This window comes from Antechinus flavipes, chromosome 1, assembly GCF_016432865.1.
Source record: "Antechinus flavipes isolate AdamAnt ecotype Samford, QLD, Australia chromosome 1, AdamAnt_v2, whole genome shotgun sequence".
NCBI classification, from domain to species: Eukaryota; Metazoa; Chordata; class Mammalia; order Dasyuromorphia; family Dasyuridae; genus Antechinus; species Antechinus flavipes.
In genome coordinates this window covers 708,992,727-709,053,674 of record NC_067398.1, presented here as the reverse complement: position 1 = coordinate 709,053,674, position 60,948 = coordinate 708,992,727, and the positions used below count along the sequence as shown (strand labels likewise).

The window sequence follows — 60,948 nt, the reverse complement described above, 5'->3', positions numbered from 1 at the left end:
AAGTGTATGGAACATTAAGGATAGGATTTAGAGCTGGAAAGGACCTTTGAGATCATGTGGTTCAACAGGCTTATTTTACAGAAGAGGAAAACAGACCCAGAGGGAGAAAGGTGTATATTCAAGACAATTCAATTTAGAGTTAAAAATTTTTTTTTTTATTAAATACCTTCTATGTTCTGAGAGAGAACTAACTTGGGATAATGGATAGAGGCTCATTTGGAGAGTGGGGAAGATCTGTGTTTGAGTGTTACCTCCGGGCAGTCACCGTAACACTCGCCCCCCCCCCCCCCTCTTTCCATCTCCAGCTCTTTAAGCTCAGTGGCCATTCTGAATCGGGAGGGATTTCTTTGTAAGGAGTTTTCTACATTGATGAAATTTCAGGTCAAATTAAAAGAAAAATTGTTGCAGGAATTGTGTCTCCTAGGTAGCAAGCCGTCCTTCTGACTCCAAAGCCAGGCTTCTTTCCGGGGACCCCCAAGCTTCCTGATCTTGTTTTTGTCCTGGATCTTATTTTAAAAGCCATAAATTTCAGGACAATCTGGAGATTAGGTAGGTTCAAGCTACAACCCAAAGAATTCAAGGGTCTAATCCCTTGGCCCAAAGAGGCAAGGTCACTCTGCCATGGGGGGCGGGGAGGGAGGAAGTAGCAGCCATTTTTCTGAACAATCCAAGGAAATGTATCTCAGAGAATCGCGCAATATTCTCTCGAGCTGAATCACTTTGGGGAGCTGAATCACGGGATGTCAGCGTTGAAAGGGGCACAAGAGACCATCTAGACCAATCTGCCTCTGAATGAATAGCCCCTGGACATGTTGAGTTACTCCTCCTACATCCCGACAAGTGGCATTAGTGGTGAAAGTGCTAGATTTGGAATTAAGAAGCTCGAATACTTACTAGCATTATTTACCCACTCTCAATCTCAGTTTCCCCATCTGTCTCTTATAAGGATCAAATGAGATAAAGTATGCAAAGTACTATATAATAGTTAACTATTATTAGCAATATCAATAAATCAGTATTAATTATTGATATCAATTAATATTATCAATAATAATTAACATTGAAAATAGCACCTATTATATATATCAAACACATAGTTTATAATTATATACACATTTATAATTGTTATCTAATTTGATCTTCACAACAACCTCATGAGGTAGGTATGATGATTATACCCATCTTACAATTGAGCATATTGAGGCAAACATATTAAATGACTTGTTCAGGGTCATATAATTAGCAAGTTCATGAGGCCAGATTTGAACTCTTCCTGACTCTAGGCCCAGTGCTCTAGCCATTGTACCACTGAGATGTCTGTGAGACATCTATATTCTGAAGCTCCCCACCAACTTTTGCTGGAAAGGAATCTCTCCTGGTAGTCCATTCCACTTAAGCAGAATAGGGTAGTGGTGAGGGAGGGCTGTTTGTATATTGTACCCAGACCTAGGACTTCATCCATGTGAGGAAATTCTGGGTTGGAAATTCCCTTCATCAATGAAGATCAGTTAGTTATATGTAACATATAGAGAGCTGCCTTGGGGCTAGTATGAATATAAGGCAGGATTTGAATCCAAGATTTCTGGAGTCCAAGTCTGGTTATCTTCTATGGTGGCTCTGATCATTAAGAGGTTTTTTCTTTTACCTCTGTCAAGCCTAAATCTTCTCTATGATTTCTCTACTCATTGTTTCTAAATTTGCCTTCTAAGATGTAGAAGAACAAGGCAAATCCTTCCTTGATGTAGCAGCCCTTTAGATAAATGAAGACAGCTCTTATTTTCCCAGCTCTTCAGGCTAGATATTCCCAGCTACTTCCTCTTTCTCTTCCCCTCCCCTCCCCTTTCTTCCCCTTCCTTTTCCTTCCCTTCCCTTTCTTTTTTCTTTTTCTTCCCCTTCCCTCTATCTAAATCAGGTACCATACCTTTACCTGTGGCTGTTCTACCTAAAGAAGTATAATTTTGATCACAGAAACCTCCCAAGATATCTTGGGGTCTGGGGGCTAGATTTTTCTTAAGGATCATACCTTAAACTCTGGATCACTCTGGATCTCATCGGCTGACCAACAATAAGTCCCATACCAATTCCCAATTGGTCATTGTTGGGGTTCTGGTTGCTTCAAAGTGAGAGTAAATAGCAATGAGTTCCCGTTTTGTCCAAAAAAATCCTGAGATCTTCCCCTCTTAGATTGATTTTTTTAACTAGGCAAAGAAAGTCATTCTTTGCCTCATTTCTTACCTATCCTTAATCACTGATCAGTCATTGCCTCAGTCAAACTGAGACCATTTAAAGACGTTAGCCTAAAAAAGACCAAAGTCTCCCATTGCATCTGGGGCCATCTCTAGTTGTCCTGATCCATATCTTGCCACTGGATCCAGATGGCTCTGGAGGAAGAAGTGAGGCAGGTGACCTTGCCCAGCCTTTCCTCCCTCCAATCAATTCACTTAGATGAGTGTCATGATCCTTTTTGGGAAAGAGGGACAAACGGCAACAAAATAATAGCAACAACAATATCCCCAGTTCCTTTAACTAAATCTCATTAAGTCTAAAGTGAAGGCTTTTCACCCTCCTCTAAATCTCTAGTTCATTAATGTCCTGTCTAACATAGGGTGCCCATGACTAAATTCAACATCCCAGATACAGTCCTATCACCACAGAGTGCACAGGAATTATCTCTTTTCCAGTGTTGTCTCTGCTAATGCAACTGAAGAGTACATTAGCGTTTTAGCTGTTCTATCGCCTGTGCTTATAACCTATTGAAACCCCCGATCTTTTTTTTCTAAACAGGAATTACTGTCTAATCTCATATCCTCCCTTTGTGTATTCCTGAGGTTGACTTTTTGAATACAAATGTGTGTGTCTACATTTCACCATTATAGCAATGATGCGCCATTGAGGATGGGGCAACTTGGATTATGACAGCATCATTAGTGTGATAGGGAGAATTGGTCCATAGGCTGTGATCTATTAATGTATCTGCCCGGGGAGTGTGAAATCATCTTGACATGTTGGTGCTTGGTTCCTTTGATTGGTGGGAAGGATTGTCACCCAGCAAGTCTTTAACTGGCTTGGCCAGTATTTTATCAGAGATGCTAGTTGCTGATGATGTGTCATATTCTGACCTAGTATTTAAAAAAAAATTATAATCTTATTGACGTGTAAGGTGTGGGTTTTAGAAACTAGATATCTTTTAAAATCTATATTGGATTGCTTGAGGTCTAGGGGAGGGGAAGGGAGGAAGAAAACCTTTCCTTCTCTCTTTCTCCCTCTTTCAGGAAGAAAAATTTGGATCGCAAGGTTTTGCACAGGTGAATGTTGAAAACTATCTTTGCAGATATTTGGAAAAATAAAAATCGATGATTATAAAGTTCCAAAAAATTAAATTAAATTGAAAATACTTAAATACTTAAAACAAAATAAAAAGAAATTAGATATCTTTTGGACTGGGGAATGAGGGGGAGAGGGAAAGCATGTGTTCTGGATCTGAACAGAAAATCCCCTTTATATCATTCCCAGAAAGTGGCTATTCAGCCTCTGCTCAAAGATCTCTGCTGATGGGGAACTCACAACTTCCCAAGGCAGCCCACTCCCCTTATGGATGACTTTCCTTGTGAGGAAGCTTTTTCCTGAGATCAAACTTAAATCTTCTTCTTTTTGGCTTCTACTTCTTGTTTTTGCTTCTAACCTCTAAGATCAAGCAGAAAAATAGTCTGTTTCCTCCTCCATATGATAATCCCTCAGATCCTTGAGGATAGATTCCATGCTATTCCCCCCAAGTCCTCTCTTCTCCAAATTAAACATGCTTCCACTTATTTTTATGTGGTATGATCTCTATGCCCTTCCCTATCCTAGTGACCCTCCTCTGGATGCTCATCCAGTTCATTAAGACCCCTTTTAAAATATGGTGTCCAGGATTGAACACGGTATTCTAGTGTTCTAGCCAGACTATTACCTTGAGTTCCTGTTTCATTCTTTGATCTCTTCCTCCAATGCCTAACACATGTTTTTGTTGTTATTGTTGTTCAATCATTTTCATTCATCTCTGACTTTCCATGACCCCATTTGGGGTTTTCTTGGCAGAGATATTGGAGTGGTTTGTCCTTTCCTTAGCACTTAGCTTAATGCCTGGGGAATAGTAGGTGCTTAATAAATGTTTATCGATTGATTGGAATAAATACTTGTCAATTTAATGATTGTCTTGGAAAGCCCTTCTCAGCGTGCCTCCAGCTGTCATTTCTCGGCTTATTACACATTTGTCCTCCGTCCTACCAAAATGACCAGGCCTAGCGCTCTTTTCCTTTCTAACTCTGCCTCTTAAAATCCATGGCTTTCTTCAAGGATCAGCTCGAATGCTTCTTTTTATAAGATCTATCCCAATTCCCTCAGATGCTACAGCTCATTCCCAAAAATTATTTTGTACTTTCTTTGTTTATAAATTGTGATTATTTTTCTGTGTATATGTTGTTTTCCTGCACATGAAATATATGCCTCAAAGAGAAAAAGAGGGCAGCTAGGTGGTGCAGTGGATAGAGCACCAGTCCTGAAGTCGGGAGGATCTGAGTTCACATTTGACCTCAGACACTTGACACTTCCTAGCTGTGTGACCCTGACAATTGCCTCAGCAAAAAAATAAAAAAAATAAATAAAGAGGCAAAAGATAGAACCTACCCTTAAAGACCTTACAATTTAAGGGGAAGCCAATATAAAAACAAATATATACAAAGCAAGCTGTGTAAAGAATAAAAAGAAAGTAATCAACAGAGAGAAGGCACTGGAATTAAGAGATGGGAAATTACTTCCCATAGGAGATGGGAATTTACATGGGAATTAAAGGAAACCAGGGAGTTCTACCATGTAGATGCTAAGGATGAAAAAAGACAGAAATGAAACACTTGCTATGATCAGAGGGCTTACATTCCAAATGTTTACATATCAGTCTAATCTAAAGCCATGACACTCCCTGATCACTGTCCAGACATGTGGTTTGGATTCAGTTCAATCTTGGGGAGTCTACCTCTAATAGTCAGGATTAGGCTTCTTTTTCTCACCCTTTGCTTATTTTCCTTCCAGCCCCCATCAGCATCTGGGGAAAGAATTATTTACATCTTAGGTTATAGTTAAGGTTTTCTGAAAAGGGAGGGACTTAAAAAATACTCATTATACAATATGAATTAGGTGTGAGACAGGTAATTTCTTCTTGCACTGAAAAAGAATATTAAACATAGAATGATCACAAAGGATGCATTTGACTTAAAAAAGTATTCAGTAACAATATTGATCCAGTCTGCTGGGAGAGTCATCCTCAAACCTCATCAGAAAGTACAGGAACTGGAGCTTTCTACATTTCATCTCCTTCCTGTACTGGTGTTCTAGTCCAAACTAGAATCTCCTCTAACTTCCTGATCAGTCCTATCCACCATCAATGGCTTTCCCAACATTTGCTGGATCCTTCTGCTTCTCTCATTAAAACCTGTTCTTTTAGAACTGTTCAGTTCTGCATGCATATATTGTATCTAGGATATACTGTAACCTATTTAACATGTAAAGGACTGCTTGCCATCTGGGGGTGGGGGTGGAAAGAGGGAGGGGAAAAATCGGAACAGAAGTGAGTGCAAGGGATGATGTTGTAAAAAATTACCCTGGCATGGGTTCTGTCAATAAAAAGTTATTTAAAAAAAACTTGTTCTTTTTTTTAGATTTAAAAAAAAAACCTTTTTTTAAGATTAAAAAAATATTAAAACTTTTTATTTACAAAATATATGCATGGGTAATTTTTCAGCATTGACTCTCGCAAAACTTTCGGTTCCAGATTTTTCCCTCCTTCCCCCCACTCCCTCCCTTAGCTGACAGGTGTCCAATACATGATAAATATGTTAAAAGTAGATCTTAAATCCAATATCTATATCTATATATATTTATACAGATATCTTGCTGCACAAGAAAAATTGAGTAAAGAAGGAAAATAAACTTGGGAAAGAAAACAAAAACCTGAGCAAGCAAGCATCGACAGAAAAAAGTGAAGATGCTATGTTGTGCTCCACACTTAGTTTGAATCACCTTGTTGTTGAAGAGAGACCTGTCCACCAGAATCGATCATCGTATAGTGTTATTATTTGCCATGTATAATGATCTTCTGGGAACCTGTTCTTCTAAATCTCCAGAACCCCTGATAAAGGCCTCATTTCTAAAATATATGGAGAATTGACTCAAATTTATAAGAATTCACACCATTCTCCAATTGATAAATGGTCAAAAGATATGCACAGATTGTTTTCAGATGAAGAAGTTAAAAACCATTTCTAATCTAAAACCTATAAAAAGGTGCTCTAAATCACTATTAATCAGAGAAATGCAAATTAAGACAACTCTGAGATACCACTACACACCTCTCCGATTGGCTGAGATGACAGGAAAAGATAATGAGGAATGCTGGAGGGGATGGGAGAAAATTGGGACACTGATACATTGTTGGTGGAACTGTGAACTGATCCAACTACTCTGGAGAGCAATTTAGAACTATGCTCAAAAAGTTATCAAACTGTGCATATCCTTTGATCCAGCAGAGTTTCTATTGGACTTATAATCCCAAAAAGATCTTAAAGGAGGGAAAGGGACCCACATGTGCAAAAATGTTTCTGGTAGCCCTTTTTGAAATAGCAAAGAACTGGCAACTGAGTGGATGCCCTTCAGTTGGGGAATGGCTGAATAACTTATTTTCACATAGGAATGTTATGGAATATTATTGTTATGTAAGAAACAACTAGCAGGATGATTTCAGAGAGGCCTGAAGAGACTTACATGAACGGATGCTAAGTGAAATGAGCAGAACTAGGAGATCATTGCACACAGTGACAAGATGACTATACGATGATCAATTCTGATGGACATGGCTATCTTCAACAATGAGATGATTCAGACCAGTTCCAATGATCTTGTGATGAAAAGAGCCATCTACACGCAGAGAACTGTGGGAACTGAGGGTAGTTCACAGCATAATATTTTCACTCTTGTTGTTTGTTTGCATTTTATTTTGTTTCTCATTTTTTTCCTTTTTGATCTGATTTTTCTTGTGCAGCAAGATTATTGTATAACTATGTATACATATATTTAAAAAAATCTCCAGAACTCTCTAACCATGAATATGTCCATAATTTGGTTTTTTGTTGTTGTTGTTCTAAATATTTATTTTTCCAATTACAAATAAAATACTTTTTTATATTAGTTTTTTTAAATTTTGAATTACATGTTATCTCTCATCCTTCCCTCCCTCTTTATTGAGAAAGCAAGCAATTTGGCATAGATTATGCATGTGGAGTAATGCAAAACATATTTCCATAATAGCTGTGTTGTGAAAGACTACACAACCCCTCCCTATTCAAAAAAATAAAACAAAAACACCAAAAAATAAACAGAGTGAAAAATAGTATGTCTCCATCTGCATTCGGATTCCATTAGTTCTTTTGCTTCATAATTATCTTGGATCATTGCATTACTGAGAATAGCTAAGTCATTCACAGCTGATCACTGTTACAATATTATTGTTACTGTGTACAAAGTTTTAGTTCTGCTCACTTTACATCAGTTCATGTGAATCTTTCTGAATCCATCCTCCTCATCATTTCTTATAGCCCAGCAGTATATGTATATAGCAACTGTTTCTATTTTGGCCAGAAACCCTGGAGATCTTTTCCTCTCAGATTGATTTTTTTTAATTAGGTAAAAAAGACCATTCTTTACCTCATTTCTTACCTATTCTTAATCATTGATTGGGGGAAGCTCTTCCCAACTCCTCCAATTCCAGTACTTTTTCTCTGTTGATTATTTTCTTTTTATTCTTTTTTTTTTTGAGTCAGGGATCTTTTTATTTAGTTATTTATTTTTTGTTCTATCTCCTGCTAACCTGGCTTTTTTTAAAAATAGATTTTTATTTACAAGATATACGCATGGGTATTTTTTCAGCATTGACCCTTGCAAAACCTATTCCAACTTTCCCCTCCTTTACCCCACCACCTCCCCAAGATGGCAGATTGACCAATACATGTAAATATGTTAAAGTATTTGTTAAATACAATATATGTACACATATCCATACAATTATTTTGCTGCACAAGAAGAATTGGACTTTGAAATATATTTTCTTTTTATTTTTTTTTTTACAAAGCTTGCTTTGTATATATTTGTTTTTATATTGTTTCCCCCTTAAATGGTAAGGTCCTTAAAGGTAGGCTCCATTTTTTCCTTCTTTTTGAGGCATATTTCATGTGTAGGAAAACAACATGAGTATAGAAAAATAATCATAATTTATTAACAAAGTAAGTGCAAATATTTAAACAACAACAAAAACCAAATCATGGGCATATCCAGGGTTAGAGGGTTCTGGAGATTTAGAAGAACAGGTTCCTGGAAATAAGTATGGCAGAAACTAGGCATGGACCCACACTTAATACCATACTCCAAGATAAGATCAAAATGGGTTGATGATTTAGGCATAAAAAACAAGATTATAAATAAATTAGAGCAATTTAAGATCATTTACCTCTCAGATTTGTGGAGGAGAAAGGAATTTGTGATCAAAGAAGAACTAGAGATCATTATTGATCACAAAATAGAAAATTTTGATTATATCAAATTAAAAGGCTTTTGTACAAACAGAACTAATGCAGACAAGATTAGAAGGGAAGCAATAAACTGGGAAAACATTTTTATAGTTAAAGGTTCTGATAAAGGCCTCATTTCCAAAATATATAGAGAATTGACTCTGATTTATGAGAAATCAAGCCATTCTCCAATTGATAAATGGTCAAAGGATACGAACAGACAATTTTCAGATGATGAAATTGAAACTATTTCCACTCATATGAAAAGATATTCCAAATAACTATTGATCAGAGAAATGCAAATTAAGACAGCTTTGAGATACCACATCTGTCAGATTGGCTAAGATGACAGGAAAAAATAATGATGAATGTTAGAGGGGATGTGGGAAAACTGGGATACGGATGCATTGCTGGTGGAGTTGTAAACGGATCCAGCCATTCTGGAGAGCAATTTGGAACTATGCTCAAAAAGTTATCAAACTGTGCATATGCTTTGATCCAGCAGTGTTTCTACTGGGCTTATATCCCAAAGAGATCTTAAAAGAGGGAAAGGGACCTGTATGTACCAAAATGTTTGTGACAGTCTTTTTTGTAGTGGCTAGAAACTGGAAATTGAGTGGATGCCCATTGGGTGAGGAATGGTTGGGTAAATTGGGTAAATGAATGATATGGAATATTATTGTTCTGTGAGAAATGAGCAGCAGGATGATTTCAGAAAGGCCTGGTGAGACTTACATGAACTGATGCTAAGTGAAATGAGCAGAACCAGGAAATCATTATATACTTCAACAACAAGACTATATGAGGATTGATTCTGATGGATGTGGCCCTCTTCAGCAATGAGATGAACCAAATCAGTTCCAATAGAGCAATAATGAACTGAACCAGCTACACCCAGCGAAAGAACTCTGGGAAATGACTAGGAACCACTACATAGAATTCCCAATCCCTCTATTTTTGTCCGCCTGCATTTTTTATTTCCTTCATAGACTAATAGTACACTATTTCAAAGTCCGATTCTTTTTGTACAGCAAAATAACGGTTTGGGCATGTCTACTTATATTGTATTAAATTTATACGTTTAACCTATTTAACATGTATTGGTCAACTTGCCATCTGGGGGAAGGGGCGGGAGGAAGGAGGAGAAAAATTGGAACAGAAGGTTTTGCAATTGTCAATGCTGAAAAATTACCCATGTGTATATCTTGTAAATAAAAAGCTATAATAAAAAAAGTTCAAGGTTCCTCACTCCATCCAGAGCCATCTCAGTTGCCCTGATCTAACCATTGGACCCAGGTGGCTCTAGAAGAGAAAGTAAGGCTGGTGATTTTGCACAGCCCTCCCTCACTTAAATCCAATTCATTTGAATGTCATGGATGTCCTTTTCCAGAATGAAGGACATACAATAATCTCTGTTAGTATTCCAACACAACCATATACTACAATTAGTCCAGCCGTCCCTCGATAGAGGGCACACCCCCAGGGTTCAATTTTATGTCATCACACAAAGAGCCGCTATAAATATTTTTGTATACATGGATGCTCCCCCCACCCCCCCTTAAAAAAATCTTCTTGGAATATAAACCTACTAGTGATATTGCTGGGTCAGAGGCATGCACAGTTTTAGAGCCCTTTGGGAACAGTTCCAAGGTGCTCTCCAGAGCAGTTCACAATTCCACCAACGGTGCATTCGTTGGATATGTCCATCTTAAGAATGGGGTTTGATCCCCTGCTCAAGAAAGGCAGAAAAGGCAATCGGAGGCCCAGACATGAGATCACCTAGAAGTGTCTCTACTTCACAGGGAAATAAGAGTTGGGTGGGGGGAAGAGCCCAGTTCACTCCCCCACCTCAACCCCTTCCCAGGGAGTCATTAAATAGAGCCCACCACAAGCCATACCATTGAGTCAGTCAGACTATTGTTACTTGGGGAGATAGTGGGGGGGGGCAAAAAGGGAGGCCCCAGGGGCTACTCAGCATTTGCCATGTAGTCTTAATAAGATGTCTGTGCTAAGTGGAGCCCTTGAACAGAAGAGATCAGGAAACAAGAGAGCAGAGAGGGGAAAAAGAGAAACAAGGGCTGTTTTCTTTTTGTCTTTGCCAAAAGGCCCATACTCCGTTCCTATCGCTAGATGGGAGATGGACGGATACGTACATGATCTCATTTGAGCCTCGCCACAAACCTGCGAAGTAGGTATGACAGGATTTCTGGGTGCCACGGGGGAGGGCAGAGCCTCCACTGTGGGTAGAAAAATGGGACAAAGATTGCTCCATCTACTTAGTCATTTTCCATCCTAAGGACTCTTGAGGTTTGGGAAAAAGTGTTTTACTCTAAGTTAAAGAGCAGATTCAACTGTGGCAGAGGCAGCTCCAGAAAGGGAAGCCTCAGTGAGCTTAAATGATTTGTCCAGGATCTCAGTTACAGGTAGAGGTTGGTTTTGAACCTAGTGCTCTCCTAGTTCCAAATTTCATGTATTCAAAAGTTTGGCTGTTTTGGCTAACTGGGTGCTGGGTTCGGGGTCACAGGGGGGAGGTTACTCAGGTGAATTTTTGCCTGGATTGGGAATAAAAGATAAGCACAGAATGGGATGGAGGCCAATGGTCCCGGTGACCTCTGGGTGACCTGGCCCCCCAGAAAATGAATGTGATTTTAGAGCGCATGGAGGGAGGCATGGGGCAAGCCAGGGAGGTGCCATCCTCTGCCCAGAAACACGTTGTCTTCAATGTCACAGATGAGGAAGGGCTTTGCCCGCCTGGGGGTCCGGGATGGCAGAGGCTCCTGGAGGCAGCTGGACCGAGGGAAATGGGGCTGGGCAGAGCTCTCCTAGCAGAGTAAGGGGCAGGCAGGAAGGGAAGCCTCGGCCGAGATTACTTGGCAAATGGTGATATACATGAAAACGATGAGGAAGATGATGATGAAGAAGATGGCAGCCGGGTGGAGCAGTGGAGAGAGTGCCGAGCCCGGTGTCAGAAAGACTCCTTTCCCAACCTGACCTCAGACACTGACTAGCTGGGCAGGTCACTTCACTCTGGTTGCCTCAGTTTCCTCATCTGTAAAATGGGTTGAAGAAGGAAATGGCGAACAGCTCCATTCTCTCTGCCAGGAAAACCCCGGATGGGGCCACAGTGTCGGACACAATGAAAATGACTCCGCATTATTAGGGCCATTTGTCTGCTACGCTAGACTGGACGTTCCTGGAGGACTCAGACACCTGCCTCTCTTTGTGTCCCCGGGACTTAGGCCAGTGCCTGTCCCGCGGTAAATGACTCCCTGGCTGCCAACCCGAGCTTTCTAACAGCGCAGTCGGTTAAACTGAGTGAAGGAGGTAGCCCCGCAAAGCCTGGTCATCCTGGTACCCCGTGGGTGCTTAATAAGTGCAGGTTGGCTGGCTGATGGAGAGCTCTTAGCACGGGCCTGCCCGACAGACTCGGAATAAATACGGGGAGGAGGCGAGTTCCGGTTGGGCGAGGCTGCGGATGAGTGAGCCTCCCGGAGCCCGGGGCTCCGCGCCCTTCTGGGGCTGGGACCTCGGGAGCAGGGCCATCCTTCCTCCGCCCCCTCCCAGAGAATGGGCGGGGCGGGAGCCGCTCGGCCCGGGATCAGCCAGTGGGAGACGCCACTGGGGCTGGGGGCGGGTCCTCTCGGCGGAATTGGGCGGGCAGGGTGGAGCTCGGCCTCGCCATTGGTGGAGCGTGTCCGGGGGCGGGACGCTCCGAATGGTTTTGGCTGCGCCCGAGGCCGGCGGGCGGCGCTGCTGGTTCGGCGGGAGGCTGGGCTCGGCTGCGCGACTCCGGACAACGGCGCGGTGGCGGAGGCAGGCGGAGGCGATGGCGGCGAGGACGCCGCGGGGGGCGGGGGAGGAGGCGGCGCAGGCGCAGGCGCAGGGCCTGGCGCCGCGGGGGGGCGCGACCCGGCGGCCGCTGCCGCCTTCCTGCTGGGCCCGAACGCCGACCCGGCCATGGCGCTGCTGGCCGAGCACCTTTTGAAACCGCTGCCGGCGGACAAGCAGATCGAGACCGGGCCCTTCCTGGACGCCGTGGCTCACTTGCCGCCCTTCTTCGGTGAGTGCGCCTGCCGCCGCCGCCGCCGCCTCCAGGCAGCCCTCCGGATTGCGCGCCCTTCCCTCACCGGGGCCGGGAGCGGAGAGCGCTTCTCTCCTCCCCGAAAAAAGCCTCGTTCCCCTATGAAAGAAGCCTCCTTCCCCCCGGGAAGGAATATCCCCCTCCCCAGAAAGACAGCCTCTTCCCCTGGAAAGCGGCAGCTCCCTTTCCAGAAAGAGAGCCCCCTCCTCTCTAAGAAGTCCCTCTCCCTAGAAAGACCCCCCCTCTCCCCGGGGAAGAGACAGCCCCCTCCCCCGGAAAGACATTGCCCCCACCCCCCTTAAGAAATCCCCTTTCCTTGGAAAGGGAAATCTACCTTCTTGAAAAGAGATAACTCTTCCCTTTGAAAAATCCCCTTCCCCTGGAAAGAACCTCCCCTTAAAAAGGCTCCTTTCCCCTGTAAAAAGACCCCCCTTTCAAGAAACCCTCCACCCTTAGGGACGGCCCTCCGGGCCTCAGTTTCCCCTGGTTGACAAGGGAGCTTGGACTCGAGGGTCTCTGAGGCTCCTTTCTGCCCTGGCCAGTTCGGAGACTCCCTGGTTCTGCAGGGGAATCGTGGGGCTCCCCAGCGTCTCCATGCTCCCCTGCCCGCCGTGGCAGCCCCCAGAACCTCCTGGGGATCCCCTCTCCCTCCTTCCCGGCCTGTCCCTTCTCTTCCCCTGGAGCCTGAAGCCAGGGATGGCGGACGAGTGGAAATTTTCCAGCTGGCTTTGCCCCCGGTCTCTGCTCCAGAGGAAACCAAGCGTCCCGTTGCTTTTGTCCCCGTGCGGGGCTTCCTTCTCGCGGCTCTTTCGGGGTCCCTGCATCCCACGGGGCCCTCGGGACATTCTCCCTGGGGTGGGGGGAAAAGTTCGAGCCCCCAACTTCCAGAGAGGGCAAGCTTGGGGCTGCCATGGGGCCGCCGCCTGCTCATGGGTTCGGCTTGGCTGGCTCGCCCCAAAGGCTCCTGGTCCGTGGCGGGGCAGGGGAGAGCGCCGGGCCCAGGTGCTCAAGCGTCTCATTCGGTTTGTTGGGTCCTGGCCCGTTGGACCGCTGTGGGGCCGGATTTCCTCAATCACTGAGGCTGGAGCCCAATCCAGATGCTGAACTGGCCGTTTTGTGTCTTCTCCCATCACAGTTTGCTTACCACTTCCTACATGAAGCCCTCCCTGATTTCCCACCCCTTTCTTCCCTTTCTCCCCAGTTATTATTGGCTCATCTTTCTTGGGAAATATTTAACCTGATTACTTTGGGTTCGATTTCTATTCACCGGATAGGATTCACCCCTCCCTGCTCCCTCCCCCCCCATTAAAAGCTCAGCTTCTTTAGGGCAGGGCCCCCTTTTTCCTCTCCGTAGCCCCAGCACTTGACTCGGAACAGGTACATTATAAGTAATAAAATTAAGCAGACGAGATTATGAAACCACCGATTTAGCGTTTAAGTCCTAGACGAATTCTTTTTTACATTTTATTTTACAAAGGAAGCTGGGAAGTGGATGGAAGGGGCGTCTCAAGGGGGGCCCCGATACAGACTAAGGGTAAATCCCGAGCTTTGAGGGTCCGGGCCGGGCTGGTCTGGGCCCCAGGGCCTGAGGGCTCAATAAAAGCTTCTGATTTTTGATCTGGTCAGGGCCCACTAGATGCCCCCCCCATCTCTGAGATTGTGACTGTGGGTTTGTCTAAACTGCTTTTAAGATCATCAGAAGCTGGGGAGCCTGAGCAGCCGGCCCCGTTCCTGGTGAGTGAGATCCCGTCATTTTGCCTCTGCTCCCTCCGAGCGGTTCCTGTGTCCTTGGGGCTCCGGGACGGAAGGACCGTCCGCTCTCTCTTTAATGTCCACGTAGAGTCAGGAGCACAGTGGGGGACTCATTTGGGAATCAGGCAAGATCAGGGTTTGAGTCTTGCCTCTGACACTAGCCCAGTGACTGTGGGCCAGTCACGAGCAGTAGAAGCCCCATGTCAGAGTCCCACGTGTGCTCTGTAGTCAGCCTCAGGGGGGCAGAACTGGAGATCTCAGGAGCATAGAGCCCAGTCCCCTCTTTACAGAAAGGGAAACTGAGGCCCAGCAAGGTGAAGGTCTATGGTTATGGGTGAGACCACACCCTGTCATTTTAGAGAGGAGGAAACAAGCCCCAGAAAGGCAAACGGTCCTGGGACTCCAGAGCCGCCATGTTATCTATTCAGGCTCCTTTATCATCCTTCTCTTCATCATTTCTTATCCTGACTCTTAACCCTTACTGGCCTGGATGATCCTGGGCAGGGCTCCCCTTCCTCATCTATAAAATGGGTTCATTAAAAACCGTCTTAGGCTTGGTTCCTGCTCGTTAATGGATCTGTGATCTCACTGGTTGCTTTGTCCATTCAGCAACTGAAACTTCCTCGTGCCAGCTTGTCCTTTAAGAGAGCAGCTCCTCCTGGAGTCCTTCCTCCCAGCTGCTCCTCCTCTCCTTCCTCCCCTGACTTCTTGCCACCCTCCCATCTCCTCACTGGACTGCTTTCACTTTATCCTCCAGAGGGCAAAGGTCTTTCTTGACTCAGCCTCCTCGGCTTCCTTGATCCAGTAATCGGAGTCTCCCGCTGCCTGCTTTGGGCCGAGAGCTCGGTGCCCTGACGAGATAGTGAGATGGGCCAGGAGAGCGTTCCGGGAGAGGCGGACAGCCAGGGGATGGAGGGGAGAGACACAGAGACAGACAGCTGAGAGAGATCAGAGACAGGTGACAGAGATCAGAGAAGTGAGAGAGATAGAGATCAGAGAGACAGATAGGTGAAAGATAGAGATCAGAGAGAAAGAGACAGGTGAGAGAGATAGAGAGATCAGAGACAGGTGAGAGAGAGAGATCAGAGACAGGTGAGAGAGATAAACAAAAATCAGAGACAGATAGGTGAGAGAGTGAGATCAGAGAGACAGATAGGTGAAAGAGAGAGAGAGAGAGAGAGAGAGAGATAGATCGATCAGAGGCAGGTGAGAGAGATCAGAGAGATAGGTGAGAGAGTGAGATCAGAGAGATAGATAGGTAAGAGAGATGGAGATAGATCAGAGACAGGTGAGAGAGTGAGATCAGAGAGATAGATAGGTGAGAGAGATGGAGATAGATTAGAGACAGGTGAGAGAGTGAGATCAGAGAGATAGGTGAGAGAGAGAGAGAGAGGAGAGAGAGAGAGAGAGAGAGAGAGAGAGAGAGAGAGAGAGAGAGAGAGAGAGAGAGAGAGAGATCAGAGGCAGGTGAGAGAGATCAGAGAGATAGGTGAGAGAGTGAGATCAGAGAGATAGATAGGTGAGAGAGATGGAGATAGATTAGAGACAGGTGAGAGAGTGAGATCAAAGAGACAGATAGGTGAGAGAGAGAGAGAGAGAGAGAGAGAGAGAGAGAGAGAGAGAGAGAGAGAGAGAGAGAGAGAGAGAGAGAGAGAGAGAGATCAGAGGCAGGTGAGAGAGATCAGAGAGATAGGTGAGAGAGTGAGATCAGAGAGATAGATAGGTAAGAGAGATGGAGATAGATCAGAGACAGGTGAGAGAGTGAGATCAGAGAGAGATAGGTGAGAGAGATGGAGATAGATTAGAGACAGGTGAGAGAGATAGAGATCAGAGAGACAGATAAGAGAGAGACAGAGAAACAGTCAGATGAGAGAGAGGCAGAGGCAGACAAAGAGGGAGAGAGACAGAGGAACAAGCAGAAAAATAGAGACAGAGACACAGGGGTGTGTGTGTGTGTGTGTGTGTGGTGTGTGTGTGTGTGTGGTGTAAACATTACATTTAGTGATACTGTGAACTTAGTTTGGAAAGATAGCTTGGAGGGAATTTTTGAAGGTCTTTAAATACCAAGTGGAGGGAATCTGTGTTAGACTCTACTAGGCAAAAGGAGCCATTCATTCATTCACTCAACACTTATTAAGTACCTGCTTTGTTGCAGGCCCTGTGCTAAGTGCTAGGGATACAAAAAGAAGGAAAAGATAATCCGGCCTTCATGGAGTTTACGGCCTAATGGTGCATCGAGCAGAGCAGCCTCCTATGTCTGTGTCAGACCCTATGTCTGTGCTTTAGGAATATTCCTTTGGCAGCTAGAATAGAGGCAAAGAGGCTCTTTCAGTAGTCCAGGGCAGAGGCCCGGTGAGTCTGAGCTAGGCTGGTGGAGGTGAAAATGGCGAGGAAGAGGGGACAGATGGGAGATATTCCGAGAAGGTGGAATCCACAGTTTGGGTACTTGATTGGCTGTCTATTTTTTTCTTTTTGAGTGTCTATCATTGATAACTTTTAAATGACTTTCTTTAAATGGTTAATTGAAAAGGCCACATAGCCCAGCCTCCCAGAATGATGGAAACCACAGTTTCACTTCATCATTTTTAACCTTTCTTTAAACAAACGCCTAAAATATCAGCTTAATAAAAGTCTTTCTAAAGCTCTTTTTTCAAATAGCTTTTTATTTTTCCAAATACATGCAATGACAGTTTTCAACATTCAGCAAAATCTTGCCGATTGGCTGTGTTTAGAGGTGGTCGTGTGCTTTTTCATTTGAGCCTTGCACCTCTTGTATGGGGTTTAGTAATCCCATTATGTAGATGACAGAATTAAGGGTTAGGTTCATCCAGGGTTCTACACTGAGTAGATCAGGGGTCCTCAAACTATGGCCCGTGGGCCAGATACAGCAGCTGAGGACGATTATCCCCCTCCCCCAGGGCTATGAAGTTTCTTTATTTAAAGGCTCACAAAACAAAGTTTTTATTTTTATCATAGTCCGGCCCTCCAACAGTGAACTGGCCCCCTATTTAAAAAGTTTGAGGACCCCTGGAATAGAGGGTCAGGTGGAAACTGAGTCCAGATGTTCGGGATCAAAGTTGCCGATTCTTTCTGTTATTCCAGATCGCCAGCAGGCTCTTCACCCATGTTTAGTGGATGAATGAAGTGGGCTCAGTTGATAATCTCATGGTGTGGAGAGTTGGCTTTGCTCCTTCCCCAGTGGACAGGCTGGCACAATTATTCTGGTCCCGTCGGGGAGACAGCCCCAGTGTGGAGTCCCTGGTCTTGTGCTGCTTTCTGTTCCTGCCAGAATTTGCTCAGACGATGCTGCCGGGATTCCCCCGGCGGCCTCCTTTGAAAGGAAGAGTCCAGCATTTCTGTGCAGATGATTCCAGAGCTGGATTTCTGGTCCTTGTCTCTCTCCTGGACATCTCCACCCGGAAGAAGCTCAAACGCTTCCTATCCGAAACTGAATTCATTATCTTTCACCCCCCTGACCCCCCCAGTTCTCCTATCTTCAGCGCGTCTTTATTATGTCCTGGGCATCACCATCATCCCCCAGATCCAGTGTCCTCCTCATTGTTGCCTGTACCCCCTTCCCAATGGCTCTGCTCTCCATCCCCTTCTCTTTATCACCTCATATGAAAGTGCTTACAGCTTGGTCCCCCTCCCTCAAGACTCCCTATTTTACCCATCCTCCTCCAGAAGCCAGGGCTGACCTTGTCACTCTGCCCAATGAGCCCTCAGGCTCGAGAACAAAGTCCTTTAGTTGGCACTTAAGGCTCTTGTAACCTGGCTTCTTGCTCCCTTTCCATCCCTCCTCCATCTCCTGACTTGCCTTTGTATGGGCCTGGAAAGGTTTTCCCGCTCCCTTCTGTCTCCCAGCTTCCTTGTGGGCTTTTCCCAGTCCCCCTTCTTTCAGATCACCTGCCGTCTCTTCTCTCTGTAGCTGGTATTTACCTGCTCTTTTTCTACTGCCTACAAACAAGCCCATGTCTCCCCATCCCCTAAACCCCTCCTTTGATGCACCCATCCCTGAACTATTGGCCTATCCAGCTCCTCCCTTTTATGTCATCTCCAATAGGACCCTAACATCTTCTACACCTACACTTTTCTCACATCTGTGGTTTGACTTCCGGCCTCACCCCAAGTTATCAGTGTTATCCAGTGGTCTTTCCTCAGTCCTCATTCTCCCTGATCTCTCTACCCTTTGATACTGTACATTATTCTCTCCTTCTTGATCCTCTCTTCTTTAGGTTTTTTGGGATCTCTCTCTCTTTCTCTCTCTCTCTCTCTCTCTCTCTCTCTCTCTCTCTCTCTCTCTCTCCTAGTTCTCCTTCTACCTTTCTGACCGCTCTTTTTCTCTGTTTACTGGGGCTTGTAAGTATCCCCCAAGGGTCCTGTCCTGAGACTTCACTTTTCCTTCTTCTGTTTCACTTGGTCATCTGATCAGTTCCCATAGATTCAATTATCATCTCTGTTCTGGTCCATCCGTAACCTCTCTGTGACATCGGAGATCACTACTCTCCCATCTCCAATTGCCTTTCAGACATCTCAAACTGGATGAACCATAGACAGTTGAAGTTCAGCATATCCAAAACAAAACTCATTATCTTTCTCTCCATCTCTCCCTACTTCCAAACTTCACTACTGTTGTTAAGGGTCACCCAGGCTTGAAGCCTAGGAGTCAGCCTGGACTCCTTACTGTCTCTCACCTTCCATATCCAATTTAGTGCCAGGACCTGTCAATTTCACCTCTGGAGCACCTCTCATTAATTTCTGTGACATCTCTCATCAGTTTCACTTCTGCAGCATTTCTCAACAATTTCACCTCAGCAGCATCTCTCACCAGATTCACCCATGCAGCATCTCTCACCAGATTCACCCATGCAGCATCTCTCACCAAATTCACCTCTGTAGTATCTCTCACCAGTTTCACCTCTGCAGCATCTCTCACCAGATTCACCCATGCAGCATCTCTCACCAGTTTCACCTCTGCAGCATCTCTCACCAGTTTCACCTCTGCAGCATCTCTCATCAGTTTCACCTCTGTAGCATCTCTCATCAGTTTCATCTCTGAAGCATCTCATCAATTTCACCTCTGCAGCATCTCTCAAATATGCTTCCTCCTTTCCTCTGGCACTGCTCCCACCCTTATCACCTCACCTTTGGACAATTGCAGCCTTTCTTGGCTTCCTTCAAGACCTCAGCTTAAAGTCCCACTTTCTGCAAGAAGACTTTCTCATTCTTTATTGCTAGCTTCTCTTCTGAGATTATCTCTGTCTCATTCTGACTGGATTCTGTGTGTGTGTAGTTGTTTGTGTGATGTCTCCCTTTGTTAGGCTAAGTTCTTTGAGTTCAGTCTCGTTTTTTATTAAAAATAAGCTTGTTATAAATCATCAGTATTTTTATACATCACTAACAAAATCCAACAGCAAGAGATACAAAGAGAAATTCCATTTAAAATAACTGTCCATAGCATAAAATGTTTGGGAATCTATCTGCCAAGGGAGAGTCAGGAACTATGTGAGCAAAACTACAAAACACTTTCCACACAAAAATTAGCTTGTTTCTTGTCTTTTTAGGCCCTTTGCCTGGCACATAGCATGTGCTTGGTAAATGCTTGTTGTTCTGTTTTTACCATCCTTCTTGGCATCTGCTGTATGTTTCCCCACTTATCAGTATCTTTCTTAAATAGCGCCGCTTAACCAGAACCCGGTTTTCTTTCTGGGGAGTCTGAGCAGGGTAGATAAATTACAGAGGGCCTATCGTTCCTTTCAGTGCAGTCTAAAATCATGATAGTGAAAAGAGAGGGAGAAGAATCCCCTTTTTATGGAGCAGATAGCCCAGGCCATTGTTGGTTGGATAGTTCCCCCATAAAGACATTTTCCTTCTACCCAAGCTAAGATCTTACATCTCTTTGATTTCCACCCACTTCGACTCTGTTGTTTCTCCCAGGCCCCAGCTTGTCTGAGTGTGGAAACATAAGGTGAGTGTTGTCTCTTTTAAAAATGGCTCTGTGCGTCTGAGTCCTTCAGTGATATGATCTAGGTCTGGTTTGTTCACATAGTACTTCTTTGTGATTGGACAAAGCCTACACCAAGGGTCCTCAAACTTTTTAAATAGGGGGCCAGTTCACTGTCTCTCAGACTGCTGGAGGGCAGGACTGTACTAAAAACAAAAACTTTGTTTTGTGGGCCTTTAAATAAAGAAACTTCATAGTCCTGGGTGAGGGGGATAATCATCCTGAGCTGCCGCTTCTGGCCCCCCGGCCATAGTTTGAGGATTCCTGGTTACACTCTTGTCTCTAGCCAGTGGTTGCCCAACATGGAGTCTAACACATGTTTCTTGATCTTGATGGAGACGATGCCCATCAAACTTATTATAAGTACCTGGGACATTTTGAGCCAGCTTTTCAAAAAATTGACAGCTTTTGCTCGCTTCTTTTCCAAATATAACCAATCCTCACTCCCCCTTCCCTACCCCAATCCCTTGTTCTGAAGGATAAAAAACCAGGGAGTAGAGAGGGGAGCAGGTCAGCAAAATCAGCCAACATGCTAGCCAAGTCTGTCCGTACATGAAATATTCATGGAGTGGGAAGGTTAAAGATTATCTAGACCAGCCTGAGGCCGTCAGAGGTCATAGCACTTGGCCGAGGTCATTCAAATACCAGGCATCAGAGGTGTAATTTGAACCCTGGTCCTGGATCGGGAATCTAGAATATCAGGATTTTAATCATGCCAGCTGTGTAACCCCTGTGCTGGTCCCTTTGTCATAATGAGTCTCAGTTTCTGTCTGTGTACAGAGAGGGTCCCTGCAGTCCCCCTCCACCCCTTTGGAAGGCATTTAGTAAGACTGTAGGGTTGTCTGCTTGTTTTTTCTTGAAGCCTGTTAAAAAACGAGAACAACTTCTTGCTGTGTTTAAATCCCGATTCTCTTAACTCTGTGACCTAAATGGTAATACGAGGGCGTCAGCCTGGGCGGCAACTCTTCAATTCTTTCTCTTCGAACTAGGTTAGGTGAGGGGCAGGAGCCCCCGGCTCGGCTCCTCCACGAACTGGTTGGGTTCTCTGTCAGCCCTCGCCCTCCCGCCTTCCAGCACTCATCCCGCCAAACAGAGGATTAATAAATGATTCCTCTTAATTAGAAGTAACTTGAGTCGCGAGCCAGCCTTGGGTTTCTCTGAGATAGGAGTCGTTGGGGTAATTGCCTGAGTCTTTTCTGCAACCGAGTTTTATTTTCTGACTCTGTGAAAAGTGGGATTTGAGTCAGAGCTGTCCTGGGCCAGATTGCCAACCTCCCAATGGAGGTGTGGTCCATTCACCCTCCTGTGGGGCCATCTTGAGTCATCCAGCCTGGAAATGAGGCCGGGAGAGAAGAGGGCGTATTATCTCTCAGGGGAGCCCATAGCCGGGGGTGGATCGGGCAGGACAAATTGTTCCCTTGCCCCCGACCTGTAGAAAATTGCCAGGTAGGGGATGTGGACTCTTGAAGGGCTAGGTGCCATGGGGCGGTTGGAGAGAAGGATTTCCAAATAGAGGTGGGGATGGTTCTGCTTGTAACATAATGATGGGCGTTCTCTAGCTCCACTGAGGCCGGGAGGGAAGATGAAAGGAGCTACTGTCCTCGTCTTTCTGATGGCCTCTTCTCTCCGGAATTGAGCCAGGAGGCAAGAAGGATCGAAAATAGAGAGGGCTGGGGCCTGGGCGGAAAGCCCGGCCACCAAAGATGGGCTCTTGGGGAGGAGCGCACGGAGGGGATCTCTATTCAGGAGAGCCCTCTGACTCTGGGAGTCTGTGATCGAGGCCCCGATGCCCTCTTATTTACGCTTACTTTGTGCACAGTTATAACGCTCTTGTTGAAGCTGCTTTCCAGCTGTTAAACAGAGGAGTAGTTTTACCTTTGAAGGTGGGGAAGAGGAAGAACCGTGCAAGGGAAGGGAAGACTTCAAGTGGGGAGCCAGGAAAAACCTGGAAATGTCTTTCAAAATAAAAAAGCCTCTGGCCCAGAGCACACAGGAAGTTATGACCAAGGGCAGACAGCATTTCCTGAGCGACTCTTGAATGCATTCTTATCGATGGGAGTAAAAATGATCTTAGTTCTGCCACTACAACGAGGAGCATTTATTAAGCGCTTATGGTATTCACAACCCAATTCTACTTATGTGACAGTGGATGGTCGCTCACGTCTGTGAGCCTCAGTTTCCTCATCTGTAAAAGGAATTAGGGTTGGACACGAGGGCCTTTTTGTGAACTTGGAATCCCAATGTACCACCCCCTGTCCCTTTGGATAATTCAGGCCAAGTCAATGAGCATTTATTAAGCACTTGCTATGTGCCAGAGAGACCTGAGTTCAAATGTAGCCTCCCCCCATTTTACAGATGAAGGAACTGAGGCTCTGAGTAGGGGCAGTAATTCGTTCAAGATCACATTACTCCTAAGGAGCCGAGGTAGGATTGGACCTGGGCCTCGCTGTCCCCCAGGCCAGCATTCCATCCCCCAGCACATAGGCTTAGGACCCTGGGAGGCAGGTGGTAGGAGGCAGAGGGAGGAGAGGCTCTGGGAGAGAAAGCGCCCACTGTCGCACAGTAATGAGGCGTAAGCCCCTGTCTCCTGACCCCTGCACAGCAAGAGCTCTCCACTGACCCACCCTGCCCTGGGCCATAGCCACTGGGTGCTAGTTTGAACAAACAGGTTTGGCTTAAGAGGGAACTAGTAGAACGAGCCCGGGTGGTACTTCGGGGCAGGGCACCGGCATTCCGTGTGAAAGGCGGGTCTGGGGGAGCCCAATGGGGGGGGCCCGTTCAGAACTGCACCAGAGACTCGGGAGGAAACAGCTCCTCTGCTGGGGTTCAGTCAGCCCGGCTTGTGATGGAGCCGTTGAGTCCACAAGCATTTATTAAGCACCTCTGTGTGCATGGGGATGTGATGGGAAACAGGCGCTGCCCCTGAGGGCTCTGGGAGTGCAGGGAGTGCGGACGGGTGTCGCTAAGTGGAGGCAGGCCTTTTCTGCCACACTGGGGCCTTGAAGGAAGCTGGGGAGAGAAGGTCAGGAGAGTGGGCGTTGCAGGCGGCAGGTATGGCCAGTGCAAAGGCGTGGCTGTGGGAGATCGGAGGGCAAAGAGGGCCACCTGGACCATAGAGAATGGAAATAATGAATGATAGGCCAGAAGGGTAAGCTGGGCCATAAAAGCCAAAAAGCCTCAGTAGTTACACATTCAGTAGGCACTTAAATGTACTCAGCAGTTCTCAGGTGCAAAGAAAGGCAAACCTCCATCCCAGGTGTCAAGGAGAACCAGCTGGGACGGTATCGCTGGGCCGGGCGGGGCTGGACAATCAGGCTGCCTTATAATTTGTGACGTGCGCCCCTGGGTACCACCACCCGGAGACTGCAGCTCTGCCAGGCTGGTGGGTCGGTCATTAAAGTCCTGTCTGAGTCCGGTGGTGACCCCATTGGGAGTTTTCTTGGCAGAGACACTGGAGTGGTCTTATTTCCTTCTCCAGCCCATTTTACAGGTGAGGAAACTGAGGCAGATCAGGTAAAATCCCCAGGGTCACCCAGCCAGTGAGTGTCTGAGGTTACAGTTAAACTCAGGAGCCTTCCTGACTCCAGGTCTGGGGGTATGTGCTGCAGCCCCCGCCTTAAAAGCCCAGGTGCGTCTCCTTTGTACAAGGAGGTGTCTTGGAGGCCTTCTGCCGAGCCGGCGCCACCGCCCCCTGACCTGCCCTCGGTCCTGGCTCTGCGGGACCAGTTGGGGGAGTTAGTTGGAATTTATGTGAAGCTTTTGGACCTTACTCACTCGTATGATCTTCATCAGGCTGCCCGGACTCCCCTTCCCCATCCCCCCCAGCCGCCCTTTCCCCTCCTCCCTTGTGGAATCCAGTTGGGCCGCTTTATCGGGGCATCTCCTCCTGACTCCGTCCGTGTCTCTCTCCCCTCCCTCCCACGTCTGCGTTCTGCAGGCCCAGCTCCAGAAGGCTTCCTGCCCCGTTCCCTGGCTGTCCCCCCCGCCCTTTCCCAGGCTTCAGCAGCGGGTTCCTCCAGCCACAGCCCTCCCGACGTGGCCCAGATGGACACTCGGGCCCCATTTCGATGCCCGTGTCCCCCGGGCTGGATCCCGTCCTGCCCCCCTCCCCTTCCAGTCCGATCACAATGGCTGTGTTCTCTGCCGTTCTGGAACTCTGATGGAGAAACCTCGAACAAAAAGCCCTTTTTCCCCACCACGAGGCAGGGCTGTATAATGGGCCCTTTATTCCCCCCAGAAATGTGAGTCATGATTTTCTGAGCGACCAAAATTGGCCTCCCCCCTTTGTGTAATTGTGAGACAGACCAATGAAATAACTGACTCGGGGGTCACGGGGTCACCAAACGCCTCTTAATTTCCTCTCCTTTGGTGTTAATAATAATGATAATAACATTAACAGCAACTTTTTCTCTGGTGTTCTCACTGTCTGACTTGTCCGGGATGTAGCAGAGGTGGGCGTCTCTGTCCCCACTTTACAGAAGAGGGAAGTGAGGCAGTCCTGGGGGCTTGGGCTCGTCCTTAGGACTGGAAGAGATCTGGTAGAAGCCCGGGGGGAGAGGTTCTGAGGGCTTTTTTCTCATTTATTCATTTGTTCATTCATTCATTCGTTTGCTTGTTTGTTCATTTATTCGTTTGTTCATTGGTTCAGTGGGCGCGATGTGGCTTCTGCACTGAGAGAATCAAAGCCTCACTTAATGTGTGAGAAATGTGGTGGAGGTGGGTGGTCTGGGAACGACCATCCTCAGGGCCAGCGGGACGAGCTTTAACCCACGAGTGTCGGTTTGCTCATCTATGGAATGGTCCCCTTGCTTCAGTCTCAGCTCTTGGGAGTCAAGGTCCTGGGTTCGATTCCTTCCCGCTTCCTTCGCTGCCCCATCTCCGTGTCCATGGCACCGAACATCACACACAGAGCCATCTGCTCTTCATCGTCTGCTCTTAGCCTGGGTTCAAACTGAGGAGGAGAGGTTACGGGTCTGGTTTAGAGCTCGAAGCCGCCTCTGGGCCCAGAGAGGGCCATGACTCGGCCAGTGTCCTTCAGGCAGCAGGTTTCTGCTAGAGTTTGGACCCCAAATCTCTCATAGGATCCTGAGATCCTGAGCATCAGAGCTCACTGAGACTAGTCTCCCCCCATCTTATAGACGTGGAAACTGAGGCCCGAGATTCCATGGGAGCGAGAGGCAGAGGCGAGATTTGAACCCTGGTCCGCCAGCTCCTTCCATTGTTCCAGGATGCCCTTGGGCTGCCCGGCTCAGCTCTGCCAACATTCCTACCCAGAGCTTGACTGGATTGGGAAAGACAATATTCCCATCCTGACGAGCAAAGCGCCAGAGTCAGCATCCCCGCGATAAGATCCAGAGACCCATGGGCGAGGTCAAAGGCGTGTCCCCCTAATTAAGTCATTAGTTGCCGAGCGACACCCCGAGCGCCAACGCTGGCTGGTTGGCAGCCTCTGCCAGCCGGGGGAGGAGAGTGGAGGCCTGACGTGGCCCGGAGAGTCAGGGGAGCGTTTTCCCAGCCTCGCTGATTCCCAGGCCCCGGTGTGCCCACAGGGCCCAAGGAGCTGCCCCAGCGTCCGGGAAGGTCTGGGGCGGGGCCCACACTGAGTCACCGGCATGGGAAAGCGTTTGTGTTGGGGGCTCCCACCCAGCGAGGGGTCACTGCTGCAGAAACAGCCCCCCTGGGGATGGCTAGGTGCTGGAGTCCAGGGCCTGATTCAGATGTGGGCTCAGACACTAGCTGCCGGCCCTGGGGAGACAGGAAAGGCCAAAGCCTGTGCCTTCCAGCCTGCGGAAGGCTGAGGGATCCTGGGCCCACTTGGGCTCCAGCTCTGCAGCTCCAGGGTCTTGTCCACTCTCCCTGTCCACACTCCAGGAAGAAAGCTCGGAGCGAGACGAGGAATCCAGGTCCTCGGGCTCTGAGTCTGTCTGAGTCTAAGGTCCTCCCCTTAGAACAAGAGCTTGCTGCCAAGGTCTCCCAGAAAGGGCCCTGAGGTCCAGTCCTGCCTTGGCCACTCCCTGACTGCCTCTCCTCCCCTCACCCTTTCTGAGCCTCAGTTTCTCCCTCTGGCAGACAAGGAGGTTGGTCTTGATCTCCCCCCACCCCCCAGACCTCTATCCGCTCTGAATCTCCATTCCCATGGGCCAGGCCATCCTTGGGCTGGAGGCAGGAGCTTGTTCCTGATGTCAGAGATCAAGCCCTGGGCTGCCCTGCCCAGACCCTGGGAGCCCCAGTTGGCATCTCTCGGCAGCCGTCAGGGCCTTGTTTTAGAAAATGTGGGTGCCCTTTATTTCCCCACAGCCTACGTCCGGATAGAAGCTTCCTTGTGACCAAGAAGAAGGATTAAGTACAAACATCCCCCACAGAGATTGGGTGGGCGCGAGTGGATGTAGTGCTCTGCCTAGTAGTCCCCCACCTCTGCTGCAGAAGAAGCTCTGTTCCCACAACTCCTCTGCTCCCACCCTCCCTCTCTCGTGGTCCCTATGCATTGTGGGGCCTCTGCTGTGTAGCAGCCACAGGACTCGGCTCATTTCGCTCTGCTTCAAATTACATAATCTGGGGCCCGACTTTGGGTCTGCTGCCTGCTTCTGTGCTCCTTGGGCTGAGCAACATTCTGCGTTTGCCTTTTGGTTTTTAGAATACAATTAATAAGCATTTATTAACACCTGCTGTATGCTAAGTATAGAGCTAAGAGCTAGAGATCAAAAGCAAAGTTGCGACCATCCGAATTGATCTCATATAGTCTTATTGTTGTGAATAATGATCTCCTGTTTCCGTTCACTTCACTCAGTATCAGTTCCTGTAAGTCCCTCCAGGGCTCTCTGAAATCATCCTGCTGGTCATTTCTTACAGAAAAATAGTATTCCATAACTTTCATATGCCAGAATTTACCCAGCCATTCTCCAATTGATGGGCATCCACTTGGTTTCCAGTCCTTTGCCACCATGGCCGCCATGAATGTTTTTGCACATGTGGGTCCCTTTCCCCCCTTTAAGATCTCTTTGGGATCTGCTGGGTCAAAGGGGACGCATAGTCTGATAGCCCTTTGGGCACAATTTCAGATTGGTTGGATCAGTTCACAACTCCACCAACAATGTCTTAGTGTTTCAGTTTTCCCACATCCCCTTTACAATATTATATTTTCCTGTCATCTTAACCAATCTGAGAGGTGTAGTGGTATCTCAGAATTGTCTTAGTTTGCATTTCTCTGATCAGTAGTGATTAGAGCTTTTTTTCTTTTCATAAGTCTAGAAATGATTGATGTCTTCATCTGAAAATTGTCTGCTTATTTCTTTGGACCATTTACCATTGGGAATGCATGCCATTGTTTTTCTTTTTTTTTATTACAGCTTTTTATTTACAGAACATATGCACGGGTAATTTTTCAGCATTGACCCTTGCAAAAACTTCTGTTCCAACTTTTCTCCTCCTTCCCCGCCACCCTCTCCCTTAGATCATGCCATTATTTTTCAAGGGAGTCATTAGAATCACAGAGATGAAGGGATGTGGTGGCCAGATCTCGAGCCTAAAAGGAAGGTTGTCTGGTCCGGCTTCTGCGTTGGACAGATGGGGAAAATGAGGCTCGGAGAGGCTGAAATAGCTTGTGTAGTTGTCGGCACGATGCGTCCCCTGTTAGAGCGTAAGCTCCTTCAGAGCAGGGACTGACTCGTGTCTCTTTTTGTACCCCCAGTGTTTAGTGCTGTGCCTGGCCCTTGGTCGCTTGAAAATTAAATTTCAGTTTGATGTTCGCAATCTTTCATAGAATTTCTAGGTCATGGCAGCTCCAAGGAACCTTGCCCATTGAATCAGATCTCTAGATTTTAATTTGATTGATTGATTAGTGATTATTATAGATTGAAATGGAGCGATGTAGAAACATTTGATTTCAGCCTAACAGATACTTTTTTTTATTATAGCTTTTTATTTACAAATTATATGCTTGGGTAATTTTACAGCATTGACAATTGCCAGTTTGTTCCAATTTTTCCCCTCCTTCTTCCCTTCCCCCTCCCCATCCCAGATGGCAGATTGACTAATACATATAACAGATACTTTCCAGCAAATCCCTTAAATCAATGAGGGGGTACGTGTCCACTATCTCTTGCTTTATAGAAAAGGAAACTGAGGCTCTTCCTACTCCAGAGGGGGGAAACTCCAAATCACTCCAGGGTGGACAGTTACTTAGATATAGAAACAAGACATGAAGGGATGTTTAGGTTTGGGGACCAGAGAATGCTGCCGTGGGCAGGGAGCTCAAGGCCTTCCTAGGCCTCCCGGTTCTGCCTTCTTTGTCATTGCCCTGAAGTCCTGCCTCTTCTCTCTGTCCCCAGATTGCTTTGGCTCACCCGTGTTCACGCCAATCAAAGCGGATATCAGCGGAAACATCAAGGTATGTGCGAAGAGTCTCCTTTCTCGATATTTCAGGAACGTTTCTGGCAAACGCGGTCCGTGCTCGAGGCGCCGTTGGTCCAGGCGTGGGTGAGAACAGCCGCTGAAGTCGGGGATACCCTGTTGATGGACAATGGGATTGTTTCCTGGTGCTGTTCATGGGGTAGTGAAGGGTGTTGAATGAACAGCTCTTGCTTCTCCTTTCCTATCCCCACTCTCCAGGAGAGGTTCAGTGGTTCTGATCATTGGACACTACACTCAAATTAATGTCAGTCTTTCCACAGAAGGGAAGCCCCTTGAGGGGAGGCTTTAGGTCTCTTCCTTTTGCATCCTCAACCCTTAGTACAGTATCTTGCAAAGAAAGCCCTTAATAAGCCTGGATGTATGGACCTGTGACTTTTTTTAAAAAGCAAAAAGTACTTTTAAAAAATGGATTCCAGGGGCAGCTAGGTGGTGCAGTAGATAGAGCACCAGCCCCGAAGTTAAGAGGACCCGAGTTCAAATTTGGCCTCCGACACTTAACAACACTTCCTGGCTGTATGGCCCTGGGTGAGTCACTTAACCCCAATTGTCTTAGGGGGAAAAAATGGATTCCATTCCTAATGCCATTTCTGTTTTCCATTATACTAAAAAAATTGGCTGCATATATTTATTATATATAACTTTGGAAGAAAAGGCAGAATCAGTAATTCAATTCAATAAGCATTTATCGTGTACTTACTGTGTGCCAAAAGTGAAACACTTCTTTGCTTTCAGGAAGCTTATATTCTACTCTGGGGAAACAGCCATTAAGTAAACATTTAAACTAGATGTCAACTAATTTGGAGGAAGGATGGAGAGGAAGCTTTGGGTTCAAGGCCTATTTCCGGCACACGCACGCGGCATCTTGGCCAAATTTTTTGATTGGCCAAAGTTCCTGCCGTCTCTCTGAGACTGGTCGCTGAGGAGGAGTTGCTCAATCTACATTTGCTCTAGGAGTCCCCTATACGGATAAAATCCCAAGTCTGGACCAGTGTCTGTAAATCTACACATACACACCTGTATATACACACACACACAGAAAGAGTCTCTTGCTCCATTCTCATTTGTGTTTTTAAAACAACTTTTTCTTCTTCTTTTTTTTTTTTTGGTAACTTTTTATTTCCAAGATGTATGCATGGGTAATTTTACAACATTGACAATTGCCAAACCTTTTGTTCCACTTTTCCCCTCCTTCCCCCTCCGCCAGATGGCAGGTAGACCAATACATGTTAAATATCTTAAAGCATATGTAAAACTTGTCTTTATTGTTGATTCCCACCTGGAGCTTGGGTGATCACCTAATCACATCTCTCTTCCTGCTGTTATCTCGGTTTTCTTGATTCATTTTCATCACAGGTTCTAAGGCAATCCGGAGCTACATTTGGAGGTTTCCTTATTCATTGCTCTGGTTGCAAAATCTCTAATGCATTAGCTCTGAGCCTCCACCCTGGTTGATGAAGCAATCTTTGATAAACTGAAGAATTTGCCCCTCCCTTTGGCTTTTAGCTCACCCCTCCCATCTTCTGGGTTTAAATAAGCATCAGGGTTGTTGGCTTTACTGTTTATTAACAACAACAATAAAACGGCTACCTAAGTAATTATTCGCAACCCCTGCTACATATACAGACTTTTGTGGATATATGAATATATTTATGTAGGTTCCTCATGGTAGCCCTGAGAAGTGATTAGTGAAGTTATTATTCCCATTTTATAAATGACATTAGTGAAGCTCAGAGGAAGCACTTTGATTGTCCCCTTGTCACACAGCTAGCGAGCGGGAGAGCCGGGCCTTGAGCGCCCGCCCCGTGACACTGCCCTCCGAGCCCTCCTCTCACGTTGGATTTTTCCTCCTTGAATTTCTTGTGGTTTCTCCTGAAATCCCAGATCTCCTTGACTCCACCCGGGCTGCCAAACCCTTCCCACCCTCTTCTAGGACCCTCACAGGAAAAAGCCTGTGATCCCTGAAGTGGAGGCAGGGAGGCAACAGCGGCTCCACTTTTTTGGGTAGAAGTGGTGGGCCCTGTCTCTGAAGGCCTCCCGTGGGGGATGGAAACAAATTGGGCGTTTGTGTTTGTCTCTTCCAGACGATCCGGGCTGTTTACGACACAGACCCTGCCAAGTTCCGAACGCTGCAGAACATCCTAGAAGTCGAGAAGGAGATGTACGGGGCCGACTGGCCGAAGGTCGGGGCCACACTGGCGCTGATGTGGCTGAAGAGGTGAGAGAGTGAGAGTGTGTGTGTGTGTGTGTGTGTGTGTGTGTGTGTGTGTGTGTGTGTGTGATTGTGAGTATGTGTGTACTCATTTTAAAGCCCTTCACCCAGATCTTTGGGCTTGGAATCAAAAACCTGGGTTCAAATTCTGCTTTTAGCCCACACTAGTTACATGACCCTGGGTGAGACTCTGTGCTCTGGGAGCTCTTTACTTTGGCTGTAAAATAGCCCTTATAATTGTGCCCTGTTGGTGTAAAACTCCCTGAAACCCAGTTTCCTCTTCTGAAATCTGGGAGTTGCTTTGATGGCCCCCGTGAGAGAACTTTGCAAACCAGGGCACACTCCAGGAGCTCCAGGTAAAGAGAACCCGGCTGCTGCGTTCTCCAGACGAGCTTCCCTTGGCTCTCCCCCCTTCTCAGCCACTTTGAGATGTTTCTGTCGGCTTTGATGCTGGCACTGGGGGCTCCCAACGGCCCCTGGATGTTGTGGTCCCGTCTTATAGATGAGGAAACTGAACCTCAAAGGAGCCAGCTCGCCCATGGTGCCCCAACTACTAAGTGTACAGGGCAGGATTCTAACCCAGGCCGATACACGCGGCCTCCCTAAGCCGCTCCCTGGCCCGGGCTGGTCTTCCTTCCCTGACGTGCCCGCTGCCCAGCATTCAGTTCTGTGCCCAGCTGGAAAGTAGCAAAATGTCTAATAAATGAAGAGACGGCTAGTCAGGGGCTGGAGCTTAGTATGGTTGGCAGAGGCTTGTGGGTAGATTGATAGCCTACTATGTGCCGGCCTCCAGGGATACTGAGGACAGAGCAGTCCGCCTCCCTGTCGCTGGGGCCGGTGTGCGCACTCGTGTGTTTGCTTTTGGGAGAGGGCTTTGTGAACCTCAAAGCTGTGCTCTCCTGTCCTTGGGTCTGCCAGCCTGTTTACACCTCTGAAAAATGGTGTTTTACACAAGGGGCAGCCAGATGGTGCTATAATGGATGGAGCACCAGCTCTGCAATCAGGAGGACTGAGTTCAAATCTTCTGACATTCAATGACGTAATCTGTCCAAAGCTGGGGAGGTCTATATAATTACCAAAGAAAGGAAGTAGTGAGGGGTGAACATCCTAAGGAAGCGTGTATGGGTTTGCTGATGGACTTGGTGAGAGCTAGCTGCCAGCGCTGTGGTGGAGGCTCAGTTCCACTGGAGGTCCCAGGCAGAGGCCCCTGCTGTCTTGGGCCCCGGGGCATCCCTGGGTGATGACCTGAGGTGGACCCCAGAGTCCTCACGCTGTCTTCTGGCTGCTCTCCTTCCCACAGAGGCCTGAGGTTCATCCAGGTGCTGCTGCAGAGCATCTGTGACGGGGAGCGGGACGAGAACCGCCCCAATCTCATCCGCGTCAACGTGACCAAAGCCTACGAGATGGCGCTGAAGAAGTACCATGGCTGGCTGGTGCAGAAGATCTTTCAGGTGAGAGCCTCGCAGGGGGTGGGGAGCTCCCAGAGCCTCAGTGACTTTATCTGTAAAAGGAGGGGATCCCTTCCAGCTCTGGGTCTGTGGGACCTTGCCACTGATGAGTTTGCAGCCTTCTCTGCCTTCAGAACTGGCTATTATAATATATATAATTATATGTAGCTATATATATATATATATATATATATATATATATATATATATATAGAGAGAGAGAGAGAGAGAGAGAGAGAGAGAGAGAGAGAGAGAGAGAGAGAGAGAGAGAGAGAGAGAGAGTGTGTGTGTGTGTGTGTGTGTGTGTGTGTGTGTGTGTGTGTGTGTGTGTACAGAGACACCCTTCTCTGGGGTCGTACTAGACTCTCTCCACCCCCTCCCCCCAGTATAATGTCAGCCCCGTGGGGTGGGGACTGTGGGAGTTTGTTTTCATGGCCCTGATGTCGTGCTTCCCAAAGTGCTCGGTGATCGATTGGGGGAACCCCCGGGATGGAAGGCGACGTGTCTCCGACCCTCGGGAAGGTGTCCTGCTGAGCCTTCCCTTCTCTCTCTCTCTCACCCCCTTCCAGGGAGCGCTGTATGCCGCCCCGTACAAGTCCGACTTCCTCAAGGCCCTCTCCAAAGGACAGGACGTCCCGGAAGATCAGTGCTTGGAAAAGGTCCGCCTCTTTCTGGTGAACTTCACGGCCACCATTGACATCATTTACGAGATGTACACGAAGATGAACGCCGAGCTCAATTATAAGGTGTAACTGCGGCCTGGGGCTCCCCGACCAGACACCATCCCGAGCCCCCCCACTCTTAACAAGTACCCGAATCACTGTGAAATGAATTCAAGGACTGCTGTGTGACAGCAACTTAGTAAACATCTCTGGAGTTTTAAGGAACAGCCTGTTTTTAAGTATATATATATATTATATTAAATTATATAAAATTTTAAGATTTTCTATACAAACAGAGCAATAAGATTTGACCATCCCATTTCCACTTTGCCTTAGAATTTCAGGAGATCTAGATTGTCTTCCTAATTCCCTTTGAGTGTGATCTAGCCAATTAACGTTTCTAACTAATCAAGTCCTAAGTGGTTTTTGTTTTATTTTATTATTGTTATTATTTTGCAGAGTGCAGAACTCTAGGGAAATGATGTACCATTAGGGGGGAAATCGGCACGTGGAACATGTCAGCTCGCTTTTAGATGTGAGACACGTGCTCCCTGTGTGTTTTTAAATACATTCATGAAAAGTAATTTGAAATTATGTGGGATTTAAAAAAAAAAAGTGTGTTCTGTCCCTCCTCCCGACACCTGCTGCCGCCGCTGCCATTTTCCTCTTCTGACCTCTGACCAGGTGTTTTTAAACCTCCAGCAAGACCCATGAGCCTCTGACTCGAACCCAGGGACGCTCACTTTGATAATGGCCCAGATTTTCTCGGAGAGGGCTCAGTTCTGCTTTCCTCCGGATAACTCCTCCTTCAAGGGCACAATTTCCAGCCTAGTCTTGTGATTCGTGTCATCCCGGGGGGAGCTGGGGGGGGACTTAGGTGCGGCTGGGATCCAGCACCCCCTCTCCCACCCCCCCTCTTTTGCCTTAACCGTGGCCCTGGGGAGCTGCTAAGCTGGGATCTAAAATCATTTTGGTCTCGAGTGAGTTGCTGTGCTGCACTTGGAGAATTAGGGGAGGACTTTGCAAAAACAACAGAATAATCCTCATTAAAACTCTATTTTGAAATCACATTTGGCCTCTCTCTTGGTTTTCTTGCTCCGAGCCCAGCCCCGGATCTGCCTTTCCTTCTCGCCCCTGAGTGAGGGACACAGAGCTCGTCTCCGCCCAGGTCGGACCCTCGTCTGGACCCTGGGTTTGGGGCCGTCCGAGTGACGTGGTCCCGGGGCTTGGGAGCATCGACTGGTAGCGGCAAGGCCCTAGGACCCCTCTCTTGGCCAAGTCTGACGCTGTATCTGATCACTAGGTAGAGAATAGGATTATCGCTCGTTCCCAGCCCCCTTCTGCCCCCTAGAACCGGAGCTTGCCCACACAGGTCCGGACCCCTTCCCCCCAACCACCGGAAGCCCACGTCCCTGTGACTTTTACCGTTAGCTGAGTGCTCCAACCCGGGTGCTGTACACCTCCATTTTGTTTTAAGTCGTTTGCCTAGGGTCACACAGCTAGTCAGTGCTGGGGCTGACTTTGAATCCAGGGCTTCTGCCTTTAGGCTCGGCGCTCAGCTGCCAAGCCAGGGCTTCTGGGACGGGCCTGTGAAGTGATGGGGGGAAAAGGGGCGGTTCTTGTAGCCTGAGAAAGCAGAGGTGGGAGGGACCTATCCTAAGGTAGTCCCCACCCCCATCCATGGGATGGGGGGGGGGATGGGAGGGAAGGACTCCCATAAGTCACAGCTTCAGTGCCAGAAACCCCATGCTCTTCCCCCTCCCCCTCCCCCTGCCATTTCAGTGTCCCCAGCAAGTGGCGCTGCCCACCCTGGGCGCACGCCAACCGTCCTTGTTCCCATCTCAGGATCCTGGCCTTTGTGACAAAAGCCCATAAGTGTCTGAGGTGGGATTTGAACTCAGGACAGTGTTTCGGACTCCACTCTGTGCACTATGGCGCCCCCTAGCTGCACCACCAAGTGGCAAAGTCACCATGGTCTCTGAACCTCATCTGTCAAATGGGTGTGGGCAGGAGCCCGCTCTGGGGAGGGCGAGGCAGCCATCTCGCAACGTTTCACAGTAAGCACCTACTATGTGCCAGACCTTGCACTAAGTGCTGGGGAAAAAGCAAATAATCGTCCCCTCGAGGACCTACTGGGGGAGAGAGCACGAAACAGCTAGTGGGTCCAAGCCAAAGACGGTGAGATGGGGGACAATCGGGGGAGGGAAGGCACCGGACTTTGGGGGTGGGGAAGGGCGAGGCCGACTGGAGCTGGGGGGCCCAGAGACAGAGAAGGGGGGGATGAGCTGTCAAGTGGTGAGCCAGGGCCTGGCTTAAAGAGGGCTTTTTGTGCGACCTACATCAGGGACAAGACAAAGGAAGGTAAGGAAGAAGGGAGGAAAGGAGGAAGAGAGGGAGAGAGGGATGGAGGAAGGAAGGGAGGGAGGGAGGGAAGGAAGGAAGGGGGAGAGGAAGGAAAGAAGGGAGGAAGGGAGGGAGGGAAGGAAGGAAAGGGGAGAGAGGAAGGAAAGGAAGGAGGAAGGAAGAGAGGGATGAAGGAAAGAAGGAAGGAAGGGAGGGAAGGAAGGAAGGGAGAGAGGAAGGAAAGAACGGAGGAAAGGAGGGAGGGAAGGAAGGGAGGGGGAGAGAGGAAGAAAGGGAGGGAGGAAGGAAAGAAGGAAGGGAGGGAGGAAGAGAGGAAGGGAGGGGTGAGGGAGGAAGAAAAAAAGGAAGGGAAGAGAGGAAGGAGGGAAAGAAGGAAGGGAGGGAAGAAGGAAGGAAGAAAGAAGGGAGGGAGGTTTGCAAACCTTGTGCACGGGGGACATGTCCGCTGAGGGAAAGAATGTATAATGAAACATGTCTCCTTTTCTTCAGAGAGGTGGGGGACTGTGGGTCTGAGATGGTACATACGTTGCCAGGGGTGGTTTTCAAAGGATCATGGATTTAGAATTTGAAGAAACTTCAAAGATCATCTGGTCCAATTCTCTCATTTAACAGATGAGAAAAATAACAAGCGTCAGAAAGAATAAGGGACTTGGTTAGTGGTAGAATGAAGATTCAAATCCCAGTCTGGTGTGCTTTTTATACTATTAGAGTAAAAACCCTGCTTAACAAAGTTTTAATTTCTTTGTTTTTAAAAGTTGTTATTATGATAGGGGTGTGTGTGTGTGTGTGTGTGTGTGTGTGTGTGTTTGAGAAACAGAGATAGAGGTACACAGTCAAGCCAAAAACAAAAAGAGATGGAGGGAGAGATTGGGAGTGGGAAAATCCCAAGAGGGTTGAGAAGGGAAAAGAAAAGAGAACATGGAGAAAGAATGAGAGAAAAAGTGGGGAAAAAGGGAGAGAGTGATGGAAGATGATCTCAGAGGAGGGCAGGGAGAGGAGGAGTAGAGAAGGGAAAAGAAGCAGATAGGAATACAATGAAAGGCAGAGAGCTGAAAGTAATATAAATGAATAAAATAAAGAAACATAATAAAATGATAATAGAAATAAATATACAATCAATAAAATAATAAATAATATTATTGGCTAACTTCATTAGTAATGAATAATTAATAAAATAAAATAATATACATAAAACATACGACTCACTAAATAAATTGTTGTTTCTAAAGTGTTAGTAAGAAGGAAAGAAGGGAAGGAAGTGATAGGGTACAAATTCTAGGGGAAATATAGCAGTAATCCGAGGGTCCCCAGACCTTAAAGGGCTATTGTTCTAACAATCTGTCAATGATTCTCAAGTCTTCTGGCCTTAGGATAGCTCTACACTTGCCGACTCAGATAAGGAAGGAAAGCGATGAGGTCTTCAATGTTGGGTGTGGTTAGCAAAGGAATTGATAAAAATGAATCCCTGAGACAGGCTGGGGGAAGGCACTGATAGAGATCAGTTTAGCTCCATGGTCCCAGCTTCAGGGGAGGTGGTCCAGTCTGAAATCCCAGTCATGTCCGACCCCCGAGACCCGCCCTCTGTAGAGCTCTCCCCTTGCCACGCCCTGTCAGAAATCCCAGTCCTGTTCTTGAGGTAAAATTTCCCCTATAAAATCTACTGATGGGCCATCCCATGGCTGCTGCCTTTCTTTGGGTCAGCTTGCCACCTGAGTCTGCCTTGTGATGTCTTTCTCCTTTCGGCTTCTCCATTCCAGGTGATATCTCTTCTAACTCCATCATGCTTCTCAATCCCTATCTAACTCTTTTAGGGTACCAAGTCCCTTTCAGGATTTATTCTGCCAGCTAAGGGCAAGCCCCAACCTTCTGGGGTGCTCCCTTTCTAATGGGTAATTGTGAGTTCCTCTGAGGACCTGGTCTTTCATATGCTCTCCCACTCAGCCAGTCCTGGACACAGAATGGATTCTGCTCTCTCCAGTAAGTCTCTCCCTCCCAAATAAAATGTTAAAAACTCTAATCTCTATCTTGCCTCAGTCTCTCTGGCAATAAGGAAAGAAGGAAGGAAAGGAAGAAAAAAAGGAAAGAAGCAAGGAAGGAAAGAAGGAGGGAGGGAGGAAAGAAGGAAGGAAGGGAGAGAGGGAGGGAGGAAAGAAGGAAGGAAGGAAGGAAGGGAGAGAGGGAGGGAGGAAGGAAAGGAGGGAGAGAAAGAAGAAGGGAGGGAGGGAGGGAAAGAGGAGGAAGGGAGAAGAGGAAGGAAACAAAGATGAAGGAAGGAAGGAAGCAGAGAAGAGAGGGAGGGAAAAGACAGAAGGAGGGAAGGGAGAAAGAAAAAAGGAAGAAAGGAAAAGAAGAAAGAAGGAAGGACAAGAAAGAAAGAAATTCTTTAAAAGAAATTGGCTCCAGAGAAGGAAGAATGTTTTATGCTCATCCTCAGGCTTGACCTGCCCCTATGGACACTGGGCTAGAATGGCCGAAGTTCTCATCCCCAAGCCCCTGAGCTGTCAAAGGGAACTTAATCCCGGCAGAGTTCTCAGGCATCGGGAAAGTTTCCGTGTCCATGGAAACCAACCATCTGGACTTCAGTACCTGGGCTGAAGTTTCAGCCACCTCTGAGAATTCCTCAAGAGTCCATTGAAGTCATTTCAAAGGGAAGCTGGAAGGTGTGGTCTCTTCCCTGCCCCCCAAACAAAGACGGGCACGTAGAGAGGGCCCAGCTCTGGGTCTGGCCCAGCTGAGTCGGCAGACAAACAAATCTTTTGTTTTAGGCCCTTTTCCATCCCCCCACTGCGAGGAACAGTGAGCCGGGAGACAACCGGTGAGAACTTGTAGGTGAAGTAGCCGTGTTGCTGGCTAGAAATATTATTTGACATACTGTGTCTGTGGGCAAATCATTGCTCCTCTCTCAGCCTCAGTCTCTCCATCTGTAAAATGAAAAGATTGGATTAGATGAAGTCTAAACCCCCACTCTGGGGGCTGAAATATCCTGGCTGGGGAGAATTTCATCGATGTAGGGAATTCCCAAGCGAGGAGACTCTCTCCAGGTGCATATTAGCACCTTTGTCTGTGATGTCCGAGGCTAAGTCATTTACTAAGTCAGTCTGTGTTAGAGGTGGGATTTAAGGTCGTCCCTCTCCAATTCCCGGCCAGATCTGGGATGCCATCTATTCCTAACCCATAGGAAGAAGCACAGAGTATTCAGAGAAGCTCAGGAAGACATAAGATCTGAGGCAGAATAAAGTAAGCAGATTTAGGAAAGCAGCATCTCAGGGGGTCCCAAAAGCTTTAATTGCCTAAAACTTCACTGTGACTTTGCATACAACGATTGCAACTTCAACATGAAGAGGAGAAAACAAGACAAAGCATGCAACAGTAGAAGAGTTGAGAAAATCCACCTCCTTCCAATCGCGCAGAAGTGGAGGACTATGGGTACAGAATGCTGTATATGCGAAGTGTCAATGTGCCGGTTGGTTTCAGTGCAATTATTCTTTTCTTTTTCTTTGAAACTTTGTTAAAATGGAAGGCTCACTAATGAGGAAAGGAGGAGGAAACATATTGAGCAATGAAGGCGATATTAAGAAAGATCAACAAAACCAAATTAAAAATCCACAATAAAACAATAATAACTTGAAGACCCCTCCAAAATGAGATGGCGCTAGGTCTGGGGGTATGATTTTTTTTGGTGTTATGGATGCCTTTGATAGTCTGATAAAGCTTTGATTCGTCGCCTATGTTCAGTTAAAAGTTAGTGGAAATTAAGATGTAATTTTTCCCCTTATCTAAGTTTATGAAATGTGTCCAGGGACCGGGAACTGTCCTAGAAGCTGGAGAGGGAAAAGTGACCAGGGATCCCGCAATAGCCATGACAGCCACTGGGTGGTGCCAGCGACACAGGGCACTGACCTTAGTCTTCATTAAGGTTCAGCTTTCTCTAGCTCTTTGGTACCAGCTGGCAAACAACGCCAGGAAGAGAGTAAAGCTGCAGAGAAAGAAGGGGGAGGAAAGCAAAGGAAATTGGGAGAGAAGGACTCAGGAGAAGAGAATGACCTGCAGAAGATGGACTGCCTCAGAGGGAAGAGGGGGCTGGATCTGTGACTTCAAGTCTCTCTACCAATACAAGGTGCATTTGTCTGTCATTTAAAATCTTCCAAGAGCTGCCTTGGAGCAGGAAAAGGTTAAATGTCCTGCCCAAGATCATACAGCTAGTATGTGTCAAATTCAGGATTCACTCAAAACGGGGATTTGAATCTAGACCCCAGATTTCAGTTTCTGCCACGATGCAATAATACGTCCCTAGTATATTTAAATGAAATGCCTGTTAAAGTCCGCCCTGGAACTATCTACTCTATTTTGACCATTGACATTTACACATGGTCTTCCATAAGCTTTAGCAGCTCAAAAATGAATGAAAACTTTTGGGATATTCCACTCATTGGTAGTTCTTTCTTTGGAAGAAATGCTTTACATAATGCATCAAATTTGACCCTCGTACCATCTTAGTAACGTATAGAAATGATCCCCATTGTACAGATGAGGAAATTGAGATTCAGTCATGTTGAGTGACTTATTTATAGTCTATGTGATTATAAGATCCCCTCATCCAACTCTCTCATTTATGACCAAAATTCTTTTCCGGCATCCTCATCAGTCAGTACTACATGGCCATCAATTAGGGAACAGGTGGACAAGATGGGGTATATGATTGTATTGTAAAAAATGACAAGAGGGATGGCTTCAGTAAATCTGGGGCGACTTATATGAACTGATGTAAAGTGAAGTGAGCAGAACCAGGCTGTACACAGTAACAGCAACATCATATGATGGTCAATGGCGAATGATTTAACCATTCTCAGTAATGCAACGATCCAAGACAGCTCTGAAGACCATGATGAAAATACCATCCATCTCCAAGGGGAAAACTCATGTAATCTGATTGCAAAGCAAAATTTACTTCTTCTTTTTTGGGAAACTTTCTGTTTCTTTTGTATGTGTGTGTTCTTTTGAAACATGGCTAATAACGGAAATGTTTTGCATAACTGTATGCATATATCCTATATCTAATAGCGTGACTTCTCAAGGAGTGGGGAGGGAAAGGAAGGACAGGAAGAATTTGGAATTCAAAAATTTAAAAAAATCCCAAATATTAAAATTATTTTTACATGTAATTGGGGGGAAGCTATAAAAATTAGAAAAAAGAAAGAATCACTGTTAGCAGAAGCCAACTGTCCTTCCTTTTGGGGTGCAAGAATGGACAAAGTTTTGTTTTTAATACCTTAATGCTAATGTATTTGAGTGAGATGGTTTACAAAGCAACTGTTTTTGTACCTTTCCATGAAAATCAAATTTTACTTTAATGGGAGGATTTTGGGAAATGGCAATGAGGCAGGGGTTGAGGGGTGACAATTACAGTGGAAAAGCCCTGTTTTTGAAGAGAAAAGTCTAGAGCTCAGTTTCTACTCTATTAAATGAGATTACTTCCTGTTCTAAATCGGTGATCTTGTGACCTAGTGTTAATTTCAACTCTGCTATTTCTAGCATTTAAACCAATCATTTTACTCTCTTCTGGCCTCAGTTTCCTCATCTATAGAATGAAGACATTGATTAGATGACTTCTAAGGTCCTTTCTAGTTTAAAATCTAGATGTTAATTCTGGCTCTGCTATTTGCTAGTTGTAAGTCAGTCATTTTATTTGCTTGGGTCTCAATTTCCTCATATATAAGAAGAGGTCGACCTCTAAGGTCCAACTAGATTTATGAGTCTGTCGCTTAACTACCAGCGTGTCCTACATGGTGTAGAAAAGCAGTGTGCTTTCTTTGTATCTTCAGCAATTATTTCAGTGTCTGGTATACAGTAGGCCCTTAATACTTGATTTTTTTTGCCTGATGGTACAATCAAACATTTATTAAACCCTTACTATATGCCAGAAATTGGGTTAAATGATGAATATAGTTTTTAAAAAATGGCAGCTGTGATTGCCAGAAAACCTCATTTCAAATCCCAGCTTTGTGTGACATTGAGGAAGTCCTTTAGATTTTTATAGCTTCAATTTCTTCATCTGTAAAATGGATCATAACATCTTTCCCAAAATTTCTTCTAAATAATAAATAAATAGGGTTCATAATGGTACCTCCTTCCTAGGACTATTGTGAAGCTCAAATGACATAATATTTGTAAAAAAAAGAGCTTAGCAAAATGCCTGGCACAGAGACATTATAGAAATGCTTATTTCCTTTCCCTTCCAAGGAATGAAATAAGAATTTCAGTTATAAATTTACATTGTTGAATCGTTTTTCAGTTGTATCCAATTATTCCCCCTTTGGGATTGTCTTGGCAAAAATATTGAAGTAGTTTGCCATCTCTTTCTTCACTTTCTTTGTCAGATGAGGGCACTGAGGCAAACAGAATTAAATAATTTACCCAGGTTCACACAGCTAGTAAGATTTGAACTCAAGAGGATGAACCTTCCTGAGTTCAGGCCCAGCACTGTCTGCACTAGGCCAGCCAGCTGCTTGCTAAACTCACGACCTTGATTTTAACCCCAGGTTTGCTATTTATTTCCTGTGAATAAGTCACTCTGTAACTTCTATGGGCCTGTTCTCTCTGGGAAATGAAGGGGCCCGAGTCAGATGACAATTTCAGCCAGCATTTAAAGGGCCCTTTAAGATTTGCCAGGTACTTGACAGAGATTCTCTCATTTGATGCTCACAATCCTGGGAGGTAAATACTGCCACTGACCCTATTTCTAATAAAGAGAGAAAAAATAATTTGCTTAGTCTCACATAATTATTAAGTGGCTGAGGCTTAATTCAAACCCAAGTCCTCCAGACTCCATGGCCTTCGCTCTATCCACCTAGATGCCAAATTAGGTGCATTCGATAGTTTGAAATCAACAAGGTCTGAATTTGAATCTTGCCTTAGACATTTAATAACACTAACTTGCGTGACCTTGGCAAGTCGAACTCCTAGTCTCAGTTTCCTTCTCAGTAAAATGGGAATAATAATAGTACCTACCTTACAGATAATCTATACGAAGTGTGTTGTAAACTTTCATATAAATGCTAGCTATTATTATCATGAAAGGGTTTCCCCCAACCTAAAATATTGTATTATAAATGTTGTCTATTAAATACCATTAGACTAGACTCACAGGTAAAGAGTCAGAAGGGAGGTCATCCAGTGTAATCATATATAGAGAAACTCCACGGGTCAGTGTGCAGCCCAGGGCTTGGGATTCCAAATCCAAGCCTTTCCTGATACTTGGCTGAGCTCTAAATCTGGGATGCTGAGAATCTGAGCAATGCATCAGAGCCACTCTTGAGCTCTGCCCATATTTGTTCAAGGCCCTTCAAGACCAGCTTAAAGATTTCCATGGTTTGTTGTGTGTTTTTCCCCTTAAGAAAAAAAAAATCATCCCTGATGGGGGAGCATGAAGTGGTCCTTGATCTATGTCTGGTATGAGTCTGGAAATGTCCACATCGGAGAAGAGTGGCCCTCTGGGGGTGACTGCCTGAGTCAGGGCAGACCTGGGGATGTCAGCTGGCCTGCTCCTCAAGCTGAAAGGGACCTCAAGAGCTTCTTACTACAGATGAAGAAATTGCTTCCCAGAGAGATGATGTTTTCTTGTCAAAGGTACTGAAGTACTTTGCCATTTCCTTCTCCAGATCATTTTACATGTGAAGAGACTGAGGCAAACAGGGATAAGTGACCTGTCTAGGGCCACACAACAAGTAAGTGTCTGAAGCCAGATTTGAACTCAGGAAGATAAATCTTCCTGACTCCCGACGTGGCACTCTATCCATTGCTCCACCTAGCCGCCTCTGACCTATAGTAGATACCTTATAACATTGGACTTGGCTTGGTTTATTTATAGAATGATTGATGGATACTTTTTCTGGAGTTGCTAATACCCTCTCCCGGGGTCTCCAGTCCAGGAAACATCCCCGGGGCAAACGAAAGCTTCAAAGGCAGCTAGAGAAATCTGTTGGAGGAATGCAAAAATATAAACAAATTACACTTCCCTGCCAGAAATCCTACACCCAGGGCTTCTGGGAGACAGCCTTGTTCTCCAGAGGTGAGGCCAGGCCAGGGTTTGCTTTTCCAAAGGGCCGGCACTGGTTGCCTCCTTCACAGATATCTCATATTGGAACCACAGGCCTGCTCTCTCCAGATGGTACCAGAACTAGTGCCTTTTTCTAATTAAAAATTAACATCCCTAATTGCAGGTTATTCCTGGAAATGCCAGCTATGCACTTTCCCCTAAGCTTGGGACATACAATAAGAGTTGGTAAGAATATCAGCAGTCAGTTAGTCAATAAACATTTATTAAGCACTTACTATGTACCAGATACTATGCTAAGATATGGGGGTACAAAGAAAGGTAAAAGTATGAGCTCTTAAGAAATTCACAGTCTAATGGGGGACACAACACGTTCTAGCAAGCTTGAGACAAGACAAGTTGGAGATAACTATGGAAGGAAGAGAAATAATTCACAGAGACATTAAGAAGTCTCAGGAAAGGTTTCCTACAGAAGGTGAGTTTTTGACTGAGATGTGATGGAAGGCAGGAGCAGAGAGGAGGAAGGAGGCCATTCCAGGCACGAGGGAGGGCCAAGAAAAATGATCAGAATCCAAAGATGGAAGTCATTGGATCACTCCATGGGAGTATGGTGGGGGGAGATTGTAAAATATAAGACTGGAAAGGTAGGAGGGGGCAGGTTTGGGAAGATCTTAACCATCAAAGAGATTTTATAGTTGATTCTGGAGATGATAGGGAGACACTGAAGTTTTCTGTTTTTCTGGTTTTTTTTGGGGGGGTCCCTTAAGTTTATTGAATGGAAGAGAAGTTAAGGGAGACTGATGTGGTCAACTTGTATGACAGAAAGGTTAAAGTAGAAGATGGATTAGAGTGGGGAGAGCCTTGGGACAGGCTGATTCTCCCCAGCAGCTACAGCAATAGTCTAAGGGTGAGTGGATATGGGCTTGTCCCAATGAGGTTAGAAGGAAGGGGACATAAAGAGACCCAGCAGGAAGGCAAAATTGACAGGACTTGGCAACAGACATGAAGATGAAATTGACAGGACTTGGCAACAGACATGAAGGTGAAATTGACAGGACTTTGGCAATAGACAGTGAAATTGTCAGGACTTGATAAAACACATGAAGGTGAAATTGACAGGACTTGGTAATACACAGAAGGTGAAATGGACAAGATCTGGCAATACAGGCTAGGCAGCTATCCAGTATAGCGCCCTGTAGCTGCCCCTTATATCTAGTCCCTGTAATTTTAAGATCATGCTCCTGCTGTCCCTAGCTCTGACACTGTTGCAGGATCCTTCCTAGTTCTAATTCTACAAATATGTGACCATTTGGTCTGATACACTGAAGAGGTTTCAGTGTGGTATAATGTAAAGTCAGTCAATGAACAAGCACTTATTAAGTGCCTAATGTGTACAAGTCACTGTGCTAAATGCTGGAGTACCGAGGCAAAAATTGTCCCTGCCCTCCATGAGCTCAAAGTCAATGGGGGAGGCAACTTCTAAATAACAGTATGGGCAAAATAGGTACCAAGTAGACCGAGAGTAATATCAGAAGAATCTAGAAGTTGAGAGAAAAAGGAAAGACCTCATATAGAACATGGGAGTTGAGCTAAGTCTTAAAGGAATCCAGGAAACGAAGAGGTGGAGATGAGGAAGAGAGCTCATTCCAGGGGAACAAAGGCATGTTTGAGAAATAACTGGTACAGAGTTGTGGAGGTGGAGATGGATACCATGGGTGAGGAATGCTCTATAAGCCAGTGTAGCTGAATCCTGGAGTATATGGAAGGGAGTAATGTGTAAAAAAGCCAAATTATGGAGAGCTTTAAATTCCAAACTTTATAGTTGATCCTGGAGGGAATGGGAAATCAGTGGGATTTATTGTGTTGGGGTGGGAAAGTGACATGATGAGACCTGTGCTTTAGGAAATACACTTTGGCAGCTTTTTGAAAAATGTTTGGAGCAAGGAGAGATCTGAATTAGGGAGACCTGGCAGCAGGCTATAGCAGTAGTCCAGGTAAGGGGTGAGGAGGTAGAGGTGGGAGGGTGGGGGGGATGAGTGGAGAAAAGTGCAACAGGTTTGGAGTAAGACTCCAAACACTGCCTTGTTCACCATGGTGTGCTGAGGTAAGTCACGGCTCTCTCTGGGTATCAGTTTCCCCCTTTGTCAAATTAAGAGAGCTGGGCAATTTCTAAACCCTATCCAGTTCTAAATTCTATCACTTCTTGATGAGGGAACTGGGACCTACACGGGGGAAGTGACTTGACAGGGTCACAAAAGGTAGTCAGTAGCAGAACTCTGACTTCTGGTCCAAAGGACTTACCATTACATCATCATCACTGCTTCTTCTTTCCTACATTAAGAATAAATCTTTAACTTTGTCTAGGATCCTGTTATTAGAGAATCATTCCTTTTGGAATGCTTAAAAAGCAACATCTCTTTGCTGTTCTCCTTTGTCCGTCCTTTCCTCTTTACCACTGAGTCTTCCAAGATGATGCTTTCCTGCATCCCATCCTGGGATCCATTGGTCCCGATTCACTCCTGAGTCAGTGAAGACAAACTCGTGGAGCCAGATCTAGCCCCCATCAGACTGTGCTTCCAGTCCCCCTATCCCATTATCCCCTGGCTGGACCATCTCGCTGTAATAAAAATCAACCATGCCGTAGCTTCTGGAAAATTTGTGTCATTCTGGTGCCTTGTGGCTTCTGCCTCTGAATACCTGGACCGAGGTCTCTGCCCTAGTCACCACTCCACTATAAATGGTAGAATAGAAGAAACCTCCAAGGCAAGGACTGTCTGGCTTGTGTATTTCTCCTCACTGCTTAGCCTGGACTGAGCTTTATAAATGCTTTTCTTTCATTAAGGAGGCAACTTTTCCATCAAGAATGAGAAACTGATGTCTTCTGAGACACAGGATAAATGTGTTTATAAGAATAGAACACCGGAAAATATTTACTCATCTGCTTAAATGCCTTCCATGGCTCCCTCTTCTTTTGAAAGGTAGCACTTGCTTGGAGCCAGCCTGTAATAGCTACAGGTGCTCCATGTTTGAGAGACTTCCCAAACAGTGAAGTGGATAACATGCTGTACTTGGAACAGGGAGATTTGGGTTCAAATCTTGCTTTAAATATAAGCTGTGTGACTTTGGACAAGCCATTAACCTTGTTAAGTTGCTAAAAAAACAAAACAAAACAAAACAAAAGAACAAAAAACAAAAAAAAACAAGCATTTCTCTTTTAAAAAATTTAAAACATTTTTGTTTAATGTTTTGAGTTCCAAATTCTATTTCTCCTTTCCCTCCCCACTTCCTGTTAGATATAGGTGATACATGTGCATTTATATAAAACATTTCTAAACAATCACTTTATACGAGAAGACGATAAAAAAAAGAAAAAAAAGGTGACAAATATCATGCTTTAGTCTCTTCAAACACCAGTTCTTTCTCTCTTAGGCAGATAGCAAGCTTCATCATGAGTCCTTTGAGATTCTCTTGGATTGTTGTGTTGCTGAGAATAGCTAAGTCATTCACAGTTCTTCATCAAACAATATTGTTACTGTATACAACATTTTCCTAGTTCCACCCACTTCACGTTGCATCAGTTCATATAAGCTTTCCCGGGTTTTTCTGAAGTCATCCTGCTTATCATTTCTTATAGCTCAGCAATATTCCATGGCAATCACACACCACAGCTTGTTTAGTCATTCCCCAATCGATGGGTATCCCTCTGATTTCCACTTCTTAGCCATCACGAAAAGATATAAATATCTTTGAATGAGCATTTATTAAGCCATTGTCATGGGCACTGTGCTAAGTGCTGGGGATACAGAAATGTTTTCTTCATTTATAAAATGAGGATAGTAATAACACAGGGATGTGCTTATTATCCCCTCACAGGGATGGGAAGAGGGTTGACTAACATGATACAGATTAAACCACATCTTTACAAACTTTAAAGTGTTCTCTGCTATTCTTTACAATCAAAGAGATGAATAGTGTCGGGCTGAGTTGTCTCAGGGGATTAATAGTTATGGATGGGCTGTTTAGTCAGATTTTAACGTGGAACTCTAAGGAGGACGTTTGAAGACAAAATCTCTGCCCTTTATAGGGAGAAAGTCTGAGAGGATTCCAGAGAAATGTGTCTGAGGTGGGCAGCTGGCCAGAAACTTTGGGGGGACAACCCTGCATCGGGGCCTCCTCTAGCTGAGGGGTAGAAAAAGGCTGAGGAGTCCGGGTCGCTGTCCAGGGTTGGTCATCCCAGGTTCTACCAGATGTTGGGAGATGGCTGGATAGAGGGAAAGTAGAAGCCAGGCCATAGCTCTCTACTTCAAGACCAAAATGTGGGAGCCCCTAGTAATAAAACTCCCTGGCAGGTCTGGGGAACACCAGGGCAGAGGACTGGGTGAGGATGGGGGGGGGAATGAGATTCTTCTTCTTGCTAGGGGGGGACTGGGGAGTTGGGGGATTTTGTTGTTTTTTTCCAGTAGTAAAGAGACCATTTCATCTACATGTGAATGAGTAATCTTTTTGGATCAAATGAGATGTTGGGTAAGAGAATGGAATCTTAATGGAATGGAGACTGAGTAAGAAGAGATTTATGAGATATGCTTTTGAGCAGAGAGAAAATTGGCTTTGATCCTTTGATCCAGCAGTGTTTCTATTGGGCTTATATCCCAAAGAGATATTAAAGAAGGGAAAGGGACTCACGTGTGCAAAAATGTTTGTGACAGCCTTTGTGTAGTGGCAAGAAACTGGAAACTGAGTGGATGCCCATCAGCTGGAGAATGGCTGAATAAATTGTGGTATATGAATATTATAGAATATTATTGTTCTGTAAGAAACACTCAGCAGGCTGATTTCAGAGAGGCCTGGAGAGACTTACAGGACTGATATAAAGTGAAATGAGCAGAACCAGGAGATCATTGTACACGGCAACTGCAAGATTATACGATGATCAATGTTCGTGGCTCTCTTCAACAATGAGGTGATTCAGACCAGTTCCAATGGTTCTGTGATGAAGAAAGCCATCTACACCCAGAGAGAGGACTATGGGAACTGAATGTGGATCATAACATAGCATTTTCACTCTTTTTGTTGTTCACTTGCATTTCGTTTTCTTACTCATTTACTTTCTTTTTTTTTTTTAAATTTGATTTCTCTTGTGCACAAGAGAATTGTATAAATATGTTTACATATATTGGATTTAACATATATTTTATCCTATTTAACATACATTGGATTATTTGCCATCTGGGGGAGGGGGTGGGAGAAAGGAGGGGAAAATTTGGAACACAAGGCTATGCAAGGGTCAATGTCGTCACATTATCCATGCATTTTGCTTTGAAAATAAAAAGCTTTAAAATTAAAAAAGAAAAAAAGAAAATTGGCCTCAAAGTTGGAAAGACCAGGTATAAATTCTGCTTCAGGTGGTCAAGATTGGCTGTGTGACCCAAGGCAATGCTCCAGGGGACTCTGAACTTGGGGACCCATGGTCAGAAGGCCTGGGTTTATAGGATCTTAGGCTTATAAATGAAGAATGGATGGGACCTTAGAAAACACTACATTTTACAGATGAGGAAACTGAGGCACACAGAGAGGTGAAGTGATTTACCTAGTCACACAGCAACTTGAGGCAGGTGGGTGTTCCAGTAGATAGAAAGCTGGTCTATGTAAAGAGCAGGAACTCAGTATGATTGTTTTAATCCTACAACAAGGTGCTAACTCAGTGGAATCGATAAGACAATAGTTATCTAGGTTAGCACATGAGTTCTCAAGTTCAGTAGGATTGATTTAATCTTACAATAAATGATGGCTCCCTAGTGATATAATGATTGAGTTATACTCAGTATACTGTAATGATGTAATTGTAATAGAGCATATAAACTGGGACAAAAAGACACTTCAAGATAGAGACACACCATGTCCCACCACCGTAGTGGCAGGTCTGTCCTTCTGCTTCCCCTCCCCATCCTCCAGACCAAGACCTGAAGGGCCTCCAGAAAGCTGGCCGAGCCCCAGGCAAGGAGACAGACTGGGGAGGAGACAATAAAGACTTTGCACTTTATCCCTGGCTATTCTCGTGGTGATAACTCTGCTGCAATGAAGGCTGGTCCCAAGACCTCCAGAAAATCAACCAGAACCTTACAGGTCTTAGAGTCAGGAAGACTTGAATTCAAATGTAGACAGAGACACAAATCACTTAACAACTGTCTGACTCAGTTTCTCTGTGTGTAAAATGGGAATAATAATAGGTCCTATATTGCAGGGTCATGAAATAATATTTGTAAGGTGCTCAACATACTGTCTAGCACAGAGTAGGTACCATATAAATGCTAGCACAGAGTAGGCACCATATAAATGCTAGGTATTGTTGTTGATATTAAGATAAAGGCAGCTAGACTATATATAGTGAATTGAATACTGGATCTGGAATCAGGAAGATCTGAGTTCAAATCTAGACTGTCATTAACAGCGGGACTTCAAGAAGTCACTTCTCATCTCAGTTTCTTCATCTGTTAAATGGAAAGGTTGGATTAGACTTCTAAATTCCCTTTCAGCTCCATATCTGTGATCCAGAAATTCTCTGATCTGAGATTCTTAAGTTGTTGAGCAGATCACAATCTTTCCTTTGCTAGTGAATTCACAGGTCTATTTTTGTTTTTTTATACTCCAATGCAGGAGTTCTTAGCCTTTTTTTGGCTTCATAGACCCCTTTGGCATTCTGGGGAAGCCTAGGAATCCCTCCTCAAGATAATGTTTTTAAATGCATAAAATACTTGGGATTTCAGAGAAAACCAACTATATTAAACTTAAGTTGTCAAAATGCAAAAAATTCAACAACTCCAGGTTAACATCTTCCCCCAGCCCTGACAGAAAGAAGTATGGGATATGGGATTACCAGGTCACTAGTGCCAAAAAGGTTTCACGCAAGGGGACAAGGTTTCCAGTTCATATGTGTGCAGGGAGATTGCTCCAGGACTTCCAGTTTAGTGAGCTGGATCCCATTCATACCTGCAAAGTTACCTAAGTCAGATCAGAACTTAAAGATTATTCAGCGATATCCCCAATAGCTGTTCCAACATGGTGCTCAGGGCCAGTGTTAAAGCAAGATCTTTAATGGGGGCACTCACTCCCCTTTTCCATAAAACTCCCCATCATTTGTCTACATCCTACCTTTCTAGCAGTAGCTCAGGTTTCTTCCCTCTTCATTCTAAGAAGCTCTAGACTAGCTAGGTGGCACAGTGGATAGAGCACCAGCCCTGAAATCAGGAGGACTTAAGTTTAAATATGACTTCAAACACTTAACACTTCCTGGCAGTGTGACCGGGGTTAAGTCACTTAACCCCAATTGCCTTAGGGAAAAAAAAAAAAAAAAAGAAGTCCTAGCAGAACTTGCCAGTTCTGTCTAGATCACTCCCTTTACTCTTCCCTAGATCACTTTCTTTACTCTTCCCTAGATCACTCCCTTTACTCTTCCCTAGATCACTCCCTTTACTCTTCCCTAGATCATTCCCTTTACTCTTCCCTAGATCACTCCCTTTACTCTTCCCTAGATCACTCCCTTTACTCTTCCCTAGATCATTCCCTTTACTCTTCCCTAGATCACTCCCTTTACTCTTCCCTAGATCATTCCCTTTACTCTTCCCTAGATCACTCCCTTTACTCTTCCCTAGATGACTCCCTTTATTCTTCCCTAGATCACTCCCTTTACTCTTCCCTAGATCACTCCCTTTACTCTTCCCTAGGTCACTCCCATTGAATTCTTCCCCATGTTTTAAAGATCAACAAAACCACCATCTTTTACAGAAACTCCTTCTGGCTGCCCCCTGGGCTGCTTCCTCTGAATCCCAATCTGGCTAAGACTTTCAAACTTCTGGAACAAATGTAGCAGGTAGTAGTTTCCATTTTATTGTCTTTACTCGTCTTTTTTCCTCCTCTCCCAGATTATAAACTCCATGAAGGACCTCAGGAGGCGTCTGAATTTTTTTTTTTATTAGTATTCCCAGCACTTAGCATAATGCCTGCCATCTTGGTGCTTAATAAAATGTTCTTTGTTGACTGACTGGACTTGATTTCTGCCCCAGCACTCAACACACCATACTGTGGGTACTGAATAAATATTTGTTCTAGTCAACAATTAGTGGATGCCTCTGATGTGCTAGATACTGTGCTGGGTACTGAGGAGAAGAGGAAAAAAAAAATGAAACAGAGCATGTCCTCAAAGAATGAATAAGTAAGATGAGGGAAAAGAGGGAAAATAGAAGATTTGGGGCTAGAAGAGACCATTGTTGGTTCAATTTATTCTTCTTCTTCTTTTTTTTTTTTTTGCTTAGGCAATTGGAGTCAAGTGACTTGCACAGGATCACACAGCTAGGAAGCAGTAAGTGTCTGAGACCAGATTTGAGTCCAGTCCTCTGGTCTTCGGGCTGGGGCTCTATCCACTGCACTATGTAGCTGCCCCTTTTTAATCACATTTGATTCTTCTTGATCCCGGGTAAGGTTTTCTTGGCAGAAACTAGAATGGTGAGCAATCATTTCCTTCTCCAGTGGATGAAGGTAAATAGGATTAAGTGATTTGCCCAAGGGCACACAACTAGTGAGTGTCAGAGGATGAATTTTAACTCGTGTCTCCCTGACTTTAGGAATTATTTATTTGTTTATTTACTTATTTGCTAAGGCAATCGGGGTTAAGTGACTTGCCCAGGGTCACACAGCTAGGAAATGTTAAGTGTCTGAGACCCGATTTGAACTCAGGCCCTCCTGATTTCAGGGCTGATACTCTATCCACTGCGCTATCTAGCTGTCCCCCGGAATTATTTATTATTATATGTATTATTATAATATAATTACTGATTATTTAGGAATAACTTCATTATTCTATCCTACGAGCTAACTAGGTGTCTGTGAAGCGATCATAGAGACCATCTCTTCTAGAGTTCTCCACCAGAGGTCCCTTAACTTGTTTGTAAGGTATTTTGGGTAACGGCATTTCAATATAATTGTAATTCTACATATTTGATTTTATAAATAAAAACAATTATTCCATAGAGAGATCCAGACTGCCAAAGGCATCCAGAGTGCAGAAAAAGGTGAAGTGTCCTTGGTCAAGTCAAATTTCCTCATTTTCCAGATGAGCAAGGCACCTTAAAAATTAATAAAATTAATTTTTATTTAACTATTTAATTTATTTATTATTAATTTAAATATTTAAATCAATTTTATTTAAACATTTTTTAAAAAATAAAACTCCAGAGCTGGGGAAGCACTTGGAAGTCAAGAACGGGGAGACGAAAGATGAACTTGACGTTGGGCTGGTCTCAGAGTCAGGAAGCCCCTCCTCGGACACCTGATTTCTTTGGGACCCACTCCCAGTCTCCCTGCCTTTGTCCTGGCTTTTTCCCAAACCTGCAATGCGCTCCTTCCTTGCTTCCTTCTTGAGGAGTCCACCTTTTCCTTAAGACAGCTCAGTTGCCATCTTCTGCACGGAAGCCTCTCCCAGTTCCCTCCAACTGCTAGGTCTTCCTTCCCTCCTAAGTTAGCTTATATTTAACTATTTGGTGAGCCTAAAAAGTACTCATTAACTTTATATTCATGCTTGTAGGGACAGGGTGTCCCCACTGCCTAGCACAGAGCCTGGTACACAGTAGGTGCATAATAAACGCTCGGGGATTTATCAGTTGCCTCCTGGTGGACTCTATGACCTCCAAGGTCTTTCAGCTCTAAATCTCTGCCTCCTCAGAGAGGCTGTGAATGGGCCAGGGTCACATTGTCAGTCAATAAGCTTTCATTAAAGACTAATTCTGCGCTAGGGGCTGGCGATAAAAATTCGGATCTGGAACAGATCCGGTTCTCAAGGAGCTCCTGTTTTGATGGCAGAGACATCGCGCATCCATAGATGAACAGACAGGACGGTTATCCTCCCAGGGGTGGGAGCCGAAGCCGGGCTTGGGGCCATCCTCTCGGCCCCACTTTCTCCCCCAGGTCCAGGTAGGAGCATGTCCAACAGAAAGTCCCCTTCTTTCTCCTTCCATCGAAGGCTGGCCTGTGAGGTCTCACCGGATCAAGGCGGGCTCCAGAAGGCTGGGAGGCCCATGTTTCCCATCCATGAGGGGAAGGGTAGGGAGGAGGTGATCTGTGAATAGGGTCAATCATTTGGCCAAGTTCCGCCCACTCTGTGGGGAGCAGAAGACCTGGATTTTTCCTGCCTGTCACTTGTTCTAGCCCGGAATCTGGCCACCCCTTGTGGGACCCTTCTTCAGAATCCCAGAGGGTCAGGGACCTCAGGAATCGCCTCCACGGCACTCTAGCCTGTTTGGGGACGCCCTCCAGGAGGAGGTGCAACTTTCTCCATGGGGGGGGGGCAGTTTTAATGAATAGGAAGGACTTCCTCCCCTTCCTCCCCCATCTATCAAACTTAAATCTGCCTCATTCCCAATTCTTTTCTAGGCTCCCAGTTCTCTGCCCGGGGCCAAACAGGACAAGACTGACGCCAATTCCACGGGACAGCCCCTCCCCAGACAGCAATAGGGCCTCTTTTCTCCTCGTGCCTCAGTTTCCCGCAGATAGAGGAGTCGCAGATGAGATGTGGGAAGGAGCTAGGGAGAGGGGGGCGGCGGCGAGGAGGAGCCACGACTTCCTGGTCAGGAAGAAGGCGCAGGGGGAACCTGGCAGGAGGAGCCCACCCCTGCTGGGGCGGGGCGGGGCTGCGGCTGTGGCTGGAACCCGAGCCCGGGAGGGCGGGCCGGCCTGAGAGTCTCGGGACTCGGAAGGGACTGGAGGCAGTCTGCGCCCTCCCAGCCTGAAGTGGCTGTCCAGTGCTGGCCCGGCTGTGCTCAGCTCTCCGGAGGGGTGAGTGCTGGAGGGAGAAAGGAGGAGGAGGAGGAGGAAAGGGAGAAGGAAAAATGGACGGCGACCTCAGCTGGAAGGGACCCTGGAGGAATCCTTCAGTCCCAGGGTTTTCTTTCACAGAAAGGAAACTGAGGCTCAGGGAGGGCAGATCGTCTGCTCAAGGTCACCGAGCGAGTAGGAAGCAGAGGGGACTCGGCGCCGAGATGAGGGCGGGAGGGCTGGCTCGGACTGCCCCTGCACCGCCGGGGCTTCTCTCCCTCCAGTCCCCCTCCCCCTTCTCCTGCCTCCTCCAGGCTTCCTGGGTGTCCGGAGCCGGGCTCTCGGCCCCGCCCCTCAGTGAGGGAGGGGTGGGGGTCGCTCGATCCGGAGATGGGAGCGGGGAGGGAGCGCCCGGCGACCTGCGCTGGAGGAGAAAAGTTTCCGCGCGGCGGGGGCGGGGCCTGAGCGGGGCGGGGGCGGGGCCTGAGCCGGGCGGCCCCTCTTCTCCGCCGGGGCAGCGCGCCGAACCCCGCGGAGCTGCTGCCCCCAGCCCGGCGCGGAGGGCCACGGACTCAGAGGGCCGCAGGTAAGAGCTCTGAGCAGCGGGGGATGGCCGCGTGGCGCGGAGGGAGCCCGAGGGGTCTGGGTGCGAATGCTGCCCCTGCTCTGCGATCACCAGCTCTGGGGCTGCGCCTCCCTGGGCCTCAGTTTCCCTGTCTGCAAAGAACAGGATCTGGCCCTTGGGCCGGAGCTTGGCGATCGCTCTTCCCGCCTCCTCCTCCAGGCTGGCCTTGATCCCAGCCCGGGCTCACTCATCCTTGGTTTTCTCTGAAGCTCCTCCAGGTGGGGAGAAAGCTTAGTGGGGAGAGAGCTGGGGACCGGGGGAACTTCCCCGACCCCTCCCCCCTCCCCTTTCCTGGGCAGCTTTGTTTGTGGGGAGGCAGGAGGTCGGGGCCGTCCTATTCCCGCTCTCCGGGGAAGGAAGCACCTAGGGGCCAGGGCATCTTGGTATCGCGCGGAAAACGGGGCTTTGGAGCCGTCGCCTCTCCCTGTGGGCTCTGGCTGAGTCCTTCCCCTCAGCTTCCTTCTTTGTAAAATGGAAAGGGGGTGGTGGGTAAAGGGGGGGGTCCGTCCAAGCTCTGAATCTAGAAGCCCCGGAGAGCCCGGGTTCCTGGTTTATTAACCGCGCCCCCCCTTGGGGCTAGTCCCTTTCACGCCCAGAGCGCCCCACCTTGCCGCTTAGAATTTTCTGGGTTCCTTCAAGGCTCCGCTGCTTCTGCCGCAAGTCTTGCTGGGACCCCAGCCGCTGGAGCCTTCCTTCCCTCCGAGAGCGGAGCAGGGTCCATCTCTGTGGAACGGACCTTCCGCGGGAGGCCGCCTCCTGGGTTAGCACGTAAGCTCCCTGCGGGCAGGGTATTCGTGCGTCTTTGTATCCCCAGGTCTTTTTGCACCTTGCCCGGCACTAAGCGCCTAATCAGTGTCCGTGTTTTGCCTTGCCTAAAAGTCGTTAGAGCCTCAGTTGCCTCCTTTGTAAAGTGGGACTTAATGTGATTACTTACTTCCGGCGATTACCATTACAAAGACCTTTCCTCTTGTCTTAGTAAACTTGGGAATCGTCAGGGCACGTGGGCAGTGTTTGGGAGCGGTTCCGATTTCCCAGCCTCCCTCCGGGTCCCTTTCCCCGCGGCCTCTCCCTAGTTCTTAGCCACAGGCATCTTTGGGTGGCCAGAGAGCCTTTTCTTAGCCTTTTTTCTCTTACTCTGGAGCAGCCTCCTCCCCTGAGGTTTGGCAGGGCCTCGAAGACAGAGGCAGCAGAGAAAGAGCCTGGAACTCGGGGAGAGAAGCCAGTTCTTTGACTACTAGTTTGAGCCCCTGATGGGAGCTGGGGAAAAGGGGTGGGGCTTGGAGGGGAGCAGAATGATGGGCTCTGGGAAAAGGCAGGAGAACCTTCGACCCCTGATTGTCCTGGGCCTCCCGGCAGCTCCTTAGTCAGTGGTGTGGAAAGCTCACTGATGTGGAAGCAGAGGACCTGGGAGCAAGCCCATAATCTTTTCCTTCCTAGTTATGTGACCTCGCTTTGGATTCCCGGGGATCGCTGGGAGCCCTCAGAGAATCTGACTCTAAGCTGTGGGCCCAGAGACAGATTTTTAGAAATCGAGTAGCTGTTTCAAGGATCCCTTTCAGATTTTCAGGAGTCCAGTTTGCAGGATGGAAGCTCTTCCAGTAGGAGACCTTACCTGTTGCAGTACAGGTAGGGAGGGAAAAGCACTTTGGACGGATAAGTCAGAATCTGGGTTCATCTTCGTAATTTTGGGCAAATCATTAACATCCCTGGATCTCAGTTTCCACCTCTATAAAATGGGGACAAAATGAAGTTAAGCCCTTGCTTGTAATCTTGGCCAAGACAATCAACATCCTTGGGGCTCAGTTTCTTTGTTAAATGAGGGGGTTGGACTAGGCTTTCCTGTTCTATCAACCCATGATCCTTTATTCCTTGGATTACCTTGGCGCCCCAAAAGGCTATGAATTGGACCTGGGGAAAAGAGAATAGTTTAATCAATGCTTTAAGATGAGGGGGAATAATAGCAAAATCCCTTTGAGGTGGTGGGTTATTATTGGGGGGATGGGACAGGGAGATAATAGGGCTGTGCAATAAATCCTGTTTGTCTGTAGGGGATAGGGGATGGAAGGGCTGCTGGGATCTAGACCCTGCTGCTCACTGAGCTCGGGCGGGCCCTGGGTGACTTACTTCCTAAAGCCCTTATGGCCTCAAGATGATCCCAAAGATACCTTCCACCTCTAGACCCAAGGACTGGCTGAGAAGGTTGTTCTGGGGCAGAAGGAAGCTGGCCATTCTTTCTTAGAATTCTGTGGACAGAGATAATCTATATTTGAATAATAATAGGAAATTCGCCTCTAACCTTTCAATCTTTATGGGAATTAGGGACCTATGGAACAAAGAGAAAGTGGAGATAAAGGAAAAAAAAATACATTGAAAAGTACACTCAGTAATTTTGCTTAGTAATTTTCCTCTCGGGAGAGCAAGGGTTTTTCTTAAAATGTTTTTGTATAGTATTAGGTAAAAATGGAATTTCCTCCCAGTGACTTCTGGGAAGGGCAATGTTCTTGAGGTGGACAAGCCCTTCCTCCCCTCTCTGGGCCTTGCTTGATGCTAAGAGCTCCCTCTGTTTCAGAGTTGTGGGGCTTACAAACTTTCCCCTAACACTCCCCTAAGGAGGATTTGAGTGCAAACTTTACTATTCTCATTTTTGGAGAAAAGTGGGTTGGGGGGTAACTAGGTGGTGCAGTGCCCTGAAGTCAGGAGGGCCTGAGTTCAAATCTGACCTCGAACACTTAACGCTTCCTAGCTGTGTGACCCTGGGCAAGTCACTTAGCCCCAATTGCTTCAGCAAAAAAAGTGGGTTGGATTAGAAAGACTCTAACGTTTCTGTTAGTTCTGCCATTCCCTATTCTAAGGTCCCTCCCAGCCCTGACATCCCCTGTTCTAAGGCCTTTGCCAACTCTGACAACTTCTGTTCCAAGAACCGTCCAAGCTTCCACTGTGTGATGGAAATTGCAAGTCCAGGATGAGGTGATCTTCACAGGCATGAGAGTAACTGGAAGTGGCCATCCCTTCCTTCAGTGTGCAGAATACAATGTAAACATGTATGCCCTTATAGGAAAAGCTCTCCGTCTTCCCACCCCCAATCCCATTGACCAATCAGTTGTATATTTTTAAAGTCTTTTTTTTTTTTTCTTGGCTGAGACAATTGGGGTTAAGTGACTTGCCCAGGATCACACAGCTAGGAACTATTTAAGTTTCCCAGGTTGGAATTGAACTCAAGTCCTCCTGACTTCAGGGTCAGCACTCTATCCATGGCACCATCTAGCTGCCCCTAAAACAGTTTTTACAGCACTGAGGATGGGTTTACACTGAACTCCTCAGGCTGTCCAGGATCAGGAATAGGACCAAGGAGCAGAGGAGCAAGGGGCCCCACGTAATGTTGTCTTCTTTGGCACCCTGCCCTAACCTCTAAAGTCACAAGGGCTAAGACCAAGCCTGAACAAATCCGGGAGAAGATCTGTGCCCTGGGAAAACAACTCATTTCCAGTCAATTAAATAAACATTTATTAAGCACTCATTAAGTACCAGACCTTTGCCCTGGCGATGAAATGAAACAAATAGAACTTAACATTCTTCTAGGGTGAAACAAAATGAAGACTGATACACAGGCCAAAAATGTCTACAAAATAGACAGGCTGCTGATTTCCTGGCTATGAGGCCCTGGATTCTAGTCCTACCTTCTGACAGACTCCGACTGTATGACTCTGGACAAGTCATTTAACCCCTGAGTGATCTATGAATCTCGCAAGAAATTGAATGGATTCGCCAATAGCGACAGTGAGATCGACTCTGTACAAAGACCCAGAATGAAAGCTTCTTGTCCTCAAGGACTTTATCTCTCTGGGAGAAAACGAGAACATTTATAGGTCAAGATAAAAAGAGAAAGTAAATGGGGAAGGAGATGGCCCAAGAAGACACCCGTGCTTTCTTTATTTCACAAAGAGCTGGCACAAGGGCGCGGGACGCCAGACTCAGAGCTCTTGGACCTTAGAGCTCTTCAGCAGTCTTAGAGATGGTTTCTTCTGATGCCCCCATTTTACAGATGAGGGACTGCTGGGCCAAACTCTGAGAATGCAAAGGCAGAAGGCAAACTCTCCCCTTTCCTTAGGAAGGTTACAGGGAGGAGAGTAGGAAAGAGACTATGTGAGCACATATACAAGACACTGAAAGCAGATGGAGAATAGCCAAATGTTTAAGGAAGTATGGGGAAAATGAGGGAGACAAGTTCAAATCCTCTGTTCCCAAACAGATCCATGCTCTTCCCTCTCAAAAATAAATTCTAGATCTTTGGTTATGAAAACACCTACCTTTCCTAGTGTAATCTTCTCCCTCTCCCCCTTCGGAGTGCCATCCCTTGGGATAAAGAATTAAAAAAGAGTAGTTTAAAAAATCCAGGAAAACTATCCAACATATTGGAAAAGTCTGAGACTTTATGTATTGTTCCATTGCCATAACCTTCCATCTCTCAGAGGAGTGGGGTGGGAGATGACTTTTAGCTTTGCTTTGGAGCCAAATTCCATGATTTTCACTTTGGGTTGTTGTCTTTTCTGTCTTTTTTTTTTTTTTTTTTTTTTTTGGTGAGGCAATTGGGGTTAAGTGGCCTACCCAGAGTCACATAGCTAGGAAGTGTTACGTATTTGAAGTCAAATTTGAACTCAGCTCCTGCTGACTTCATGGCTGGCAGTTTATCCACTGAACTATCCAACTGCCCCTTCCTCTCTCTTTTTTTTTCCTTAGGCAATTGGGGGTCACACAGCTAGGAAGTGTTAAGTATCTGAAGTCAAATTTGAACTCAGGTCCTCCTGACTTCAGAGCTGGTGTTCTATCCACTGCACCATCTAGCTGCTCCTTCCTCTCTCTCTCTTATGAAAAAAAGATTTTTGTTATAAAAGAAAAGAAATTCAGCCAAACAAGTTAATCCATCTAAATTAAATCTGATGTTGTCAAATTAATGGTGAATTCCCTCTTCAGAGAGATACCTTAATTTGCTTTTAACACAAAGCGCAGGAGACACCTTGGAAAAGGCTGCAGAAATTTGGGAGTGACTCAATAAACATTTTTAAGGATGTTTCCCTATTTTCTCTATATTGTATTTGTAAATCGGTTGTTGCCCTTTCTTCTCGAAGAGGTCTCAAATGACCCCACCGTGTTAGAATCGAGTTACGGTACATCCAGTGTGGCTGATCAGATCAGTACGAGCTCAGAATGGTCTGCCATGGGTTGGACACAAACAGTCCCTAGGAGCATTTGAAGCGGCTTCTTTGCTTATCTCATGTTTCTTCTGAGCTGATTCAGTTCTGCTTTGTTCATAAAGCACAGCTCTTTCTGATGAGGACACACCATGTTGGGTGGTCCTGGGCCATGTCACACAGTCTCCCATGTCAGATAGTCAATACTAAAGTTCTTAAGAGAGTGCTTGAGAGTGTCCTTTTATCACTTTTTCTGACTGCCTTGTGAGTGGTTGCCATGTGTGAGCTCTCCATAAAATAATCTTTTTGGCAAGAGTACATTGTATTTGTAGGTACGAGGAAAGTTAAGCCATTTTCTCTTGCAAGGAGCTTAGAATGTGAACTCTTGAGGACAGGGATTGTCATTTTTGCCTGTTATATTCTCAGTGACTGTGACATAATTATTGTTCAGTCATTCAATCGCTCTCCTGAGGTTTTCTTGCCAAGATATAGGAATAGTTTGCCATTTCCTTCTCCTGCAGGTTAAATGATTTATTCAGAGTCACACAGCTAGTGAGTGTCTTAGGCTAAATGATTTATTTGCTCAGGTCACACAGCTAGTGAATGTCTGAGGCTGGATTTGCATTCAGGTTTTCCTGTCTTTAGGCCTGGCATTCTATTCAGTTTCGGTTGCTTCTATGAACATAATTGGTGCTTAATAAATGCTTACTGAATGGACTAGTATTGAATGTGGTGTATCCCTTAGTAAAATATAA

The 60,948-nt window shown here is 46.2% G+C and overlaps 1 protein-coding gene across 1 annotated transcript; it reads left to right on the top strand.

The window, feature by feature from the left end:
- The first annotated feature begins 12,487 nt into the window (after positions 1–12,487).
- GLTP (glycolipid transfer protein) lies at positions 12,488–34,229 on the top strand. The gene is made up of 5 exons (XM_051973007.1): positions 12,488–12,654; positions 28,759–28,817; positions 30,922–31,055; positions 32,350–32,500; positions 33,067–34,229. The coding sequence occupies exons 1-5, from the start codon at positions 12,552–12,554 to the stop codon at positions 33,247–33,249; spliced, it is 630 nt and encodes a 209-aa protein (XP_051828967.1). The 5' UTR covers positions 12,488–12,551; the 3' UTR covers positions 33,250–34,229.
- The last annotated feature ends 26,719 nt before the right edge of the window (positions 34,230–60,948 follow it).

Bases quoted from the DNA above. Each gene is read 5' to 3' on its own strand.
- GLTP (XM_051973007.1), top strand. From the start codon at position 12,552: ATGGCGCTGCTGGCCGAGCACCTTTTGAAACCGCTGCCGGCGGACAAG. The intron at 28,818-30,921 runs GTATGTGCGAAG...TGTCTCTTCCAG, and splicing joins ATATCAGCGGAAACATCAAG to ACGATCCGGGCTGTTTACGA. The intron at 31,056-32,349 runs GTGAGAGAGTGA...TCCTTCCCACAG, and splicing joins GCGCTGATGTGGCTGAAGAG to AGGCCTGAGGTTCATCCAGG.